The sequence below is a fragment of the Diadema setosum genome, chromosome 6 (assembly GCF_964275005.1).
Source record: "Diadema setosum chromosome 6, eeDiaSeto1, whole genome shotgun sequence".
Lineage (NCBI taxonomy): Eukaryota > Metazoa > Echinodermata > Echinoidea > Diadematoida > Diadematidae > Diadema > Diadema setosum.
In genome coordinates, this window is record NC_092690.1 from 27,861,841 (window position 1) to 27,933,929 (window position 72,089).

The window sequence follows — 72,089 nt, forward strand, 5'->3', positions numbered from 1 at the left end:
GTAAATGCTAAGTCCCAACTTTGACGTTGTATGTACTTTTTAAAAAGGTCCATTTTATACGAAGACTTACGGAACCTCAAAAAAAAAAAAAGAAGAAAAGTTTAGGAAACGTTCTGAAAACGTTATGTGTTTGCTGGGAAACAAGCTTGTTTTTTATGTAGGTATACTTCTCCTTGTACAATCCCATTTTGCTCTCGACTAGTTATCATTGTAATTACTGTGTATATTATGTTTGTATATTCATTTCTTTGTTTATTGTTGACAAGGTACAAGAATTAGTTTTACTATCCTTGATGTAAAGCATTGATATGAGAAGCATGAACAAAATTGAAAATATTTAACATTTGCATATATTTACATATACTATGTTAGACCCTTGATGGCGTTGATTATAATGCAGGTATATGAATTTTCTGTTCGGACAATTTCGCAAAGAAAAAAAAAAAGAATGCCGATGAGGTGTCACACTTTGTTTTGTTTTGTAATGGTCAGTTTTTAATGACGGGACGAGATAATAGGGAGCTTTAGATTTTGACGCGCGGACGTTTGAGCCGACGCTTGCGCTTGACGTTCTCCTCTCCCCGCGTCGTGTGGAAAAGTAGCTTTAGATTACGCTGGGACGCAACGTATAAAAAATAAAATCGCGCCCCCATATGATCTGAGCATGAAGAAGCTCTCTACGTCGCAAACTGTGCGGACGTGAAAATAGCCCAGTACGCGTAGTGAAAAACTCGGGCGACGCAAGCTAAAAATAGATTGACTTTACGCGCGCTACTGCGCACGCTCAGAACATGTTTTTTTTTTTTTTCCTTTGAACGTCCGCGCGTCTAAAATCTAAAGCTCCCTATTCTCTTGATGGCAAAATTACCTATGATAGACCTTTATCTAAAGATAAAACATAAGATATTCCTGTTAGAAAAATCCATGTGGACAACTGAGCGATTCAAAATGTTGAGAGATCTGGGAGAGTGTGAGAGCTAGAGAGAAAGAGAGGAAAATAGCAGAAAAAGAAATGATATTCCCATGGCTGGGATTTTTTTCTCCCGAATTATTTCCATTTTAATCCGCAGGTCTTTGTGCTTCCTGATGGAAGTGATTATATATTGTTCCGCTTCCCTTACGTCTTTGATCTCCGGTTTCTCCTTATCACTTTGAGATCCACCGAAAGTTGTGATCATTTGACGTTTCGACCATTACGAGGTAATGAAGAAATACAAACCTGCAATATTGCTCTCTGGAGATCTTAAACTCTGCTAAGGAGGTTGTTGATGCCATTCAGAATTCAGGCTGTTTAAAATCATTTCTTCCTTGTTCTGAGTTTTAAATCTTCTGTTGTTTTATTTCTCTTATGTTGTTTGTACAAAATACAGACTGCTTTATGTATGTGTATATATATATATAATACATATTTATATACATATATATATATATATATATATACATATACATATATATATATACATATATATATATATATATATAAATTTTCCGTATATGCTTTCACAAGAAAGGAACAAATGTATCAAATCAAATCAAATCAAATCAAATCAAACGAAATATTTTCACATGTCAGAAAAAGAAAAAAAAATGGTTTGAAAAAATGCTTTAGAAATGTAGTATTATTTTTTTTTTTGTTTCACTTCATAGTCTGTTCAAAAGTCACTTTCTTTCAGTGATAATGCAGGTATGCTTTCATCTCAAACACGCACGCTCAAAAGTCAGTCAGACACCATTGACCAGATGTTTAGAATAATCTCCCTTAGCAAATAAAGGCAACCACTAAATTATATTCTTTTAAGGCACTTATGAAAAAAATATCTTTTATCGAAATATAATAACGATTGACATTCCAAGAAATTTGCTTTTTTTAGCTCGTTAATAAGCAGTTCTTATAGGTAAATTAGGAGTCTGGTTACTTGCTGTATGAGTCTTTTTAAAATCATATTCATAATTACATCAAACCTAATATTGCAAACTGAAATATGTAACACACACACATGCATGACAAACAAGTACACTATAAACATACCCAATTACATAAATAAATAAATACATATATTATATATATATATTATATATATATATATATATATATATATATATATATATATATATATGTATATATATATATATATATATATATATATATATATAACATATAACATGTATATGCCCAAACTTTAAATTAGCACTCACCTAGGCACAGTATATCAATACTTTGTTATAATGCGGGAAAAATGCCTCTTGAAAACAAATAAAATGAACACTATTTTGAGTTTCATCCTCTATTCTCTTTAACGTCACAAATAATCACGACATTTTGGAGTTGATCGTTGATCCTATTTTGTAGACACGTCCGTTGTACGGTCATGTAAGTCGAATTTAAGTTCGAATTTTACCCCGAGGCCTCGATCCATGTCAAGGAGCTGCTTATGTTCGCGGTTTCCTGCTTTTCTGTTCTTACAATATCTTAAAATGCACAATCCTCAACTCAATTCATTAGAATCCCCTTTTTTCCATTTTTTTTCTAAATTTCGTTTAATGTAACGACATAACATGTTCTAAATGAATAATCAGTCATCATTTAGTTAATTTACAATCGTTATTGTCACGATTTCTCACTGATTTTTTATTTTTTTTGTGGTGATATTTGAACACAGTCATGTTCAAAATGTGTGCATGTATTTTGAATTGATTTGTAACACAGTAAATGCTAAACTTATGCCTCATGTAATGTTATTTTCTAAATGTATGTATTCTCTTGTTATGTGTGATTTGTAAAAGGCAGAAGTTCAGATTTTATATCAATCTACTTCATATATATATATATATATATATATATATATATATATATATATTTGAGGCCGCCGTTTGATTTTGTTCACATTATTATGTCAATATGAGTATGGTGAGCATGAAGTGGAGTATTATTTCGTTTACATTGTGAGAAAATATGGCAAGCATTTTCATCGATTCTGTTAAGTACAAGCAAAATACAGATATGATTTCAATAAGTTTTGAAATGACATTGCCTTAAATGTTGTATATATGGATGCTGATACTACTTCATAGGCAGTATAATGGCACATGACGGCAAAATGTACTTTCTAGTCATGTACGCCTAAAATCTATATACCGGGTATAGGTAGGCCTACATGACTAGCAAATAATGTGCATATTTTGATAACCACTACAATTCAACTTTTCATCTTTACGTGTGACTAAAAAAAGTAGTACTACGGGTGCAACTCTGCAAAACAGTCGTATGCTTTGAGTGAAGAAAGAAACGGGTGGAGCAGTTGATGTACTTGAGAAGACGATAATATGATAACTTTGGCTATATCAGTTCAAAAAAACCGATAGGAAACATACCATCAAGCACATACTTATCCAAGCTATTCGGACATAATCATTAACTATGACATCGTGCATGCATTGCTGTAATGCCAGAAATTCTTCTCTCTTTTTTCTTTTTATCAACAGCTGCAAAGCAAAGCAAACAACCGACTGTATTCGGTAAGTATCGAGTGTAATGACCGGTTTTAGTGGAAGCATGAACACTGCATGTGGGCCAAATGCTGCGTTTACACCATATTCTTCTTCGTTCCAGTCCTCTCTCCGGTGAATTCTTGCGGCGTGCATTCAGGCTAGATTAGACATGAGATGCTGTTGTTGTTGTTTGTTTTTCCCTTAGCTAAAGAACTGCCCTGATACACGGAAATCACGGTCAGTGCATGTTTGCACATCCCGTTCTCCCGCGTTGTCTCACGTCTATCCCGTTTTGTCCATGCTGACATACTGGATGAGGTGACAGTGACTGCCTTTAAACATGGTATAAACGGAGCATATTGCATGCATGCATGCGCACACAAACATAACTCATGCACTACGCACACACACATGCGTATCAAGCACTCAGTACTTATCAGTGGAAACAGGCGTGCACGTAACAGTCAGCACCACGAATTAGTCCAAGAGCGTTAGGTCAAAAAAAAGGTTTAAACCTGGACATTTTTGGTAACAAGCTGATCTTTTCAGGATAGGTCCAGAAAAATGTCTAGAATAACATACTAAAAGTCCTCATAAATCCTCTTTGAGCGTTTTCCGCAATCCAAGATGGCGTCCAAAATGGCCGCCATTTCAAGAAATTCTTATAACTTTTCAATTAGAGAACCAAAATACAAAATCTAAATGTCTAAATATATGTTTTGAAGCATGAAGAACTCAATAAAACACATATCAAGAGATGTTGATGCACGCAAGTACCGAAATCCAAGATGGCGTCCAAAATGGCCGCCATTTTCTGAAATCTTTATAGCTTTTCAGCCAGGTAACCCAAATACAAAAATTAAATGTCTAAATATATGTTTCGAGGGATGAAGAACTCAATAAAATACATATCAAGAGATGTTGACGAACGCAAGTACCGAAATCCAAGATGACGTCCAAAATGGCCGCCATTTCCTGAAAATTTTATAACCTTTCAACTAGGAAACCCGATACAAAATTTAAGAGCCTTATATGTTTCGAAACATGAAGAACTCAATAAAGTACATATTAAGAGATTTTGACGCACGCATGTACCGATTAAACCGCTCGAGCTCTTCCTAAAATGCAAAATGGCGTGCAAAATGGCCGGCAGTCACAATTTTATCTCACAATCATGTTTGAAATAAATGTCAGTTTATAGTTTATAAAAAAAAATATATATTTAAAAAATAATTCTTCCGAGTAAAGTTTACAAATAAAAAATTTGGTTCTTAAACTCAAGGAGTGTGTCCTTGTTGCGAGAGAAACATTTCACCATCAGATTTGTTGCAAAACAGAGAGGCTATTAGAAGGCAATATCTTTTTACCATGGTCTATTGTCGTCACCTCAAGCACATGAGATGAAAATTAGTGCTAGCCCCTTTTTATTACCAACGCATTTGATGTCTACCATGAGGTGAGTTCCAGTTGAAACTGTCAGTTATCACTTGAGAAGTAAAAACGATTCTTTTTGATATCTGTGATACATAAATGTTCAAAACTAGCATTTACAAGTGCTACAAAATAATGTGTAATTCATCACATGACTGTGAATTTCTTTGGTGCAGTATATTGCTCCACCTAAACATATAGTGTCTAGATTATCTTATTCATTTCGTGTAGATTAGGTAGAATTATATAATAGATAGGAATCAGAGAACATGGCACTCATAGTTATTGGTAGGGCCTACATGGAGGAGGGATACGCCTCTCCCACACGAGGGATCTTTTTTTCCTTTTTTTTTTTTTTTTTTACTCGAAAGTGAAACATATAGTGCAAACGTTTGGTAAGATATTAAATTATTTCCATCAAAGAGGAGGAAATATATAAAGTAGTATTCAGGGAAATGTTCAGTATATAGGAGGGTGTGGAAGGGGGATACCCTCCCCCCTCCCCAAACATGAGGGAGATTTTGCATTTTCAGACTTGATATTCAGACATCTGATGCACCCTTTTGGTGAAATATTAGATTTTTGTTTCCATCAAAAAAGGAACAAAAAGATATATAATCATGGAAGTGCGTGGTCATAGGGTTGCCCGCTCCCACGCGAGGGAAAATTTCATATTTTCAGACTTGAAATTCACAGATCTGTTGCATCCATTTAGTGAAATATCCGATATTTGTTTTTTATTTGAAAACGTTAGGAAAAATATATATTCAGGAAAGTGTCGGGGAGGGGGAAGTGTGAGAGGAGAATACTCCTTCTCATACCATGGAGATTTTGGCATTTTCCAATTTGAAATTGTGAGATTTAGCGCGCTCTTTTGGATGAAATATCTGAGATTTGTTTTTGTCCTAAAAGTAAGAAAATATATATTTATGGAAATATGCGGGGCGGTGTGTGTGGTGATGCACCCTCCCACAAAATGGAGATTTATTTTTTCATGTTGCGGGTTTTATGGTGCGCACTGTTGATGAAATACTAGATTTTTGTTTCTATTAAAAAGTGTAAGTAGAAAAAAGACTAGTATATTCAAGGCAATGAGCTGGGAGAGGATGTGGGGGTGGGGGGAATCACTTTCGACTGGAGGGAGTTTTGCATTTCTATGATCGTCATTAACCGGCCTAGTGCACCCTTGGTGTTATATTCATTGTCAATCCTCAAAGAGTAGATAATTCATAGTCTCAATCCCCTCCAACACGAGGGAGCTTTTACACTTGAATTTAAATGAAAATAATTATATCATTTAAACACATTTGATGGAATACTTGGGAATTGTTAATCAAAGGGGTCTTTAATTTATATTGGGGGAAGTGAGCGGTGGAAGGGTTAGGAAGGGCAAATTACCCTCCAATATGAGGGAACTAACTTTTTGCATTTTGTAAGTGAAAGATCTAGTGCACATTTTTTGATGACATATTTGGAAATTTGTTAATCTCAAAAGTGTACAAAGTCTACGGAAAGGGGCCGAGTGAGGGACGGTTAGCACTTTTATGATTGCAATTCAATGACAAAGTGCAAATACTTCAGGTTGAATATTTGGAAAAAATGATTGTATACAGGCCACCCCCTTTCCCAAGGGGGGGGGGGGGATGCATCCAACCCAACCTATACCCGTGTTGTGCACATTTAAGGGAAAGATTCCACTGGACCTTCTGAGTTGTTGATTCTCGAACATTATGTTGAATTTCTTTGTCTCTTGAAACAGGCTAAAAACAGCAATTTTTGATAAACAAACGGCGGCCATTTTGGGCAACATTTGGTTTTCGCGAAGAACTCATGTAGTCTTATTTGTACTTATGTGCTTCATGATCTCTGAATAAGTATTTCGTTGGGTTCCTTATGTCTCAAAATATATATTTATACATTTAAGTGCGTATCGCGGTTACCTAGTTTCAGGGTTATGAGAAAAACAAGAAATGGCAGCCTTTTTGGACACCATTTTGGATTTCTGAAAGTGCTTAAGTGCTTTATTTGTGTTTCAAAATCTCTGAATAAGTATTATCTTTGGTTCCTTGTGACTCAAGTGTGTACCGTTGAAATCTACTTGTTAATGAGAAAAAAAAATCAGGAACTCGCGGCTTTTTGGACGCCATCTTGCATTACGGTACTAGCGTGTTTCAAAATCTCTTGATATGTATTTTATTGAGTTGTTCATCCTTCAAAACATATATTTAGACATTTAAATTTTGTATTTAGGTTACCTGGCTGAAAAGTTATAAGAATTTCAGAAAATGGCGGCCATTTTGGACGCCATCTTGGATTTCGGTACTTGCGTGCATCAACATCTCTTAATATGTGTTCTATTGAGTTCTTCATGCTTCAAAACATATATTTAGACATTGAAATGTTGTATTTTGGTTCTCTAATTGAAAAGTTATAAGAATTTCTTGAAATGGCGGCCATTTTGGACGCCATCTTGGGTTGCGGAAAACGCTCAAAGAGGATTTATGAGGACTTTTAGTATGTTATTCTAGACATTTTTCTGGACCTATCCTGAAAAAAAAATCAGCTTGTTACCAAAAATGTCCAGGTTAAAACTAATGCTCTTGGACTAAATTGGCTTTAAATGACCACAGTGACAAGTTGTTGTAAATGACGAGCACACTAAAACTTTGTTTATTTTGTTTGTTTTAAGTATAGGTTCAGATACCATTAGTCCACACAAAATCGACCTACAATTCGTCTCTAGATCTTTTCTCGAATGATGTTTCCAAAACCGCAACTTGTATTAACCGTATATAAATAACATTAACGTTTTTCACTCTTATGGCATGCAAACGTATATGAACATGAAAATTTTACAAGTATTCGAGAAAAGCAGTTCTGTGGCACGTAATACTAAACGTCCAATGTCCATTCGGTCGTCAGCAGCTTTATAATTCCGCCCCCGGCAGACACACAATTAATTGTATGAAAGGGCGCCAGAACTCTTACTCTTGCTGAGGCAACAAAACACTGGGACAGCCAAAATCCTGAAAACGTGATAGTTTCTTTGTTTCTCTCTATCATACAAATATCTAAGAGAGAGTTTTGAATATAATATGGGTGTATGGCGTGGTGTTCCGTTGCTTGTAGTCATGTTCTAGGTCATTAAGAGCCATATTTGTATGATAAATATCACAGTAATATGGTTGTTGCTGTGGCATCCGTGATCTAAAATTAGTTTATAGGGAAAAGTTTTGTTTCTTTCTAAGGAAACGACCGAAAAACTTTTAGTGTAAAGTTCTTTGGTCTTGCAGCGTGGATATGAAGGTGAAGCATCTCAACAAATTTATTGTTTTGAGCAGACGTTCATGTCAAGATTTATCGTTTCCATGACAACAGCTGCGTATAGCAAATAAGCATAATGAACCGCCCAATCTCCCCTACCCCCCCCTCCCCTCTAGTCCAGGAAGCCCACGCACATGAGGACTCGTCTAGCGGCATGGATGAAAGGGAAAGTCACTTTTATTGGGTGGCTGAGACGGAAAATCAGTATTTTTGTAAACATGTTGGCTTGGTTTATTATTTCGTCATATCTTATATCTATCCAACGGATAAAGGAGTGAGAAATGGAGAGAAATAGTCGTAATAAAGTTTAGTTAGTTTTTACTTGCTGCGAATTAAAGTCTGTTTTGAAAAAAAAAAACTACAAGGAATTCCTGTCATAAGGTGTAAATACGGTGTGAATTTATTCACGGGGTAACTCATTCCTGTTTTTCTAATGTGGCAAATTATGCAAATGCAATACAGATATTCTTCACAAAGTCACAGTGAAAAATGGTTTCATAGTTCATCATCACAAACGGGCTAGTCTAGGGCTAGTCTGTCACAGTCACTGAAATGAAATCAATGGCATCGTGGATCTCGTCGACCTCCCGCATGGAGAGCAAAGGCGTTGTTCCCAAGGGGCAGTCATATCCAGTTCACTCGTGAGAAATTTCCATCAGAGACCGGTGGCGGCGCCAGGCAACCATCGGTGCGCCTTCAGGACACCACAGATGTCCCACCGATCACCGGCCGGTCGCTGAGCATTTTCTTAAAAATCGGTATGTGACCGGTGGGAGATCGTCTGATTGCCGATGGGTCATCATTCGGTCACTGCCCTGCCGCGTTAGGAGTTCCAAGATTCACCGTTTTCGACCGATGCGTCGGTCGAAAACGGTGAATCTTGGAACCCTAGCGCGACGGCCGACGGAAAATCGGCAGGGCATCGCTCGGGCATCGCGGAAGCTTTATGACCCTTCTAAAACAAAAAAAAAAAAAATCGTTGGGCGATGCCTACACTCTAGTAGTGACTGGACAGACTGCAAGGGCGCTTGTGTTTTATTCTTTCAGTAGCGCGTTTACCTCCAGGTCCAAAAGGCCCGGTTCGATTCTGAGTTTAACTGGGCAATGTTCTGTATAATCATACCGTTTCCTTAATAGTAAGAATCAAAACACTATGTCCCTATGTCCCTCTGATCGACAGGACATACAATAGAGGTCCCGAGTGTGAAAAAATCACAACTCCTGCACATGAAAACCCCCTTATATTTTATTCATTCATTCCGACAAGCAGGGTGATTTGAACCCGGTGAAGTGGTGCCTCCTTACATCCATCTGGACCCCATGGATGACCAGCTATTGCAACTGAATATGGGCTATCCACCATCCTCTCAGATAGGAAAAATGAAACAAACAGACAAACAGATTGGTCGCCGCTCTATTCGACAACATAGCTCAAAAGGAACAACGCTCTAAAGGCTACGGTCACAACCCCCAGACCTGCTCAGCGGGACGACTGCACGAGCTTTTGTCCAAAATTGACCGGGCACGGCTGATTTTTAGGGTATCGCTCGGTCGCCGCTGAAGAAGAGATTTCCCCATTTCCCCAAGTTTTGACCAATGTCGACCGCATCGCTCGGGCATCGCTGGGACTTCACAGTCCACTCGACATCTCCAAAAAACGTTGTACGATGCCTAAATTCCAGCTTCTTCTGGGAATGTGCGTCTGCCTACTTTCACAACCCACAAAATCAGCTTGCTCTGCAGCCCGACGCAATGGGTGCCCAGGCGGCGACTAAGAGGGTACCGACTTAATCGAGTGTTAGCCGTCGAGTGGTTTTGGGAACAAAAAAAAAAAAGGAGAAGAAGATATTTTCATGATGAAATACTAGTTTGATGTAGGCCTACTTGCTACACCCCCGTCATCAATCATTCTTCCTTCTTAGTGTGAGTTTTATACTCTCTATACACACATGTTTTTGCTGTTCTTGTTTCGTTTCCTGCAGAAACAGAATGCATCTATTCAAAAGCAGGTTCTCTGTCGTATGAACCTTATCCCCTGCATCTGCCAGACTGTAAGCAATGCTACGTGAATCCCTATTTCTACATCTGTGATTATGGGGAGGTCTTCGAAACCATTTCCTTCGCTGAGCCGCAGATGGTCTACGGGTTGCGGATGGTGTCGGATACCATCTCATCTGTGTCGATAGCCGCCAACTTCGTCGAAGGGAGCGAAATCATCTGGAAGAAGCTGCTTCCTGTTGACTTTGGCTCAACTGTAAGTACAAGAGAGATGAGTTTGTAAAATTCAAAGCACACAGGCAGGCATTGCAGCAGTAAGAATAAAATCTAATTCTCAAGACCCCCTTCCAACTCTTTCGAGACGGCTAGAGAATTGCATGGAGCGATATTAAGAAGATAATGGACGATAATATAATGGATAATAAACGACGTACGTAGATTCTACGTTGCATGCAAAATATGAAACTGAAGTTAGCTGTCTATTTTATGCGAGAATGAGGACAAGAGGAACAAAAAATCGCCAGATTTTTCTCATCGTTGGATAAGAAATGCAGTCTCTAGATCGTACAAGATTACAAACAGACAGACAGACACCCCCACACACATCCACACCCACACATTTCTCGTGCAATAACCGACTTCATTTTAGCTTTTATGATCGTTGCACAATGAATTTTAGCGCCCGCGGTAAGTTCTCGCTCGATATAGGCCTATTAGACAACTAACTTCGGTTCTAGATTGTGCAGGCAACGTACGCCGCGATCTGTCGCGAAGTCCGAGTTTGTATTGAGCGGCGCTTCCCCTCAAACGATTTCGTTCAAATTCACGTGAGTAGTTGGAAATAAGCTATTAAGTATGCCTATGATTTTGGTGTAATTTTGTTCTAGATCTACGCCATTTGAGATATAATGTACGAAAGTAGGCCCTACATAATCGCCCGTTTGTCCAGCTGTCCGATCTCGTCGGCCTCAACCCCCTGCCTGCCGGGGAGCTGCGGGCTAATGCTATCGTTTACCTTAGCCGGGCTGCGGTACCACCGCCTATATCAGTGCTGCCGCTATACCACACCGTCTTTCGCATCCCCTAACTCCTCCAAATCTCGATCATATATGACGCTGTTTTCAAGATTACTCTTGTCTTCATCCTCATCGACTTCAAAATTGAGGTCGAGATCGTCTTATGCCATTTTGCGTCAAGAAAAGTATCCGATTGCTTGAACTTTATTCATTGTGACTGAAAATGCACGCAAACTCATATGCAACAGCGTAGCCGGTGGCGCGTTTAAGCCTACGAACATTAATCAAAATGTATGTCATTTGGCCTGAAAAAAAAATCACACAGTTTGCTTCTTTAGTCTTTTGTAATCAGCTCGAAAAGAGATATAAAACGACCAAATTATAAATATTTCTTCAAGCAAGTGCAGACTTACGTCAGGAACATTGATGGGGATTGTGTTAAAGTGATCAAAAAGTTTGTAATCGAACTACTGAAATTGGAAAGAATTATCCTAGCTTCATCTTACTTCCAGAAGTGTGTACATGACTTGTATCACCTTATACTGTAACATATGAAACTCAAAATGACAAGATATAAACGACTTTCATATTTTACTATAAGTGGTATTCATTTTATATGTGATTAACTTACATAAAAATTGTGTTTTATTCTGATCTTTCCTTGATCATGTTGCCATTGTTGGTATGAGCAACGCGTATTAGCAATCTCCTGCCGCCTGCCTCAGTACATTATAACGTGTTGTCAGGTTGATTATACGATATCCGTATACTACAACAGTGCACTTGTCTAACAGGCAGATGTAGGGTTTGCATGGCTTAATTTCAGCGCAGCCTCGAAACAGATAAGAAACATTACCTCCCAAATTGGAAGGGATGAAGTGTTAAAAAAAAAGAGTGGTTGCGTAAATGTGTTGTGTATGTTGTTTGCGGGTGTGTATCTGTGTTCTGTTCATGAAAAATAAATTAGCAATATTTACCAGGATGGCAACAGCGTACCATCTCTCAAATACTTGCTGTCAGTCTATGACCTTACCAGCACCCAGTAAGATGGCCCGAATTGGCACTTTCTAAGATTTAAACAAAGAAAAATGGATGAAAACTGAAACGGATGGTACATGATGGAGATGAAGATTGGGCTTTTAGCTTTTTGCTAGATACCAAGAAATCACTTACGAAATAGTACAGAGCACACCATGCATTCTAAGAGGAATTCAATGTTCGGTTTGATGGAAATCGGTTTGGAATGGCTGAGACACCCTAAAACAAAGTAAACAAACTGATCCTAATAAAAGGTGGGTCCAAATTTTATCAGATCACTCTGGTTTGGATATCTCAGTCATTTTTAAACCAATTTTCATAAAAGAAACGTTGAATTCGTTGAATTCTTTATAGAAGTACATGCTCTCTCATAATACATAAGAGGTTTTTCGTTATCTCACAAAAATAGTTAGAAGCCTGCAGTAAGGTCTCAAACAAAACTATACGATGGCTTTAATCTCATGCAGCTTCAAAGCCATTCTTATCTACCTCTGATGGACTCAATATCAGCCTACCCTCCCATCTCTACAAAGAAGCTCACGTCCTCGGAAACTGTTTCTTCACGTAGGCCCTGTTATATTTGTGGTAATGATCAGATAGTAAGGCCCCAAGCTACTCTGCATGGATGTGAATGTTTCTCGCGAACGGTATTATGCTCGGGGAAATATCATATGAATATAAAGGAAGAGTCTGCTTCCAAAAGGCGCTAAATCCATTGAAAAAATGACGGATTTAGCGCCTTTTGGAAGCAAGCTCTTCCATGGATGTTGATGCATATACCGAAAGTATTGTGTACGTATATGTAATGTATAATATTCCCTGTGTATGTTTCATTTACACAGTTCACCTTTACAAAGAGTGATTTCCTGAGACGCTACCACATCATACATCCACCACAGAAGATCAGCGGTCTCATCTTTAGCGATATTCAGCATAGGTCTTTGTACACTGAGCTGAGTTGCCTGTCTCTGAGAGTGCACGGCCATCCAATCGTCAAGCAACTTGGTTTGTTCTTTTATTGACAACATAATTTGTTTGTACTCAGTTTCATATGCCATGAAAAGGGAAAAATAAACATAGTGTAATACTCGTGATACAAAGGGATAAACAAATCAAACACGCAAGAAAATGGGCAGTTACACGGACTGATCATGTGCTGATAATGGTAAACAAGAAAGCGTATAGGAAATCTACTTTCTATATACTGCACCTCCCATGACCTATAAAAAAAAAGGTATAAAGGTCACCTATTTGCAAGTTGTGATAAATCATTTCTTGACTGTCGTAACTACAGTTGTTTGAAATTCTTTAAACAAAGTGTACCTGTCATTATTGGATGATAAACAATCATTTATCAAGTTTCAGTTTTCTTAATAATGTTTGGATACCTTTGGCATTCGCTGAAAAAGACGTTTTCTGCAGAAAGGGGGAATCAAGTGAGATATTCAAAGCAGAGCATTATAGTAAAGGTGGGCCCAATATTTTATTACGATAGCTTTGTTTTACTTTGGTTTTTATTTCTCAGCCATTCGAAAAACTGAATTTCATCACATAAACTTTGAATTTCTCGTAGAACGGCATGCTCTGTATGTACTATTTTATATGTAGCTTCTTGGTACCTCGCAAAAACTTAAAAAAGACCAATCCTCATCTCAACCGATACTACACCATCCTTTCAAGCAAGCAGCAAATTGTAATGAAAAAAAATTACACGACTAATGTGAGGTTTCTATCCGGCCGTGTGTGACTGTAGCATAATAAATTACCCTCCATTCCGGGACTAATCAGGCTCATTTTCACCCGGATCAAATTCGTGTTTTTGTTTTTTTTACCCGGCCGTGTGTGATTGTAGCATGATTTTAAATCTTATTTTCTCTTTCCTACGACATGCAGATCGAGCTGTACAAAGCATTCCCGAATGTAAGGATTACGTCATCAGTCGGTTAGGAATGACCAGTAGAGAAATCCCTGACAAAAACATCAAAGCCTCGTCATCATCTCTTTACTCGGACCCTTGGGACGCCCGGCTAAGTCATTCAATGGGCTGGTTTCCCCGCCCTAAAGACTTGTCCCCATGGCTGGAGGTATGCGGGAGCCCCGTGCACCTTTGATCAACTTAATGATCAAATTATATACTTTGCGTTTGATCTGCTTTTAAAAGGGCATACTTGCTATCAATCAAATATTGCCTTTCTGCCAATGAATAGCAAATGGCTTACTGGACAAAAGCAGACAATTAAAGGCATCATTTTTCATTTACAGATGAAACCAAAAAACCCAGCTTTACATAGTTCTAAAATGTGAGATAGTGGTAGAAAAAAAAAGTAAGAATGTTATGTTATTCGGTATGATCGTTAAGTTCTGTTAGATATATGTAAACAATAGTTTCACCTTGTTTTTGGATATCTCAGCCATTTTGAAATCAATTTTCATCGAATAAACTTTTGATACCCCTTAGAACTGCATGCTCTTTGACATCAGTCTCATAGAGTGGTTTCTGAATATCTCGCAAAACGTTAAAAGCTGAATCCTCTCCTCGACCAGAACTGTACACACCCTTTAAAGTTACTCGTATTTTTTTTTTTTTTTTTTTTTTTTTTTTTTTTTTTTTTTTTACATCAAGCGTGAATCGCAACTCTTCATGAAACAGGTGGGCCACAAGATTGTTAAATTGTTTTTCTCTTCGTTTTGTTCTGATTTCTTGTCACCACTAACAAGCGCGCCGGAACACTTGTGTTTTTTTTTTTTTTTTTTTTTTTTTGGGGGGGGGGGGCAAAATCTCAACGGGGGCACATTTATGTGACGATGTGAGATCCTCGGCGCGGGAGCGAAGCGAGCGAGGGGGGGGGGGTGGAAAGGCCAAGGGGGATTACCCCCCCCCCCCCCCACTGTAGGGAGCTTTTTTAAAACAGGGTACAAAAGTCGCGTTTATAGACCATTTAAAAGCAAATTTCTAAGGAATTAAACATAGTTAAAAATAATCAGTGCGAAGGTCTATGATTATTACATACGGGAGTACATAATAATGTGATGGTGTGAGATCCTCGGCGAAGGAGCGAAGCGACCGAGCGGGGGGAGGGTGTGGGAGGGGGGATACCCCCTCCCACGGAAAGGACTTTTTGTAAAAACAGAGTATAAAAGTCGCGTTTATAGAGAATTTAAAGCAAATTTCTAAGGAATTAACATATTGAAAAAATCAGTTGGAAGGACTATGATCATAACATACGGGAGTACATTAATAATGTGATGGTGCGAGATCCTCGGCGAGGGAGCGAAGCGACCGAGCGGGGGAGGGTATGGGAGGGGGGACACTCCTCCCACGGTAGGGACTTTTTGTAAAAACAGAGTATAAAAGTCGCGTTTATAGAACGTTTAAAAGCAAATTTCTAGGGAATTAACATATTGAAAAAAAAAACTAGTTGGAAGGACTATGATCTTAACATACGGGAGTATATTATGTGATGGTGTGAGATCCTCGTCGAGGGAGCGAAGCGACCGAGCGGGGGAGGGTGTGGGAGGGGGATACCCCCTCCCTACGGTAGGGACTTTTTGTAAAAACAGAGTATAAAAGTTGCTTTTATAGAGCATTTTAAATTAAATTTCTGAGGAATTAAACACAGTAAAAGAAATCACTGCGAAGGACTATGATAATAACTTATGAAGACTTTTCATTTTACTATAAGTACGGGCAGAACGAGCGAGCCGCTTTCACTTTGCAATTTATCTGAAATGTACTTATTAAAAGCTTAAACATGATCGCATCGTTCGAACAATAAAAAATATTCTTAAACTGCTAGAAAGCAAAGAAGAAAATGAAACATGTAAGGTTTACTAAAGGTATGTTTCAGCGGGCACACTCGAGGACACGAGGCTACCATCTATACACTAAATGTACTCATAAGTTACTATTAGTGTATAGATACAATAATATATGTTGTTAATGTATTATAATTTTCGCCCCGTTAGGGGCGAAAATTTTTGCATTTTCAGTTATGAAATTACAACATTTAGACAAGAAATATGCCTTTATTGTTCATTTTGGTCTTTAAATCAGTGATTAATTATTTGTTACAGGGGGCACTTGGGGGGGGGGCAAAAACTCGTTTTGCCCCCCCCCCCCAACATTTTTTTTTTTTTTTTTTTTTTGGGGGGGGGGGGGGCAAGTGCCACCCCTGCCCCCCCCCCCCCCCCCCCCCGCTTCCGGCGCCCTTGACCACTAACAATTCCTGCCAGTCATGTTTACCGTGTATTTAGGTGGAAGATACTTGTAAATCTTTCAATGAATTTTCTGTGGGACCAAATATGCAAACAAGTTTTGTTATATATTGATGTACTAAACCAAAGTCTACGATTTCTTTTTTTTTTTTCCGTCCTACCCAGATCAAACTTCCTAAAATGGCATTAGTCTACGGCTTCGTGGTTTTTTCCTATGACGTCTATAACTACACCGGAAATACTTTTCATGTGCAATATGCCGTTGTTAAAGGCGGGGAGTTGCAATATGTAATGGACCCTTACTTCGGAGACAAAGCAGTAAGTAGCATAACATAGTCGAATACAATTAGCTGCAGTGAGGTGGAAGGGAAATTAAAGGACAAGTTCACCTTCATTAACATAAGGATTGAGAGAATGTAGCAATATTAGTAGAACACATCAGTGAAAGTTTGAGGAAAATCGGACAATCCGTTCAAAATTTATGAATTTTTGAAGTTTTTGTGCGGTCACCGCTGGATGAGAAGACTACTGCAGTGTATGATGTCACATGCATACAACAATATAAGGAAAATACAAAGAGCATTTCAAAAAATTTCATCTTTTGAAAAAAGTACACATTCCCTTGACTCGTTACTGACATATGTTATGGGTAATATTATTCCCATTGCCTTTAGAAAGAGGCAAGTCAAGTGCTCTTTTATTATGCGAAAAAAGAGAAAATATGTTGAATTTTCTTTACATTTTCTTTATACTGTTGTACTCATATGACACCACGAGCCTGTCAATAGTAGTCTCCTCATCCAGCGGTTCCAACACAAAAGTTTTAAAAATTCATAACTTTTTCATCGATTGTCCAATTTTCCTCAAACTTTCACTGATGTGTTCTACTAATATTGCTGCATTCTCTTAATCCTTATGTTAATGAAGGTGAACTTGTCCTTTAAACACTTTCATTTTTCTATTTTTTTTTTCTGTTTTCTTTTCTGTCACCCAGTCTGGGTATCAATGTCATTGCATTGCTCGTTTGGTGAATACCCACATGAAGATGCCACTAGATGAAAATATCAAATGATGTTCTCCCATCCCATCGCTCTGACATTACAAATTATTTATTCTTATTTTGATGTCCTTGAATGTGTGATACAGTGGAACCTGCTTAAAGGGATGGTAAAGTTTTGATTGAGATAGGGCTTCAGGTTTCTATTTTCATGTGAAAATGATTATGACAAATCTCTTATGAAATATTAATGAACATAAAATTCTGAGAGGAATTACAAATTTATTTGATGAAAATTAGGTTTTGAAATGGCCGAAATATCCAAAGCAAAGCAATCTTAGTAAAAGGTGGGACCGATTTTTTTTTGAACCACTTTGATTTGATTTGTTTTTTTTTATATCTCAGGATATAAAAAACTGATTTTCATCAAATAAACTTTAAATTCCTCTTAGAATTGTATGCTCTTTAATATTTCAGAAGTGATTTCTAATTATCCCGCTAAAAGTTAAAATCTGACTCACCAATCACACCCAAAAACTATTTAATCCCTTTATCCCTTTAGCAACAGAAGGTTTTGTACATAATGGCTTATTGTTCCCTAAAAAGGTACAGCAACATTACTCTCATTTCTATAACTTTCTAGATTATGTGAAATAGCTCACTGCATCTTAAATTTTTGTTTATTAGGTTATACTTATTTGAAAGCCTATTAAGACTTTACCAAGGGAATGGTGTGTCACAGAAGTAATTCTGACATACTTTTGCTAATCCTTTGTTGTTCTATAAGAAGCTGCTTAACTTGTAAGGACATGAAGGTAATAAATCTGTGTAATTAATGTGTGCGTGATGGAAATCGTATGTCTGTATGCGTTATGAGAAAGAAAGACAGAAAGAAAGAATGAAAGAAAAAGATTTCAAAATGTTCTTTTGTGTCCTTGAGCAGAATTGAATGTGTTTGTGAGCACCGTACTATATATATATATATATATATATATATATATATATATAGAGAGAGAGAGAGAGAGAGAGAGAGAGAGAGAGAGAGAGATATTAATCATTGCTATGATTTACAAAAGACATCGGAATGCATCTTTCCCTAGACATAGCGTAACATGCACGTTTCCGTATGTCTTTTGTGTCATATTAGTGTAAACATGAAAATATACAAGTTATATGCTCAGTCAACGGGAAGGTACATTCCAGTATAATAGTATAGAAGTCAGCATGATGATAGATACTATCAGTTTTGTGACAAATTCAATATTGCTCTTTCGTTTTCCATATCTTCTTTTGTCTAATTCAGATATTCGCCCTTGGGGACTTCGGGAAGTATGTGGAGGAGGACTTCCCAGTTCCCACACGAGCTTTGGTAGTGCGCATAATACTGTCAAAGCCAACTGGCTTAAAGTGTGACCTGTACGGCATGTACTTGGAAAGTTCTTCTAGATCCCATCGTTCTCGTCGTGTGGGTCATTCTCACTGAAAACAGGGCAAATAAATATTTACTTTTTGATTTATTGCTACATCCCTTAACTAATTAATTTAATTGGTTAAGTAGATATTCCTATTCATTTGATTTAATTGGGATTCATTCACAAGGCTATTCAAGTTTACATTTTCAAATAGCTTTAAAGTTATTGATTTACCCAACTTTATATTTTGGTTCCAAGACATTATATTTTGCTCCTGTGACAATTTTATTGCTCCCATGAAATATCTGCAGGCAAATACCTAGGTGCCGTGCGCATAGCAGCGTTTTAAATGCATTATGGGATAGCTCTGGGGACAAACTTGCCCCAGTGCATATGCACTGAGGTCACGTCTTGTCTTTACGCACTGAGGTCACGTCTTGTCTTTACCTAGGGGTATTTTTGGTGAGGATTTTTTTCGCCTTCCATCATGTGACCCACACATTGAAGCCTTGCAGGAGTGAACCATGTATCTATGTTGACCGCAAATAAGTAAAACTGAGAAACTTTAAACTCAGCTTTTTAAGCTGAATCACAGCACACACACAAAAAAGGAGAAACAACGGAAAAGCAGACGAATAAATGCATTGAATCGTATGGTAAGTGCGACGCGCGCGAGATAACCGGAAGCGACAATGGTACGGAGGGATCCACAAGTACATCTGTGACAGGTCTCTTCAGCGCGCGCAAAAGTTTTCTGCGCATTGGCGCTACCGAGAATCACATATTGTTAGTTAAGATGTGTATTCTTTTGGTGAAAGTCAGATGACCTGCCTTCGGGAACCAGTTAATAACTCGAATAGAATAGCCATTAGTAGAAGGAATCTGGTACGAGGGTTTTGGGAGAGGGGATCGAGGTTTTAGACCTTGGTGGGTCTTGGAAAAAGTTTTTCGAGCCTGCCGTTTCAGGAAAACCGCGTCGAAGAAAAGAATAAGAAAGCTAATGGTGTTATTGTTACTATCAATGATCATGGTGAAGATGATGATAATGATGATGATAATAACGATCCTTTTATCATCTACATCAATCATGATCACTATCAATACGTTTGGCATAATGATTATGATAATGATTATCATCGCCTTGATTGATTGATTGATTGATTGATTGGTTGTTTGATTTATATATTTCATTATCTATCGATTTTATTCCTGCAACATAAAGTCAGGTGAATAAAGTTATTCAGTAATATTCTTAATCTAAGATGTGGAAAGAGGTAAATGCTTGACTAAAAAGGACAAAATTCCACGATAACAAGACAGAACTGCAGAAGGAAGACAAGCAAGTATCATTTTATGCTTATTCAAACTGAAGAATTGCAAATATCTACAGTTCAAACGACATATAAAGCAAATTAACATATAACAGAAATACAGGACATCATTATCACAAGCAAATGCTTGAAGAGGAGAAATTCTTTATAGGAAATGTTTATGCAATATAAGTATACGACACATTAAAGGGACATTGGAGTCACCACTCAGATGATGAAAAAAAAAAGAATTTAGAAGAAGAAAGCGCAAAAATGTGAAGTGTTTGGACGCAGATGAGTAGTGTGTATGTGATAGCAAGCCTGAAAACGTGAACATTTTACTGTCACAAATTGTTAATTTCTGAAGTGGGCATAGTAATAAGATAGACAAAAACTTCGAAAAAAATGGGTTTCCTAGATTCTATAGCATGTAGAATTCCGATGCCTGTAGAAACTGACGTATTTTTTGTGTTTATGATCATTCCACGACAAGCTTGTATCTATAGCACTGCTTTAGAATTTAAAAGATTCCCTCAACAGTTTGCAGACTGTCAAAACCAGTGCATCAATTAATACAAACGATATTTGAAGACTCCGATCACTTAAGCCTTATAATCGTTACCTCTGAAATATCTAATGACACATATATGATGATTATTACAAACAACCCACGAGGATACTTCTGAATCTAATGTAGTAATAATTCAAGTTTCACAGCTTTCATGGAAATAACCAAAAAAAAAGTTTGTATCGTCTGTTAAGAGTATAATATTATAAAGAAAAGAAGCTAAGATCAATTTAAAGGCATAATTTACCATTTTCAGAGGCAAGAAAAACCCAACATTAGTGCTTCAAAATAGTTCTAAAATGTGAATTAGGGATAAAAACAACCAATGTTGTTAAACCAGTATAATCAACGTAAGTATAGCTATATACAAAATGTGAACAATAGTTATAATAAACATGTTTCCAGATAAAACCGTCTACAGTTATGGTTTAATGAGAAAAATAGTGATATCTCCTTATATTTTAGGCTTTATTGCAAAAATCTTATATGGTAGGATGTTTGTGATACAACTGACCTACACATATGCATCAAAAGTGATATCTTGAACATTTTTAAATCAATTCTACCGAAGGTAAAAAGGACCTTTAGGATGTAATTTGAATTAGGACAGCAGAAAACCAAAATTGGATCCTTGAGGGACACCACATATCAGGATTATCACATTTGGAGGACTATGAAGACCAGTACATTACTTACCATTTTCTCTTATATTTATATTTGTTATTTTTTGTTGTTGTCCTGCAGACCAAATTTGTTAAGAAAGGCAAATGATAGATATATAAGAAAACACATAAACGTAAATGAGTAAATTTCAAAGATTTTAGATATATTGGGTAATATAGATATCCGTCGTTAATATGGAGATTTCGGTCGTATTTTGTAATTATCGGAATCACTTTATACATGTTACAGGAGCTAATATAACACCAATCAGTAGAAAATGCTTCAAAATATATCTGGGAGAATATATCTGATTGCAATGATAGCAATTCCCTTCAATGCATGCCGAGTTTGTGATGGCTAATTGATGCGGTGGATCTACTATCCTTACAATCTGGAACATTTCTTCCAGTTGGGGTTAAAAACTTGGAGAAGTGTGGTGGAAGAGAAAATATTTTGCAGAACTTGTGTCAGAGTTATTAACGATAGTCGACGCCTTTTTGACCTTTTTTGTCAAAGAAATGTTGAATTTCATGTACGTAAATCATTGGGTTCTGTATTTGATCTCTTTATCATTATAAAAGACAGAAATACTATCTTTGTCACTTTTCCCTGTAATTTCATTGCCAGCTTCCCACAAGTCATTCAATTCAATTCAATTCAATTCACGTATATCATGTATATATCACATAAAAAACAAGGTAAAATATTACAGAGATTTCTTTTGGGTAACACCTATAAGAAGCGAACGCTTCTCGGGTAAGGTGCACCCTATTGCAATTATTGTACATTATAATTATAAGGAGTATATAACATAAAATGTAATAAAACAAATACATACATAGACAATTTCAAATACGACAAAAATGTAAATAATAGAAATTAGTTAAGTGAGGCATCAAATAAAATATGATGTTGGCTAAAACGTAAAGCGGTTCAAGTTATGCGGAATATCTGATTGGATAAATTAAACAGAGGCCAATAAAACGATAAATATCATCTAATTATTCGGTAAACGTAACATAAATATAATACTAATGAAAGCGTCAGCGGTATAATTCCTTAAATCTTTGTGCAGATGATTAATCATAATATATATCATCGCTAACATCCAATGATAATGATAATTGAAGCTGAACGTTAACCAGTAATAGAAAATAATAATATGGCATGCAAATTACTGAAAATATTATTACGGAAGGGAGGGAAATCCTGGTGGCCCAACAACATGTCACACATTCTGACAACTAGACAAATTACCACCACCAATGATATCAAGCTTAAAGTAACAACAACTTTATTATTCCCTCGCCTTACACGGCATCGTCCCAGCGTCGAACCATCTTCTTTTTTTTGCAACGTGGTTTCGACAGGCCACACCCACTTTGTGCAAATGCATACTCATGACATATTATATACTTATTTGAACATACGAACATTAAATTAAAGTCAATGTCATAATCAATGGTTGATATTGGAAACATACTCGCTATACGTGTAAAAAAACTCATTATTAATAGTCAGTATTTCATACCATAATCTGCCACATAAAAAAAAAAAAGGAACAGTGTAGATGAAATAACGTCGTTTCTTGTTGTTGTACAGCAAAATCAAAAGAAATCATATTCACATTCATGCTGTCTCGTTTCCAAATTACTAAAAATGTTACATGTTATGTCAGAATGGATGAAGCTATTCATGATATATATATATATATATATATATATATATATATATATATATATATACATTATCATTATTATATCAGTTTTGGATTTATCGAGTAATATCTGCTATTTCATTAATATTATTAATATCTCTTTCTATGGAGCGTATGAATCCCTTAGAAATCGAAGAGCATATTTCTTTGTTTTTATAACGAAGTTTGTTTTTATCATTGGTAGGCCCTATATTCTCATTCAAAAATACTCTGGCTATATATTAAGAAAATATCAAAAGACGTATCTGCAGCCAATTCTCTTGAGTGTTCGTGGATCTAATTAACTTCTAAAAATTCAACATCATCTTCCATTTATAACAGGTAATAACAAGTAATTTCTTATATAGCACTACATTTAATTACAAACTGGGCAGAGCGCTGCTGCTCTCTCCATGATAATGTTAGAGAAAATAGAAAATAGAAAAGGTACAAAAAGTACAATACAATAAAGTGCAATGCCATTTTCTGTATTACTTGGGTTTTGCCTTTTGTTACTCACCTTGGGCAACGGTAGGGTTATAATAATGTATGTGTGCAGATGGGACCAAACTGGGGCGGGCCTGATTGGGGCCAAATTGTCAAAGTTGTTTCTTCTTCTGGAAACCAAATGCTCAAACCGTAGTCACCAATTTGGCAGGCATTATCACTACGGTAATGGTATGTAAAATATATATCTATTATACAAAGGGTCCAGTACCTCCTAATTAAATAATCTTAAAAACACACACACACAAAACACACACACACACACAAAAAAAAAAACAACAAAAAACACGGTATTTTGTAAAAAGCAAAAAATTATCTATGGAAGTAAATACATTAATGAATGTAATTTGAAGGATATCTATCACCGCCTTCATGGTGGAGGGAACCGAATTTGGGACCAGATATTACATGGTCAAAAATATTGTCTAGATATTTGACAACTGTCGTAACTAGTGTGATAAAATACAAATGGACGGTATGCTCCCCACCCGGCTGTCAAAGCTGGCCCCTATCAGCAAGTTTGCTGTGTTCTCAGACAATAGTCTGTAAGACTGCGTTCGAGGTGAACTTGCGGTACTCAGGTGAGCGATATACGCCTGGATCTCTTGTTCAGTACTCTGTTCGATACCAACTGCTGTGAAATTGGAAAAATGAACAGATGGTCAGATTCGTCATAGTTAAAGGGTGTGTACAGTTCTGGTTGAGGTGAGGATTTAGCCTTTAACGTTTTGCGAGATATTCAGAAATCACTCTATGAGATGTCAAAGAGCATGCAGTTCTAAGGGGTATCAAAAGTCTATTCGATGAAAATCGGTTTTGAAATGGCTGAGATTTTAAAAAACAAAGTGAAACAAAGAGATCTTAATAAAGTTGTGGCATGTCGCCTTTTATTATCAGCACTTTTTTGGATATCTCAGCCATTTGAAAACCAATTTTCATCAAATAAACATTGAATCCTTCTTAAAATTACATGCTCTTTCATATTTCATAAGAGGCTTTTCATTATCTCACTTAGGAATGTTCAAAACATGAATCTCCTACTCAACCAGTACTGTACAGTCCCTTTAAACTACACCATTGGTGAAAATCATATGCATCATTAGTTGGAAAGATTTTGTGTCTAGCAGAGTTGTAGATGTCTTAATCATTCTTACAGTTGGATTTCTTTTTTTTTCTTACATATTAGAGTGCGAAGCAAATTAAATAAGTGTAATAATTTCAAAGCGAATTTTTGCAGTTACTCAAGATGATTTAAAGTTACAAACTTTCGTGATCTGTAACTACCGACTGTGTTTATTCTTATATCTGTTATAAATGATTTCTTCCAACATTTATCCAATATATCCTTTAGAGCTTTCAATATAAAGATTGGTTTAATTGATAAATTCGTCCTGCACTGGACATGTTTCGAACACCGGATTCTATGTCTACAAGTCCAGAGGCTCAATTTATTGCTCGACTATAATTTACGTCATGGCTGTATTGATGACACTGACCACAACGCAATGAAATGGACCGTTACTATAAGCATATTATGTTTGAGCACCTCATACTGCAAAGTTTTGTTTTGAAATCATTCCTTCGAAAATGCAATTCCTTTCAATGCAACTGCATTTCCTTTGACAAAGAAGAGACTTGTTTTTACTTCTGGTTATTAAAGGCCTCCTCTAGAGTAGGAAAATACCTTGCTGCTCAAGTAATTCTCATTTGTTGTCATGATTTTGTTTTCACAGTGTTTTTTTTTTCATGGTAATATTGATAAAAGTGACTGTGTGAAGAAGGGAGAGAAGGAAAGAGAGAGACAGACGAGTAACGTTCCTTGTTGTTTGTTGTTTGTTTGTTTTTCATCTCCATCTGAGAAAGATGGCTGGATAGCCCATATTCAGCTACGTTAAGCTGGTCTTCCATGGGGTCCAGTTGGATGTGAGGTAAGACCACTTCACCGGGTTAAACACCCTGCTCCTTGAGATTACTGAATGAAGCGGTATCTTTTACGTGCATGAGTTGTTACTCTCTCATACACAGGACCTCCATCTTATGTCCTATCCGAGGGACAGAGTGGTTTGCCTCTCATTGCTAGAGGGGACGGTATGTTTACACACAACATTGCTCGGTCCAGACTCGGGTTCGATCCCGGGCCCTTAGGATCGTGAGGCAGGCGCGCTACCGACTGAGCCAACTCACCGCCCTTTTGCGGGACTTTTTCGGGACTTTGTGAGATCATCGTGTGTCACTTGTCTTTGAATTGATGCATTGTCATTGTGTGGTTGGTGTTGGGGCGTTGTCAGCATGAAGTATCATCAAGGAATATGATACGATTGTCGTTGTGTTGTTTGGATGCACTGCTGATTGGACCTTACAATTTAAAATTTCTTGAGATGAAAAATAAAGAATACATGAACACAGAACATTAACCTTAAAAAATCATAATTACACTACATATGCAAGACTTCATGGGTTGTGTATGCCCTTTCTCCTTTCTTATTTCCTCGTTGATTGCACGACTAGGAACTTGGTCGCCTGGAAATGAAATGGAATGCTCCAAACAAGTCCATCAGGACTATCACATGACTATCGCATGAGTTTGAATGGAAATACAATGCTCGCATTTGGAAAGTGAACTCCCAAACGTGAATTTGAATTGAAGCAAAGCTTGGGTTTTTTTTTGTGTTTTTGTTTGTGGGACCTTCCATTTCGATTCCTATCATTACCATATTGTTACTATGTATATGTATATATTAAAATAATACAATCATGTTTTCTTTATTTTGTTACTCATTATCACATGTATCTTACTAATTTCTGATATTGCAATTATTGCAAATATGTTCTGCTTATACATTATATATAATATTCTCTGTTTATTTGAATGGTAATAAAAATAAATTTAAACTTTGAAGTTTCAACAACCACATACACATACACACATACACACACACACATACACACACAAACACGCACGCACAAAACCACTAAGGGCGCTATTTACCACAATATAAATATATTACCAGGAAAATGTTATGCCAAATCGTGTTTCCCTATTAGTAGCCTATCTACAATATTTATGTCTTCATTATCTGACAAATCTCTTTCATTATCACAGTTGTAATAAAAGAAGAGCAATTCAAACGTCACTGCATGATATGATTTGAATTTCACAAGCTTACCAAATGAGGGCGTTATTCGATCTCTACAATATAAAGAAATAAGCAGGAGCTGCTTTTTCAGTACTATGTCCTTGGAATTTCCCCTATGATTCTTATATCATTTCTGCACAGAGTTGGATCACCTCAAAATTCATTTGCCACTACATTTGAGTTTTCTTGAGGTCATGAACCAAATAGGGAACCATTCAGTATGATATGAAGAATAGATTAAAGATATCTGAAACTCTATTTTTAACGACTTTTTTGTCACATGAAAAATAACGGAAATAAGGAGAAGACAATTTTAGGGCAATATTCACAAACATAATTACCTTATATTTGGTCCACTCTTAAACTGTTCAACTAATTTGGGAAAAAAAAAGCAAAATCAGCTGACGTGGTTGTCATTTAATGGTTACAATGCATCTAAACCAGCCATATTAGACATAGGTTAATCATGATATAACACAAAAAATTATGTCCGCAATAAAATTTTGGGAAAGTCACCAAAAGTGGCTGAAATTGAAAAAACAGGTGTATAAGAGTGGCAATATTGGACATAGGTTAATCATAATATAACACAAAAAATTATGTCCGCAATAAAGTTTGGGAAAGTCACCGAAAGTGGCTGAAATTGAAACAGGTGTATAAGAGTGGCAAATGAATATGGCGATGGGGCAAGGGGCGCAATATGTCCCCCTCCCCCTCCTCATAAGGTTAAAGAAAATAATGTTTGGCACTGAACAGAATGACAACAAGGCCTACAGCTGTTACGCACGTGGCATGACGAATGTAACAGAGTTTCTTTTCTTTTTTAATGATGTGGACATGGAACGTGCAGGCCGTAACTGTTGTGGTTGCATAAATTTTTCATTAACAACGATGCCATAATACTGAATACTTCCTTTCTTTTCAACCTTGTCGCTCTTTATGTTGTTTGACAAGAAAGTGAATAAATCATTATTCCCGAAAACGAGTCGACTGGTAACATTTTCTCCAAGTAAACTTCCTCTTTGACTAGATTTGTGTGGTAGGTGTAATATCTTTAGTTAGAATATATATGATGTCCTTGGGTATTTAATGACAAAGCATGTTATTTCAAAGCTATTCGCATCATACTTCCCAGTTGCAGAAAATATAATTAACAAACTGAACAGACAGTGATGAAAAAAGTCCAATTACGACTATTTGCATTTGTTGAAAAAAATAATGATTACTAGTAATTAATGATTAACTAATTAAGGAATATCTGTGTGGGTCTATACTGACTTAGATTTATAGAATGCAGAGCGACTACAATTGTCAATGACGTAGTTCTGATCTTAAAAAATGTCATGCGATTATAGGAATAGCTGCTGTCACTGCTGGCGTCACTGGGTTTAATCACAATAGTCTAATAATAAAGGTAAGGTAGGTTTACCGAGACTGAGCTGTTGTTTAAAGGTAATCTACAAAGTGAATAGTGAATTAATGAATGATTATCATTGTTTCATGATAACCATGTTTTTTTTTTTTCTTGGGAATTCAGTTTAGTGAGATTCAGAGAACAACCGCATGTCCCCGTTTTTATGAAAGGATTGATGATTTCAATCTAAAATATCGGCAATGAAAATAGCCAATCTGGCTTGAGAATTTAGGTTGTTTCGCCTGCAACAATCCTAAAAAGAAAGATTTACACACACACACACACACACGCACACACACACACACACACACACAATGTGAAGGGACACATCCGCATATTTTTTTTTTTTACCTCCATATAATCTGGTGTATGTATATTTTTCTTTATTTTACAGTAGTAAGTAAAAAGTTTTCAATAATGTTTGTTACGAGGGAGATATCAACTCTAGGGATTTATGATGTACAGTGAAATCACTGAAATCACAATGACACATGGACACAAGTAAGTAAACACATTAATCTCACAACACAATATTCATCTTTGACAGTACCTTTAAAACCAAGATATTCTCTTTACCACCCATAAGCATCGATTTTTCTGACTGAACAAATATAAACAAATCTAGGGCAAAAAAAAAAAAAAACACACAAGAAAAAAGAACCCGGAAAGGGGCAATATTGTAACGGCTGCAAAAACAAACAAACAAAAAAAAAAACAACAAAAAAAAAAACAGCAACAACAACAACAACAAACCGACATTATACATTTACCTCAGACATTAGAATGAGATCTTCACTCCGTGTATTCCACAGTCGAGAATTTTAAAAAAGATTTTTTTTTTTTTTTTTTTTTTTTTTTTTTTTTTTTTTTTTTTTTTTTTAGTAGGACATTCCTTTAACGTCGTAAAGTTTTTGAATACCCGGACTTCAAACTGCTGTTTAATTTACATGTCGCCGACGCAATATCGCTGCTAAAACATAAACTACATTTAGTGGTGAGTATGATATAAAGTGAACCTAGCGTTTCAGCTCACAAAGTGTTTTTCACGCACATGATATCACGTGTTTCATATTATCTCTAGAATACTGTAAGAGGCAGAAGAAAGAAAATTCAGTTCTGGAAGCGAAACATCGCAAAGCGCGCTACTGACAAAGGATGAAGTAAGTCTGCACTGCACAACTGCCACAACATGTTATGCTTTGTCTAATACTCTCTAAATTCCTTAGATTGAGATGAAATTCAAAATTAGATTGAAAATCTCAACCTGATAGATAAGAAGTCAAATATTTTTCTCAGTCTAATGATATGTTTGTTCCTAACCACAATTTTATAGAATATGACGGACGAGAAATGTATTAAAGAGAAACATGCATCTCTAAATCCGAATTTTGTTTCATTCTCAGACCATTTAATCTTCCTCATAACTATCCCTTTGTAATAACGCCATCAAATTTAATATTCTGATTATAAACGAACCGTGTTTCTTTTTCGGACTTATCAATATGTAGGTATAAAGGGAGTTTGTGTATTTTGGAGTAATGAACCAATGCAATAACAAAAATCCCCCTACGATTGCGTAAGGCAATACAAGGGTATGTCTTCAGAAATAAAAAATCTATCTTGTTCAAGTGGGTCTTGTCTGGGCCTGAGTAATAGTTATGATGTTCTTCAACACTACACAAATAGGTCAATAGATTCTTTTATGGCTTTAAGTGACGTTTGGATGGCATTGTTATCATTTTTGTTTCTTTTTATGCGTTTTCAGAGATATGACGCTACTTTGGATAGCCGTGCTTTTGCCATTGAGTAAGTATTCATCAAAGAGAACTTGCAAATTCTGTCAACAAAGTTTACAAATAGTACATTAGGGGGATAACATTTCATGCATAAGCTTCTTTCCAATAACAAAATGAATCCACTTACATTTATGTTGGACCGACAATCTCCGCAGAATCGTATCGTATGTAACATTGTTCTCACTATATCATTTACAGGAGAGTGCATGTCCGTTGGAAGCCCATAATGAATATAGCAATATTGTGGATGTGAATCGTATTTTTTTTCCTTTTTTACATGATGATAACCAGGAGACGTCAGGAATTCTTGTTGTATACAGAAATTGTCTCCAATTTTCTGTTCTGAAACACGAACAGACAGTCTAACAATCAAACAACAGAACTCTTTTTTTTTGTTTTGTTTTGTTTCGTTTGTTTGTTTGTTTGTTTGTTAGGTTTCATTTGTTAATGCATCGGATGATTACTATGCCTTACTTGTATGCCATGGTGAGTATTTTACATTTTTGTCAATATTTGATTCCTTAGGTGCAATCATGTTATTCGGATGATATTCTAGTGTTGTGTGACATGACTGCGTAAGTTTAAAAAGAGAAATGAAAAAACAAACGAAAGACGTAAAATATATTTCGATGAACCTGCAACAGGGTTTGCTATTAGCAAATGCCAAAATATGGAATTCTATATCGGTTTTTCATCAAAATAACAGACTCTACTAATAGACACTATCATGAATGATACACATACAACATTCATTTGGTAGGATAGCCTAACTCTACAATGCCAACATATAGCCTCGCTCTTTTACAGAGGTGTCCAGGTGTGAAATATATACATTTCATGGTATACCATAAAACAAAATGAAATGATTAAATGACCTATCAACGTATTAACAAGGAAAGTCTTCATAAAAATCTTCTCTTCGACCCTATTTAAAAATGTATGTTTCCAATTTGTATAGTTTTTTATGACTGGAATCTAATATGACATCGATACCCTCAAAATATACACTGTATGTTTAATAATAATAATAATATTGTAAACGGATTTTGAATTTGCTTCTTTCACACTCACCCACTTTTAACAAACCTTTTCGATGTGTCTATTCTGAGTAACACTCAACAACATCTCAGCGTTTTATTGATACAATAAGTTGCATTGACTTGAAGTTGATTATGGCAGCACGGGACGATCGTATCCACACCAACGCTTTTCCAGTTTAATCTGTATTCAGTACCATAAGCCTGAACTTATTTCTACACAATATCCATCGAGGAATCTGTTTCAAAACTTCAATTCATCTATGTTTCAACCCGGGGTGTCAATATCAGACATGGTGTTACAACAGCATCAGGAGATACAAACTCATATACAATATCGCACATGAAAAAAATAAAGCGAGGAGATGGGTTGTTTTTATATAGTCATGTATGATGTATAACCCCAGAGAACAACAGAACTGATGGTTCGTCTTTCGTTCGTCTTTCGAATAGTTTCTTAGCTAACAAGTATTGTTTTATAAAATGGCTCCGGATGACCTCCCGTTCGGTAAAATCCGAACACATGATGGGGGAAAAGGTTGAATTGCATAAATTCACGACCCCTTTTTATAAAATAAATGATGCACAGTCCTACTTCGTGGATCGGTAAGAATTGGATCCTCTCGTTTAACTTTGGAAACAGTCTAAAACCCCAAAGTTAAACTCATGCATCTAATTCTCTCGGATCCACTCTGCCCTGTTCCTAATTTGTATACTGAAAGACACTAATCCTCTTTTAAATCATCACAGTTCATGGCGAATTGCAAGAGTATTAGAATCTGATTTTTCTCTCCTATATTGAAGATGCTGAATACGAATCTGCTTGCTGCCGAATTCTTATGAATACGACTTTGGCCATGAAAAGAGATAGCTTCTTTAAAAACAAAAATAACAAAATAACACATATTCTAGTTATCCAATATAATATGATTGTAGCTTAACAAAACCATAAATCATGAACTTCATAAAAAATAATTACTATTGTGTCCTTACCTTGAGTAAAAAAACACACATAGAAATCATGTGTATTGAATTGTCACAAAAGTGTCGCTGTCATGTGTCTGTCTGCTTCATTTCGTATCGAAAGCTTTTTAACAGGGAAGAGGTTGAGACGAAAATTTAAAGATTTTTTTTTTTTTTTGATTTACAGATGAATATGGTATCTATTTGTACCATCTTACCTTTTTTTAATGAATGTTTTCAGGCAGGAATATTAGTAAGAAACTATCCTATTTCAAAGTTGACATGAATGAGTAGATTAAGAATGAAAACGAAATGGTAATTTCAATTAAAATGGGATGTGATAATGCTTCATATTGCGTATAAAAACTTCAAATTGTTTGAGCGCAGATTTCTCCGATTTCGATAACTCTGACTTATCTCTCGATTTTATACATTTTTTAACGTCCCCTGAGTATACCGGTAATGCTATGACCATATTATATGTGGTGACGTACGTTTAAATTGATTAGAAATTTGTTTTGTTTGTTCGGTTAATGAATTGTGATTGCTCAAACTGGAGTTTGGGCTAAATACGCTCTGACAGAGGGAACTTATCAAGGCCACCAAGGATTAATGCGACCATCTCCAGCAAAACATGGCGGCTGTGATGACGTCATAAAAGATGGAAGACGAGTTGCACAATTGCTGAAGCACGAGATCGACCGAAGCAGGGCCTACATGGCGCCTGAAGGACTTATCCCCGTCGTAAGACTAGTATGCAAGGTTCCAGGTAAAGCCGTGTGATGGAGGGTGCAATTCATGAAACCGAAACTCAAGAGTCATCCAGCCCACGAGTCATACGGCCCATGAGTTCGACACTCTAAGCTAACAAGGCCCGCGAGACCGACGCACTAAGCCCCGTGTTGCATCTGTCGAACTCTTGGCTGTTCTTCACCTATACAGTGTCGAACTCATAGGTTGTATGACTCGTGAGCTGTATGACTCATGGACCTGTTTTCAGTGTCGAACTCGTGGTCTGTATGACTCATGGGTGTCGGTCTCGTGGGATGACCACGTGATAGAACCCATTAACCGAGGGAAGGGAGTGGGAAAGCCCGGGGAGGGCGTTGAAGGAGACAGGGGAGTCATGACACTAATTTGGTCTAGTTTCAAGTTTGTTACAGCCGATACTGAGCGACACAGCTTTCATTTTTGTTTTTGTTTTTGCAACTGCTTGTGAGAATGCCGAAAGAAGCATAGTTATGATTTTTCGTGAGTGCATACTTTAATCACTGCTTCTCCAGGAACTGTAATGTGATCATGTAAGGGCAGAAAAACGCATAAATATAAAGTGACTTAAACACATCGACCACTAATGACAGAACTTATGACCTTACAAAGTCCTTCACCAGGTCGTGCCTTATTGCCACAAAGGATGTGGGTGAGAAGGAGTCATGAATTGAATTAGAAACCAATCATTTTTGGACTGGGATAGACAATTATTGCAGGTGGAAAGTGGCAAATTCTCTTTACAAAATATTTTGGAAGATCGCAACTGCTGGTATATTATACATGTATCTTAACAAAGAGATCTTTCACACACGTGTCACATCGTCACTCATCTGATTGGATACAAAATCATATACTTTTTTATTCAATAAGTCATAATTCTTTTCAAAGTTAAAGGAATGATCTATAGTTAAGGAAATGTGATATTGTGTAGGCAGATGAAGTCATGAAAACATAATGATTGATATTACTATACTTAGAGAGAGAGAGAGAGAGAGAGAGAGCGCATGTATGCAGTCATATTTCTTTCCATTCATTATTATGTCTTGAGTACTTTGCCTATAAAATTATGACTAGATAGCATAACACGTCCTTAGACAAGATATTGTGCTCAGCTAATAATGGTTGTGTATTGATTTCTGATTGGTCAGTCAAGCCAATGATGGCTTCCCCTAAGCCAGTCAGGATGGACGATAGATAAAACGTACATATACGCCTAGGTCCGTTTGCAAGAATGTATTTGGATTCAGACCCTTTTGAAATTATGTACATGACATGTAGTTACATCAAATTTATGTGTGCATAAAGCTGTTTATTATATTTATGCATGTTTAACAATAATTATGCAAGATATATACACACGCGTATAGGGATATATAGTTACATATATAAGCATATAACGATATCTATTCATTATATCTTCGTGATATTTTCCTCAGACTGCTTTTCGTCGCCTTGCCCAGTCGATTTGCAATGCGTCGGTGGAGACAGTCTCAAGCTTTCAATGTAAGTGTCTTACCATACTTGTATAGGTGTCAGTTTACCGTCAGTGATGACGGTTAATACGCCTTATGCTTTTCATTTCTTTTACACCATTTTGGCATTGAAAAGCGATGTTAATTCATAAGATTAAGGAATCACGAGTTTCACTGTCCACATCATCATCTTGAATATTATTATACTGTCATCATTGTCAACATTACATCGGAAAATAGTATGCATCATTTCCTCGCACGATTCTGATTCTAAATTGCAAAATTTATTCGAGAACAGAGTTTAGAGGATATAAGTCAGTTTGTCTATTTGATAAAGTGCGTAGTGATAGTACTTGGTCATAATGCTCTATCAGTGCTATTACTTCCATATTCATGATGGGCTTAAAACAAAATGTGACGAAATTTTCACTTTTAAAAGGGGTTCTAAGGGGAAAAAGAATTAGTTAAATAATTGCGATTGATCAGTGATGATTTCATCTGTAATACAAACTACGTATTTGGGAAAGTCTTATTGTTGAAAATGGGGATAAGGTGGGATATCAAAATATCAAGATATATCATTTTGTTGACTTACATTGTGTTCATGCTTTGAGCTTCATATGAATCGGCCCAACGTGGAATACCTCATAAATCAATTGAAGATAAGATAGAAATTGCTTGCAATTTGTTGTGGAGAACTTCGTGCGACATGATTCTGTTGAAGATATGCTTGTTGAACTTGTGTTCATTTTTCGTTACGTGACGGATCCAGGAGGAGCGCACCGGGCCCACCCCTTTATTTTTTGTTAAAACAAAATAAATATGAAGGGGAAAAATTTGAGGGGGGGGGGGTATCAATATGCGCCCTCTCTATACGAAATTCCGTGATCCGCCCCTGGTTTTGCGATGACGAGGTGTTGTTATAATCACCCCTTTGAATGAGTTGCATGTCGGGATGACGTACAGGGTAGGCCTATACCAATCGGCATCATAGGATATCAACGGCTTCCATGTGTGATTGCTCATTTAATTCCCAAAAGGTGTTCCACCTGAAAAAGGTATCGTTCATGGAGGGAAAGAGAGAGATGTTCGCCTAATCGGCAGCCATGACAAACGGGAAGGTGCAGTGGAAGTAAAGATAAATGGCGCCGCTGATCAAACTGCTTGGTTTCCGCTTCCCGCTTCAGAGTGGGACTTGTTCCAAGCCTCTGTCCTCTGTAGAGAGTTGGGCTATCCAGGCGCCGTTGCTGCTCACGCTACGCTGGGGAATCAGAACTCTGCGTTTCGCACTTCGGTTGGACCAGCACCGTTTCATTTTCGGTGTAATGGAGACGAATCAAGAATGGATGATTGTTCCCAAGTCTCATCTTTTGTCGAAGACTTCGGCAATCAGCCAAGCTCTGATGACGTTGATGGATGGTTTGCCTACGCCTCCTGCTGTCCAAGTAAGAATATTGATTATACTTTCCTGAATGTGTGTTCTGGATGGCACATCTGCAGTGTACAGGATTCGTTTTTGGAGACATAATTATGAACTTCTATTCGTTGATATAATAAAGATGATAATGATATTGAAAATTTATATAACGCTTTATACACACATGTTTCAAAGCGCTTTACAATTATCAAAAGAAAAAAAAACAAATCAATTACGAACATAAAAAAAAAAATCACAATACATTATCAACAGAACTGTTCTTAAGATTCATTGATCTTATATTTACGAGATATAATATGGCAATTATAAACTTGTATTCATTACTACACATCCCATGAAGAGTTAGAGTAAGCCAGGTTGGACCGCCTGGCTCCGGAAAGAGGCCATCCTCCTCAACTCACCTGGTGTTATACCAAAAACAGTGCCGATACATTAATAACCTAGTTTTACATAAAAGTCATTCAGCATTATGAAAAAAGGAAATACAAATCTCATAATAAGGCACAGTAAAAATAACAACAAAAGTTTAAGCAACCATCTCATTATAAGAAGGCCCTACCAAATTAACATTCGTGTGACTTTCAATCTTTCTATAGCTCTACTGAAATATCAAAGGGCAATTTGTTTATACACGGCGAAACTGAGAGAAACCAACATTTATCGATGTATGGCTTTGCCAAGTAGTTTCCGTGTGCGTGTGTCTGTCTGTCTGTGTGTGTGTGTGTGTGGAGAGAGAGAGAGAGAGAGAGAGAGAGAAGGCGGTGTTTAGTTTGCAGGCACTGAGGCACAAACCATTGTTGGTCGTAAAAGAGTCTGCGCCAAGACTACTACATGCACCCAGGGCCTATGGGACAGTGCCTGTGGTAAATGAAGTAGCCTTGCCGCAGACTCCTTAATGACCAACAAGGGTTTGTGCCTGCAAACTATATCATGTTCAGCGGTGTAATGTTCGCGTGAGGGATCTCGAACACTGTCGTCGCTCTCCCCCGCCCCCTTCCGCGGAGGGGAAAAACATACACGAACATGTAAGGGATCATTCCAGTGTTTGCTGATTGTTATTGAATAATCAGATATTACGAGGCTCTACAGGGTTGACATTTAAGAATAAGTCCACCTTCATTTACATAAGAATTGAGAGAATGCAGCAATACTAGTAGAACACATTAGTGAAAGTTTGAGGAAAATTGGACAATCCGTTCAAATGTTACGATTTTTTAAAGTATTTGCGCAGTCACTGCTTGATGAGGCTTTCTAAAAGAGAGAAGTTGACTGTTCTTTTGCTATGCGAGAAAATGGAAATATGTTGAATTTTCTTTATTCTTTCTTAATATCGTTGTACAGATGTGACATAAAAAGTTATAGTAGTCTTTTCATCCAGCCGTGAGTGAGCAAAAACTTGCACCTGTCCACTTCTCCCATATTATTTTTAATGACAGACGCCACCGTTTGGCCATCGTCGGAGAAGGTTAAGGATTTCGATGACATTAAGAAGGCACCCTACAAGAAACAATATTATTGCGACGAGGACCAGAAAAAAATGCAAGGGACTGCATCCAGGAACGCAAGTCTCCCGAAAAGGCAAATTTTCCCGCACGAGGGCGATCATTGTAAGCAAGCATGGAACAACCTTTGTCTCTCCTGTGCAGTTATGTAAAAAAAAGAAAGAAAGAAAAAACAAACAACAACAACAATTCACGCAACAAAGTGCATCAAAGTGTTTATTAGTTTTGCATACAAGCAAATGTCAGTTTCAGAGGGGCAGAGAGAGAGGGAGAGAGAGAGAAAAAAAAATAAAGACTGAGGGTTGACTTAGATTTCAAGATTAAAGGGGTGGTATAGTTTTGGTTGAGGTTGGGCTTCAGGTTTCCAACTTTTGTTTTACCTAATGAGAAACTTTTTATAAAATAATAAAGAGAAAACAAATCTAAGACAAATTAAAGGTTTATTTAATTAAAATTGTGTTTGAAATGTCCGATAAAATATCCAAGAACGAAGAGGTCCTGATAAAAAGTGGGACCCATCCTTTATTAGGGCTACTTTGCTCTACTACAATCATGTTTGACTATCTCAACCGTTTCTGAAACAATATTCATCAAATAAGATTTGAATAAAATATCATGCTCTTTAGCATTTCATAAAACGGGTTTTCTAATTATGTCACAACAAGCTAAAACCTGCATCAAATCTCCTCCGAAACTATAATATACCATCCCTTTAGATCTCATATTTTCATTTAGGATGTTCATTGATTTGGTGGTATGATACACTTCAGGCACGTTATTCTGACCTTATTGTTTGTACTATTATAAAAATCTAAGATCATCGGAATTGAAATTGCTTATCGAGTTTGCACATTACAATTTTGTGCGAGGAACTTGATATACCATATATTTTTGAATGCTTGTGCATGTCTGTGCACTCTGGGGTTGTCGGAAAAATTTGCTCTCAGCCAATCAGATGCAAGGATTTCAGTAGCTTGTAACAGTTTGTCAGAAAAAATATCCGACCAAAACTTCAAAACTTCATGAAATGCCCCCCTTGATCTATCTTTGAGAAAGTATGATTTACGTACAGATTACAGTTCATAAGTTCGCAGTTAACAGCACGTGATGTGAGGAACATTTTCCCCCGGGTAAATCGATCAAAAGAAAGCATTGTTTCAATATGCACTTTTGACATTTTTTTTTTATTTTTTTATTTCATTTTTGCTGGAGCAATCATGACTTGTGTACCTTCGCCAAGGGGGAAGGTTATGCTTTCATTACCGATGGTTTGTTTGTTTGTCCGTGTGCAAAATAACTCAAAAAATAGTCAACGGATTTGAATGTAACTTACAGGAAATGTTGAGAATGACACAAGTAACAAATGATTTAAATTTTGTAGTGATTTGACAATTTGGGGGGAATTTATGTAGGATTTTTTAATACTTTGACAGGTAGAGTCAACTCATTTTTGAGGTTTTCAAACGCGCACTGAAGTGCGTGCTCTAGTCAGCTATAGTTCAGTTCAGTTCAGTTCAGTTCAGTTTTTATTTCTGCATTTCAAAATCAATACAAATCCACAAATCAACAAAATACTTACATAGTCATTTACACAGCTAATATTCGTAACGTTTGGATCTTACATACATTTTTTTTTTCAAGAACGAATATCATATATGAAAGGAAGCAATAGGAAATGATAAAAATGAAATGCAGGGGACCATCATCATAAGCTAAGCTTGACGAGGAAGATGGCCCCAGGTAAAGAGATACATAAAGAAAATCTTGCCACTCACTGAGTGGGGGGTAATTGTGCAAAGGGCACAACGAAGAGATACATAAAGAAAATCTTGCCACTCACTGAGTGGGAAGTAATTGTGCGAAGGGCGTGCGGTGCAGTGCGGTGTGCATTGTGTTGGGATGAATCTTGGTTTGTACGTTGAGTGTTATTTTGTGTATCAGTGTGATGAGGTGAATATTACTTCAGTTATGGCCGTGAACTCATTGTTTAGGGTGTTTGTTGACCAGGTGGTATGAATATTTTTATGTGTCAGAAGTATACTGGATTATGAGGGTGTTTTTTAGTTCTCGTTTAAAAATGTTCAACGACGTACGTTGTTTTAAATTAGGGGGTAAAGAATTCCAAATATCTGGTCCATTGTGCTTTAAAGATTTTTGAGCTAAAATGATTCTGGGGTTTTCGAGATGGTAATCGGACGACTGACGTGTTGGATATGAATGAACGGTGAAATTTGGAGTGAAGAAGCCATCAAAAATTTTTGGAAGACAATTAAATGTATATTTATACATAAAAACAGCAGTTTGAAAGGTGTGAAGATCCTCAATTTTCAATGTTTTTAGTTGATGAAATAGGGGATTGGATGGGGATAAATAACGGGAATTGGTAATCAAACGTACAGCACGTTTTTGGAGAGTAAGAATTGGATTAATTTTAGTTGAGCCACAGTTTCCCCAAACGATATTGCAGTATGTGATATGTGGTAAGATCAATGCATTGTATAGAATAGTCAGGGAATTTTGAGAAATGAAGTTTTTCAGTCGATATAAAATTCCTACAGTTCTTGAGACAGACGTGTGGATATTATGAATGTGATCGTTCCAAGTTAAACTCGAGTCAATCGTGATTTCTAAAAATTTAGTAGATCTTACTTCAGTTAAAGATAATCCATCAATATTGATATTATAACTGCTGTTAATGTTCTGTGAAGCAGTAGGTTTGAAACGTATAAAATTTGTTTTAGAGACATTAAGAGATAATTTATTACATATAAACCATCGGGAGACTTTGTCTATTTCCGTGTTCAGAGTATTAAACAGTGTTTCGAGGTTCTCATGGGAGTAAAAAATATTAGTATCATCCGCAAAAAGTATAAATTTAAGAGTTTTTGATGTATTTATTATATCATTAATATATACAAGGAACAGTAGGGGGCCAAGAATTGATCCCTGGGGAACACCACATACAATATTAGAATTCGGAGATTTAGATGACTTAAATAGTACATATTGCTTTCTGTTGGATAAATAATCAATAATCCAAGAAAGTGCTAAACCACGAATACCATATCTTTTTGATTTGTAAATTAATATATCATGATCTATGGTATCAAAAGCCTTTGATAAATCCATGAAAATTCCTATAAAATGTTTTTTATTTGCAAAAGATTCAGTAATCTTATCTAACAATTGAATTATAGCTAAATCGGTGGAATGGCCCTTTCTAAATCCAAACTGATTAGGTATAAGTAGGTCATTTACATGAAGAAAAATGTACAGGCGTTTATGAATAATTTTTTCCAGAATTTTAGAAGTACTAGGTAATAACGATATTGGTCTATAATTTGTTAAAAGAGAAGGGTCGTCTTTTCTTTTGAAAATTGGAACTACTTTCGCAATTTTTAATGAGTTCGGGCATATTCCAGAAGACAGTGAAAGATTGAAAATGTAAGATAAAGGTGTGGTTATTTGTTTGATGATTTTCTTCAGTATATAAACACTTATTTCATCATGGCCACTAGATCTACTTGGCTTTAATCTGTTAACAATCTCCAGTATTTCTTCCTCATCTGTTGGGGTAAAGAAAAGGGATTTGTCGCAGTTTGGTGGAAGAAATTCAGTAAAGTTTGAATGAACATGTTTGTTTTTTTATTTTTGAAGCTAATTGGGGGCCAATATTTACGAAGTATGAGTTAAAAGCATCAGATATTTCATCAGGGTTTATGAGTTCTTTGTTGTCATTATAAAAAACGGACGATGTTTCTTTATTATTTTTACCTGTTATTTCATATATAGTTTCCCATAAACCATTTACTTTATCCTTTTGGTTATCAAACTTATCGGAATAATACATCTTACGAGAAATACGAATCAAATTACTGAGTATATTTCTATACTTTTTGTAATCTGTAAAATGTTTTGTATTGTGGGTAGTAATCGCCAGTTTATACAATCTATTACGGGTTTTTATTGAATTGATGATTCCCTTTGTAATCCAGGGATGTTTGTTCTTTCTGCGTGATTTTTTCTTAACTAAAGGAATGTTTTTTCGATAATAATATAAAAGTTTATCTAAGAAAATATCATAAGCTTTATCGGCGTTATTTTGAAGATACACTTCTTGCCATTCTTCCTTCACTAAATCAAGATTAAGTAATTCAATATTCTCGTCTGATTCTTTTCTGTACATTATCGGCCTGGGTTTTGAAATACTTTTGACGTTTTCAGAATAACGAAGAATAATGAATATCGGTAAATGATCAGATATATCATAATATAAGATACCATTAATGAATTTATTTACAGAAAAGTTATTAGAAAAAATATTATCCAACAAGGTTTTAGATGTTTGGGATATTCTTGTTGGGTTATCAATATGGGAATGGAAAGCATATGAAAAAAGAATAGTTTTTAATTTTACCGCTAAAGTATCTATTTTCGTCATGTCAATATTATAGTCGCCCATAATATAAATTTCCTTATTTTCTTGTGTAATCGTGTTGAGGCATTCATCAAAATTTTCTAAAAACATTTCGGTTTTATGATTTGGTGGCCTGTATATAACACCAATTATCTTATTTTTCATTTTATCATTAATGATTTCCACAAACAGGCTTTCACAACCTTCAATATCAATATCAGTTCTTATTTTTACTCGCAATTCGTTATATATATATAGGGCTACCCCTCCCCCTCTACCTCTCTTACGATCAGAGCGAAATATTTTATATCTATCAAGGCTAAACAAATTTGGAGACATGTGCCCTAGCCAAGTTTCAGTTATACCGATTGCGGAAAAGGGAAAATTTTGTAAAGAAAGAAGGAGTAATTCAAATGAATCAAAATTTTTGTTTAAGCTTCTAGCATTCCAGTGGAATAAGCTAAAATCTTTAATGGGGTTATAATTAGTGTCATCATTCCTATTTGTGGAATTGCTACAGGAATTATTAGCATGACTTGCAGTGGAATCAAGTGAAGATTGGAACATATTATTGAAATCCGAAATAGTGTAGTATTTACTGTGATTACTTATGATACCCTGGTCAGGATGATCGTTGTTATGAGTCATGAGGATTTGAGTGCAAAGTTGAGAATGGTTGTTCTGGGGCCATGTATTTTGTGTAGTACAACAATGTCTGTGCGTGAATGTAAATGTGAGTGTGTGCATGTGTGGGGGTGTGCAGTGCATGTGCGTTGATAATAACAATAATGATACTGATACATTTTTACGTTATACAATAGAACAAATGTTACATCATATAGTCTCGCTAAATTTATGTCTACAAAAGTAAATGGAATCCTCCTACACTTAACGTTGGTGAGGTAAATTCGTATGCGTAATATGAAATAACAATGATTATAAAAGAAGACAAGGCGCTTCTATGGTAATAACAGAAGTATAATTACTCCAATAATAGCATACGAACGAGGTGTTCTAACAGTTAAGGTAAAAAAAAAAAATTAGATTGGTTGTTTTACAGAGTCATGCTGACAAGCCCCTTCGAACGTCTATGCATTTACGTAGAGATAGTTTGTGAAGGTGAGACATGAAAGAGGAATGTACATCTGGAGAAAAATTCTTGTGTCAAACTACAATGAAAGGGTTCACAAGTTTACAAGAGTGCAAACGGAACATTCTTGAGTGATTTATAACTGTGCACAGACACAGTCTTGACAAAAATAAAGAATTTTTATGTTATACAATAGAACAAATGTTACATCATGTAGTCTCGCTAAATTTATGTCTACAAAGGTAAATGGAATCCTCCTACACTTAACGTTGGTGAGGTAAATTCGTATGCGTAATATGAAGTAACAATGATTATAAAAGAAGACAAGGCGCTTATATGGTAATAACAGAAATAGAATTACTCCAATAATAGTATACGAACGAGGTGTTCTAACAGTTAAGGTAAAAAAAATTAGATTGGTTGTTTAACAGAGTCATGCTGACAAGCCCCTTCGAACGTCTATGCATTTACGTAGAGATAGTTTGTGAAGGTGAGACATGAAGGAGGAATGTACATCTGGAGGAAAATTCTTGTGTCAAACTACAATGAAAGGGTTCACAAGTTTACAAGAGTGCAAACGGGACATTCTTGAGTGATTTATAACTGTGTACGGACACTGTCTTGACAAAAATAAAAAAAAAAATCATTCTGTATACATTATCTACTGGTAGTTTAGGAAAATCCAGACCAATTGAATTTGTCCCGATCGTCAAAAACATCAGCCGTTTGTTTATCTTATACAAAATTTTTAGAATCTGATTTAAATGTAAGCTGGTATGTTGTTTAATTCGTCAGAAGCGGAAATAAATAATACTCTGCTGATCAATAGTGCTCTATGGGGAAGAAGTTCAGTTTAAACAAAAACAAAAAAACAAAAACAAAACAAAACAAAACAAAACAAAAAAAACAAACCAAGATGTGGCCAACTGATGTCATTGTCAATATCAAGGTTGAAAGGTAAGTACAGTGTAGGTATAATCAGATACGCACGTAAATAGAAAGTCTTTCCGGTAATGCAGCGGCGCCGGCAGTTTATGATAGGAAGAGGCGCGCCATGCAGCTGTGGGCTTATGACGTAACAAAGGCTACTATAATAGAATTGGGAATTTTTCAGCATGTTATTGTATACATATGGGTGGAAATCACTGATCTCTACGAAAGAGCCCAAAGAGCTTTTCCTCAGTGGTGGAGAGGAGAAAAATCTCTTTGGGTAGAGGAAGATCATCGGTGGAAAGTAGCTGCTTGACGGAGGTCTGCGCTCTCAGAGTGCTTTTCTAGTTACAGTACTCTCCGCGTAATCGGGTATCGCTTAAACTGGTACTCCGTTTAAATGGAGCACCCGTTGCTCGTGACTGAGCAAGTGTTATTGAAAGGAATGTATAATGTGCCATGCAAGCACACTTGTTAAGCATACAGTGTAGGTGTTTGGTGCAGTGTAAAATGCATGTATAAATGCATACACATTGTGTGTGCCAATTTTGAATGAGACGTGTTCTTCTGTTAATCGGGTACTCCGCTTAATCGGGTAAGAAACACTCTGTCCGAGCCTACCCGATTATGCGGAGAGTACTGTATTTTTGTTTCCCTGCAGCAATATGCAAACAGAATCTTGTATCAAGAGTATACGGCATTGCAATTATCCGTGTTACTTAACGATTATTGCATACTTGTGTGTGTGTGTGTGTGTGAGAGAGAGAGAGAGAGAGAGAGAGTGTGTGTGTGTGTGTATGTGTGTGTGTAGGGGATGCATCCTACAAGCACTTCTTTTAGCATTTTCCCATTTTCAGAATGTCCGTATACTTAAGATATTCTGTAAACCTATCGTTAATTATGTTTTGTGATGAAAGTTATGTACTCAAATTCTGTAAAATATCTATTTGTTTTTATTGGAAATGGGAAAAATGAATGAATAAATGAATGACTGAATGAATTACTTTACTATGCTATTGTATTGTGCAGCAATCGTAATGTCGAAAACAAAAGCTACTAACAGTAACAAACTATAATTATAGATATGTGCATGTATCTATTATGTACAAAAAAAGTTACATTCATGAAAATTATGGATTGATTGTGTATGTTTCCATACATGAGGATTTGTGTGCTGTTTTTTTTTTTGTGTAATGATTTGTTTTCATATGTGCTCTACGGTATGTTTGTATAATATAAAGTAGGTACCTACTTACATTCCATCTTACCACGTTGATATGAGTCTGTCAAAAAAAGTCGTTTTGATTGTTTTTTTCTTTTCTTTTAACCGTTGTGTGAACGGTAGGTAGATGCAGAGAAGATGATCAGGGTAAAAGGGATCACTGTCTATTCACATAGACTGTGTAATGGCACCACATTTACACTGTCCTGCTCAAGCAACTCGGCCAGAATTCTCCACACTCTGAAATCATCGTGTAGCCATAACAGTCCAAAGGTGTGAAATGCTATTATATATATAGCGGGGGGGGGGGGGGATCGTTATCAATAAGCAAATTGCTTGACTTGGACACCGGCCTCTGAACATTATGCCTTGTAACATTACCATTTTTCAACTAAAGGAACGGAAAACACACACCACACACGTAGAACAAAACACGTAAATCTTTTAAGTATTTTAAATGTCATTTGACGTACTGTTATGTCCACATGTTAATAAAGCAATTAGTTAACGCAATATCATATATACATGTATGTACATATGAAGAGTTTGTTCACAAAAACCGATAAGTCCATATTTGCCAAATGGAGATATTTGCGATTAAAGGTCAGGAAAAATAAAGAGAAAAATAAGAAAATATTTGATTCCTTTGACCATAACTTCAAAAATGTACCTTTATGAAGGAACCAATACGTCATTTAAAAGGTATTATTTTGTACTTTATGACCGAGACAGTACTTCAAAATCTTCAAAAATGGACTTATCGATTTTTGCGAACAAACTCTTCATATATATAGGGATTATTATTAGTAGTAGTAGTGGGGTTTTTTTTTCTAGTCTGAACTTCTTAATTGCTCTCCCCATTCTCATTCACAAACACTGATTATTCGGGGCTGACAGCCAGACAAGCTTGCTTTTTATATTGTTTTATGTATAAATAGGTATACTTCTTGTACAATTCGAATTCGACTAGTTATTGGATTCTTTGTAATTAATGTGCATATTATATTTGTATATTCATTTGTTGGCTTATTGTTGACAAGGTACAAGAATTAGTTTTACTATCCTTGGCGTATAGCATTGATATACAATGATATATATATTATGAGAAGCATGAAACGAATTGAATATACTTATACAATATTTGCATATTCACATATACCATGTTAGACCCTTGATGGCGTTGATTATAAGGCAGGTATATATGAGCTCTGTGTTTGGAAAGTTTCGAAAAAGAAGAAGAACAACAACAACAACAAAAAACCCTTGCCGGTCCGCTTTGACATTGTCCTGTCTTGTTTTCTTTTGTTTTTAATGACGGGACGTGATATTCTCTTGGTGGCAAAACTACCCATTGCATAGTATACCTTTATCTAAAGATAATACACAAGATATTCGTGTTTGAAAAGTCCATGCGAACAAATGAGTAATTCACAACGTAGAGAGATCTAGGAGACTGTGAGAGCTAGGGAAAGGAGAGAAATATTGGAGAAAAAGAAATGATATTCGCATGGCTTGGATTTTTTTCTCCCGAATAATATTTATTTTCATCCACAGGTCTTCGTGGTTCCTAATGGAAGTGAGATGGAATATTTATTGTTCCGCTTTCCTTACGTCTTTGATCTCCGGTTTCTCTTCATCCCTTTGAGACCCACCGAAAGTTGTGATGAGTTGAAGTTTCGACCATTATGAGGTAATGCAGAATTGATTTAAACCTGCAATACTGCTCTCTGGAGATCTTAAACTCCACTAAATAGGGTAAATGATATTATACAGAATTCAGGCTGTTTAAAATCAGATCTTTCTTACTCTGAGTGTTATAATCTTCTGCTGTTTCATCATCTTCTGTTGTTTATGTCAAATACAGACTGTTTATGATATCTCTCTCTATATATGACTTTTCTGTACGCTTTCACCAGGAACAAAAGTATCCAATCAAATCAAATCAAACTATATCTTCACATGTTAAACAGAGAAAGAAAATGGCTGAGAAAAACATGCTTTTTAAGTGCAGCCTCCTTTTTAGTTTCTCTGCATACAGTAGTCTGTTTAAAAGTCACTTTCAGTGATAATGCAGGTATTTTTCCCACCTCAAACACACTTACACGCACACAGGTGTGCGCAGGGCGCACACACACGCACTCAAACACACAAATAATCGTTTAATCGTTGAATGGCTAAAAAAGAATGATGCTCATAACATAGGTATGATTAATTTTGTTTTGTTTTTTCGTTCATAAAGAATCAGAACAAAACGGACTATGCTCTGTGTACATCCAATAGGAAAGCTTTGACACGGTGACATTGTGGCCTAATTTGCCTACTGTACAGTTGCCACCGTTACAGCCAACTGTTAGGTGGTATCATATGAAAGAGATTTAATTCAATCGGTACACATTCTCTAAATAAGAGCACTCCGTATTTGCACCAACTCACATTATCCTGTAAACTCTGAATCGTTATTCTCTTAATTTAAAACCCTGAAATAAACGATATTCATACATTACAATGCGCAATTGCAATATACATGTACAAAATACGAATCGACACTCTCTCATCCTCATTCCACAACCTGTTCACTGTGAATCCCAGAGTCCACGCTTACCTAACTCGATATTCCAAAGATTATTACCCCTACAATCCCAAGATAATGATAGCTCAAAAGTCACTTAGACACCATGGACCAGATGTTTGGAATAATCTCCCTGAGCATATAAAGGCAACCACTAAATCATCTTCTTTTAAGGCATTTATGAAAAAATATATTTTGTCGAAATATAACAAAGATTGACATTACAAGAAATTGGTATTTTGTTTTCATGTTAGCTCATTAATAAGCAATTTATATAGGTAATTAGGATTCTGGTAACTTGCTGCATGAGTCTGTTTAAAATCATATTCGTGATCACAACAAAACTGATATTGAAAATGAAATATGTAACACGAACATGGCACACAAATACACTAAAAACAAACGCAATTATATATGTATTTCCACACTTTAAATTAGCATATTGTACGTCACGCCCTACAGCACAGCACAGCATAGCACTCACCTCAGCACAGTGTTTTACTAGTACTTTGTTAGCTATCATTCGGGAAAATATCCCTATTGAAAACAAATTAATCGAAAAATATTTTGAATTTTCCCAACTGTTCTCTTTAACCTTAGAAATTATCCCGACATTTTGGAGCTGAGTGTTGATTGTATTTTGTAGACACGTCCGTTACAATGTTATGTAAGTCAAATTTAAGGCAAATGACATTTCAACTATAGGAGGATAATGATATCAGAATGACACAGAATTTTTCTTTTAATATTTTTAAACAACACGGCTTGTTCTGACATAGTAATTACATCATTTTCGCAGCAGTGCCCACGTGATTTTCTCTTCAATATTTTGTCTATTTGTCAGTGTCTCTATTTTGCGATGGAGTCAGTGACCTGGTGAACTACCAGATTTCTTGTTTTTTTTCTTTCGTTTGAAGCTAGTTGTTCCGTGATGATTTTACCTCTTCATTGTCTGCTACATAGTCTTCCTCGCAGTCTTCTTCTACCTGTCTCCTCTTCTTCAAAATGTGCTTATTTTGATGACCACTACCATTCCACTTTTCATCTTTTCGTGTGACAAAATTGAAGCAGCATTACGGGTGCAACATTGCAAAGCAGAGAACATCTTAACTGTAACTTTAAAGGTGGTCTCTGGACTAAAATAAGCAAAGTTATACAAGTACAGATGTAAAGTTGAACCTATTTTGTTTTCGTATGCTTTAAGTGAAGACAGAAACGCATGGAGCAGTTGATGTACTTGAGAAGACGATAATAATAATATAACTTTTGCTACGCGTATATCCCGTTAAGAAAACCCCAACAAACAAACGATCGGAAATATACCATCAAGCACATTATACTCATACAAGCTATTAGGACATAATCATTAATGATGACATCCTGCATGCAATGCTCTATTATGCCGGAAACCCTTCTCTCTCCCTCCATCTCTCTCTTTCTCTCTCTCTCTCTCTTTCTCTCTCTTAGAATCAAGAGCTGCAATGCAAAGGAAACAACCAACTGTATTCGGTAAGTATCTAGTTAATGACAGGTTTTAGTGGAAGCATGAACACTGCATGTAGTAGACCAAATGCGGCGTTTACACCATATTTATTCTTCCTCGTTCAGTCCTTGCTTCGGTGAATTCTTGCGGCGTCTGGTCAGGCTAGACCAGACATCAATTTTCCATCACGTCCCCCTACAAACTGCCTCCATGTTTTGTTTAGGCCTGTTACGTGCTGTCATGTTTGTTTGTTTGTTTGTTTTTTGCTTTTTATTTCCGCTTCATTTTTTTTTTTTCATTAGCAAAGGAACTGCCGTGGCAAATTTTTTTGACAGCTTAAAAATCTGACAAGATATTCACGAAAATCACGGTCCGTGCACTTTTGCACATCCCATTCTCCCGCGTTGTCTCACGTCTATCCCGTTTTGTCCATGATGAGGTGACAGTGACTGCCTTGAACAGGGTGTAAACTCAGCATATTGCATGCATGCGCGCACGCACATGCACATCAAGTATACTCATTACTGGAAACAGGCGTGCGAGTAACAGCCATCCAGCACACCAAATTGTCTTTAATGACCACAGTGGCAAGTTGACGTAAATGGACACTTCAAATTTGTTTGTTTGGTTGGTTGTTTGTTTTTTGTTGTTTTTTAGTATAGGTTCTGATAATATGATTCCTCACAAAATCTACCTACAATTCGTCTTTAGATCTTTTCTCAAAATATGATGCTCACTTGATGTTTCCAAAACCGCTAACTATATAAACCGTTTTTTATAAATAACATCGACGTTTTTCACTCTTATGGCTTATAAACGTATATGAACATGAAAATTTCACAAGTATTCGAGAAAAGCAGTTCTGTTGCACGTAAACGTCCGACGTCCATTAGGTCGTCAGCAGCTTTATAATTCTGCATCAGGCAGACAAACGATAACTTGTACGAAAGGGTGGCAGACTGTTACTAGAGCAACAAAACACTGGGAGCAGCCAAAATCCTGAAAAAACTAGATATTTTCTTTGTTTTTTCTCTATCATACAGTACCTAAGAGATAGTTTTGAATATAATATGGGTGTCAGGCGTGATGCTCTGTTGCTTGCAGTCATGTTTTAGGTCATTAGAGCCATATTCGTATAATAAATATTACAGTAATATGGTTGTTGCTGTGGTATCCGCGATCTAAAAATAGTTTACGGGAAAAGTTTTGTTTCTTTATGAGGAAACGACCGAAAAAAATACCCAAAACTTTGAGTGTTAAGTTCTTTTGCAGCGTGGATATGAAGGTGAACCATCTCAACAGCAAAATTGTTTTGAGGAGACGTTCGTGTCAAAATGTAACGTTTCCATGACAACAGCTGCGTATAGCATATAAGCATAATGAACAAGCCAGTCTCCTCCTCCCCCCCCCCCCCCCAGCCCAGGAAGCCCACGCACATAAGGACTCGTCTATAGCGGCGTGGGTGAAAGGGAAAGTCATTTTATTGGTATTTATGGCATTTATGGTAAAGAGTCCAAAAGAATGTTACCCACCATTACAAGTACTTTGTTTTAAAAATAATAGAGTTTTGGTTTGTATTTTAATTGGTTGTTGATTGATAGTTGATTCATGTTTTTTACTTTTGATGCTGTATGGAAATTATGAAAATCAGCAAAAAGTGGAAAAGAAAAAAATCCTACAATTTCGTTTCGGAGATTACCATGTCATAATGATAGTATTTATTTGTATCTCTGTTGCTTGTGTCTTTATTACATGCTATTATGATTACAAAATTGTTGTACTGATTTTGTGACATTTTTCTGCCCAGACATTTTATTGTATTATGGAGATGAAAGAAATGACTTGAAGCAAAAAACTTGAAAGTTGAAGTCTCAGCCTAAGGCTTCTTTCAAGCCCTGAAATCAGCTTGTTCGTCGGCCTGACGACTGCTTGCTACATTCTTGCACGTCATCAATTATTCTTTCTCCTTAATGCAGAGACTCCAACCCCAAGCACCTTCTGATCTGGAGATTCTCCCGCCTGAAACCCCTACCTAACGGGAGACTCCAAGTTAATGTGAGCGAAGTTCCTAGGGTTCTAGATGCTCTCTGGTGCGATCTAAGGCTTATTTTTTTAACATACGATAGCAATAAGTAAGAAATCCTTTCCAACGGGAGACACAGAGCCAGGGCGGGAGAAATTAAATCTCAAACGGGAGAACGGGAGATTTTGCAAAAATGGGTTTTCGGCGGGAGATCTGCCGTCGAAAACGGGAGAGTTGGAGTCTCTGTTAATGTGAATTCTATAATATCCATACACACAAGTTATCATTGTTCTTATTTTGTTTCTCGCAGAAACAGAATGCATCTATTCAAGAGCAGGTTCTAGGTCGTATATACCCAATATCCCGCCTCAACCAAACTGTGAGCACTGCGACGTGACCTCAGCCTATTTCCACATTTGTGATAATGGTAGGGCCTCAGACTCTATCAGTATTTCCTTCGATGAGCCGCACATGGTCTACGGGTTGCGGATGGCGTCGGAAACCATATCATCTGTGTCGATAGCCGCCATCTTCGTCGAAGAGAGGGAAACCATCTGGAGGATCCTGCGTCCCGTTGACTCTGACTCACGTACTGTAAGTACAAGAGAGATGAGTTTGTAAAATTCAAAGCACACAGACAGGCATTGCAGCATTTAGAAAAAAAAAATCTAATTCTCAACACCCCTTCGAACTCTTCCGAGACGGTTAGTGAATTACATTGAGCAATATTTCATGGGGATTAATAATTTGATAAAAAGAAAAAAATGTATTCCTTTTCTGACACAGGATTTTACTTCGCCTTAAAATGAAAGATACACAGTATGTTCAAACCTAAACACATTATTAAAGCAAAAAACAAAACAAAACAAATCAAAACAAAGCACAATAACAACAAAGCACAGAAAAAAAAAGTCAAAACTCAAAATCCGAAATTCTTCAAAGAAGATTGCGGGGCCCATATCATTCATATGCTTAAAACCACACTTACAATGTCTTCCTTGCATTCCTTTATTTATTATTATAATTTTTTTTTTTGTTATCATAACCCGGCAATGGCTCCTGCTATAGATGGAAAGTTTGTAGTTGTGCGTTCATAAACAAAATGTACATGCATACGTTTCAGCAAACAACAATAGCAACTGGACAACCAGGTTTGTGACCTTATGATATCGTGCATACAATGAAATTGTTAATCAGTTCCGTTAGGACAAGGGACACGTGCGAAATCCATATCTTCTTTATCCAATGTCCGATACTACGCTGATAAGCCTTTAGGTCCTGTCTTGCAAAACTTTCATGAGGTGATGAGGTGGATTTGACTTTGTTTCATCAAAACCAAATTTGACACCGAGAGAACAGTGCTTGTTGAATACTCAAAATTTAAATACATCCTGGAGAATTTATAGAGAACATTATTCAAAGTATATGTCAATTGGTAAAAATTACAGTTTGCTTCTTTAGTCTTTTGTAATCACCTCGAAAAGAGATACAAAAAAAATGAAATCATACATATCTAATCAAACAATTGCAGAATTACGTCAGGAACATTGAAAAGGGATTGTGTGTTAAAGTGATCCAAAAGTTTGTAATCGAACGAATGAATGAAATTGGAAAGATGTATTCGAGCTTCATCTTACTTCCAGAAGTGTGTATCTGACTTGTATCAGGGAGGTGACCTCCCTGCTTGTATCCCTTGTACTGCAACATATGGAACTCAAAATGACACAGTATAAACGACTTTCATATTTCACTATAAGTCGCATTCATCTTATATTCAGGTTAATTAACTTACATAAAAATTGTCTTTTAGTCTGATCTTTCGTTGATGATGTTGGTATGATCAACGCGTAATTTAACAATCTCCCGCCGCCTGCATCAGTACATTATAACGTGTTGTCAGGTTGATTACACAATATCCGTATACTGCAACAGTTCACTTGTCTAACAGAGAGCTGTAGGGTCTGTAGTGCAGCCTCGAAACAGATAAGAAAAATTGCCTCCCAAATTGGAAGGGATGAAGTGTAAAAAAAAACAACACTCCCCCTCCCCCCCCCCTATAGTGGTTGCGTAAATGTGTTTGTATGTGTATTATGATGTTTGCGCGTGTGTATCTGTGTTCTGTTCATGAAAATCAAATTTAGAATAGCGATATTCAACAGGTAGGCTACAATGTACCATCTCTCCAATACTTGCTGTCCGTCTATGACCTTACCAGCATCCAGCAAGATGGGCCGAATTGCTCTTTCTAAAATTCAAACAAAGAAAAGTGGCTAATGGTATACCATTGGTGGAAATGAAGACTGGGCTTTTAACTTTTTGCTAGATACCAAGAAACCACTTAAGAAAAAATACAGAGCATACCATTCTCAGAGGTATTCAATGTTTATTATGATGGAAATCGTTTTTGGAATGGCTGAGACATCCAAAAACAAAGTAAAACAATCTGATCCTATTAAGAGGTGGGTCCGACTTTTATCAGATCACTCTGTTTTTTTTAAATATCTCAGCCAATTTAAAACCAATGTTCATCAAATTAACGTCCTCTTGTAATTACATGCTGCCTCATGTTTTCATAGGAGGTTTTTCGTCATCTCACAAAAAAAAAAAAAAATGTTAGAAACATAGAGTAAGGTCCTCTAACGAAACTATACGATCGGTGTAATCTCATGGAGCATCAAAGGCATTCTTATCTAGCCCCGACGGACTCAATTTCAGATTACCCTCCCAACTCTACAAAAAAGCTCCTCAGACACATCTTTCTTCACGTTGGTAATGTTATATTTGTGGTAATGGTCAGATGGTAAACGTCCAAGCTACGCTGCATCGTTGCAAATGTTTCTCGCGAATGGTAATTTCGGGGAAAGCACCACATAAATATATTATTTATACTATATATTATCATATCATATTCCATGTATAAAATGTATACTAGTATTATGTAATGTATGATATACGCGTGCATGTTTAATTTACACAGTTTAATTTGACGAAGGGCCACTCCCTAAGACGCTGCCACATCATACACCCACCCCAGAAGATCAGCGGTCTCATCTTAACAGTTATTCAGTACAGGTCTTCGTCCACTAAGTCGAGTTGCCTGTTTTTCAGGGTGCACGGCCATCCAATCGTCAAGCAACTTGGTTTGTTGTTTATAGACGCGGTTTTGTTTGTTTGTTTGCTTTGTACTCAGTTTTACCTTTGGGAACAGTGATTAAAGAAAATGAAGATATGGCATTTAAGATGCACATGTGCAGTTCTGTTGTACCACAAAACATCCTATCATTGATCATATGCATTTTTTTTTTCACGATAAAGCCTTTTTTCAATAAAACCATAACAGTAGACGGTTTAGTCTGGAAGCATTTGTATTATAACTACTGTTCACATTTTTTCCTTTAATTTAACAATACTTAACATCGATTATACTGATTCCAATTATTTTTACAATGGTTATTTTTATCCCTAACTCACATTTTAAAACTATTCTAACACACTAATGCAGGGGTTTGGTTTCATCTGCAAATGGTAAATTATGCCTTTATAGAGCTAGTTAACAGCAAGCAGGTTATAAAACTCGTGGCCAGTCCTTTCAAACTACTAATTACTTTAGGTATTTGCAATATTTGTAGATGTAATGTTGTAATAATACTGCTGAGATTTGTATAGGGAGGATAGATGATGTCCTTCATGTCCAAGTAAAGTAAGTAAATCTGCGGCTTCATCGAGATGTTATGCATGTTATGCATTATAAGACATCGTATATTTTGCTATGCTCGACTGTAATGTTTAGCTTTAGTCGCATTTTCTCTTCCCTGCGATATGCAGATCCAGTTGTACAAGACATTCCCGAATGTAAGGATTACGACATCAGTCGGTTAGGAATGACTAGTGAAGAAATACCTGACAAAAACATCAAAGCCTCGTCATCATCTCCTTCCTCGGACACCTCGAAAGCACGGCTAAGTGATCTAATGGGCTGGCTTTCCAACAGAACTGACTTGTCACCATGGCTGCAGGTATACGGGAGTCCCACCTCTGATCAAATTGCATCGTCTCTTTTAATCTGATATAAAAAGGGTATAATTGCTATCTATCAAATATTGCCTTTCTGCCAATGAATAGCAAATCATCTCTTAAAGGACAAAACAGACAATAAGAGGTATTATTTTCCATTTATAGATGAAACAAATACCCCAGCTTTATTGCTTCAAAATAGTTCTAAAATGTGAGTTAGTGATAGGAAAAAAATGTAAGAATGTTATGTTATTCAGTATGTTCATTAAGTATTGTTAGATATATACAATGTGTACAATAGTTATAATTAAATTGTTTCTAGAATAATCCGTCTACAGTTTTATTGAGAAAAATAGTTAAGTCTCTTTATGTTTAGGCTTCATTGCAAAATCTTTATATCGTACGATGTTTTGTGATACAACTGATTTATGCATCCAGTGTGATAACTCGAACTTTTTTTTATCACTGCTTCCAATAGTAGGCAGTAGCTTCAAGTCTGAGAAATGATAATCATCATCATTTTAATGCGGTGGCGATGTACAATCAAATATCTTTTCCGTATACGGAAGCCCCTCCTCCGATCGAATAATCAGATATACCATTTATGACATTTATTTGATAAAATCTTTTTGGCATATATAGCATTAGGAGAACTACCCATCAACCCCGTATTTCACGTCACTACATAATTCTGCATATAGGACGACTCTAATAGCAGTGTAGCGTCTCGAGGCATTTTTGACTACCGAAATAAGTTTTTGTGTGATCGTCAATGGTGATGCCCGGAAAGGCTACTATCTTTTATTTCAGAACAACTTGTCTTTACCTGATTCACAATACAGGGGTCTGTTTCATAAAGACTGAACATCCCTTATGGAAAGAACACAGTTTTACCACACTATATGTGACACTGCACCTCAAAACAAACAAAAAGTCGCCAGGCATGAATTTTTAGTTAAGACCACATTCTGAAAGAGCAAACTTTAAGCTTTAAAATGATGTATAACTCAAATAAAATGGACTCTCCTAACCTATCTAAATATTGAAAAGAAAACACAAACTCAGGAAAAACGTGAACTGCGAAAAGAGGCTCTGAAGTACAGTGTCTATTCAAGTGCTTAATCTTATACCAAACCGTGCTGGCTGTGCAATGAATGGGACAAAAAGCAGGAAGTAAGCCACCAGAAAAAGAACAATGAAGGAATTATCAAATTAACTTGAAATTAGGCATGCCTCATTAACACATTCTGTACATAATTAATGCCAACTTTCAAAGCAGTAACACTATCCTTTCAAAAGTTATTAGAGTTGAAAGTGAAGAGTGCGGACAAGGTTTTTTTCAGAAATGAAAAAGGGACTCTAAAGACACACGTAATCACACTATTCTACCAAAAATGTTCGAGATAAACTGCTGAAAAAACACACTTTCCTGCCCGTTTTATGATACCAAATTTTAGCATAATGTCGAAGAAAACTTGTTCTTTCAGAAAATATGAAAAAGTCAGGTTCGGCTAGGTTGACCCATTTCACTTATTTTCAGTCCTCACGCAAAATTAGTGTGTGCGACTTTATGTTCGTTTTGAGGTGCACGGTCACATATAACACAGTGTGCAACACAGTGTGGCACACAATGTGTTTAGTATGTGTTTAATATGTGATTTTGGGACGTGTGGTAACACTGTGTATTTACCACAGGGTGAAACACAGCGTCGCCACACTGTGCAACACAGCGTTACCACATGGTCCAAAACACATAATTACACTGTGAATAAAACCACAGTCTCACACACTGTGACCACAGGGTTATAACCACATAGTCCATTACACTGTGGTAGTCACCACATAATTCACCACACTATGTTATTCACCAGATAGTCTACCATACTGTGGTAGTCACCACATAGTCCACCACACTATGGTATTCACCACATAGTCTACCACACTGTGGAGTCACCACATAGTCCACCACAGTACAATGTGGTAGTCACCACATAGTCATCAAGTGTATCAAATATCACATAGTCATCAGGTGTATCAATATTTTTGTAATGCATGAAGGCACGGTTACTAACTAGATAACACTGTTATTGAATATGAAATTACCTTTTCATAACAAAATTTATGACATTGGGTATAACATAACATTATTAGACAATAGTTCAAAGGAATTCCCTTCACAAATAATTCGAATTTAGAAGTATTTTATGAATTATCTAAAATTTAGGTTGCTTTTTATGAATATTCATGAGCTATGCAAAATCTGTACCACAGGAATACCACAGTGTTACCACAGAAATACCACAGTGTTACCACAGGGATACCACAGGAATACTACAGAAATATCACAGGAAGTATCACATGGCGGAGCTCAACACTCCCATTTGATAGGTCATACTGCAGGAGTATAGGACAGGTTAAGTACTGCTTAAATCAATTGTTATAATTCGCAGCATAACTCACCTATTAATGAGATTCTGGAATATGCGTTTTGTTTTGTTTTTGCCTTTTTTATATTCCAGTTGGTACTACTGTGTGGTACTGCTGTGTGGTATTTTCCTGTGATAGTCATGTGGTAAAGCATGTCACGAAAAAAAAAAAAAAAACCCACAAGAATATCCTGTGACATATTTCTGTAATTACAATGTACAAGAAAGCATTTGTAAACACAGTTTGTATCCACACTATGAATATTCTCGGCACACTACAAGAAGAAATTATTGTGTGCAAGTAACAGGCAATGAAGTGGCATTTGTACATGGTTCTGTGATTTTGGAAGATGATAGTGACGCTTTGTTCTCATTAAGTATGTAGAGCATGATGGCCCATTTGTAAAGAATATAGACAGGGAGAGCCATGCTGATGCTGGACACATCAGAGTAGTGAAGCGTGTGACTAATAGATTGTATGCAATACCTCCTGGTGAAATCGTAGGGAAACATGTGATGTATGAGAGAAACAGGGAAGTTATAACATGTCACCCTTTGTTCTCTTTCCACAACTACAGATACTCCTAGTATTATATCCTTCCTAGTGTTTGATGTTATGCATCCGTAAACAGCATTAACACAACACTAAATGCATGATTTATTCATCTGAAGGTTGGATAAATGACATGTATAGGTCATATTCTCACATTAAATGAATCTGTTGTTCCATGCCAGTATTTGAAATTTGAAAGGTATCAACTGAAATTAGAAAAATAAAGAAGTATATAACATTTGCAACTACCGTGTACTTAAATTGTGTTGTATATTGTCCAGCTACACATATGTATAAGTTATTGGTTTATTACTTTATTGGATAATCAGACCAGTTCAGTGGCTTAACAAACTTGATAAAAATCTCTGGGGAGAACATGTAGTGATGAGGTAATTCTCTTAATTTGATACATACATGTACATTTATTAATAAACTAAAATACTTGAATCCTTTGACCACACTGGTAAAATGTTCTCCCCCGAACAAAACCAGAAATAGCCTGGTTTTATAAGGATTAACATGCCATGTGGTAGTACAAGATCTGAAATCCCATACTGACAATACTATAGCAAAGTTCAATATACACCACAATGTGATAAACTTGAGTCATTTTGTGTCAAAGTACTAGATGTTTAAAGAAATAGTTTGCGCTTTTGATTGTGAATAACTGAAAGCCCATGAAAATATAACTTTCCACAAATTTACACAGTAGGTAGCTAATATAGCCATACAGTTTTGTTGTATGCTGTTTCCTGCAATATTTTGAAACAGTACCCAACAAAATTGTAAGTTATTCAGCGGCTACCGACTGTGTAAATTTGAGGAAAGTTAATTTCATTATTTTTTTAGTTATTCAAAATAAAAAATGTAGTGTTTTTTCCTAAACATCTAGTATGTGGATATTATTGTGTTAAATCAATAATTTGAAATCCCACTGTGTAACAACATTATGGCCACAGGAGTACACATATTTTAATATATACCACACTGTGTGTTCAGTGTGCCAAGTATGTGGAGAAGATGCAGGTGAATGATCTGAAAGCCACAAAGTGAGAACACCGAGCACAGGGTTTACACATAGTTCAATATATACCACACTGTGGTAAGCACAAGTCACAGTGTCCGGTAGGTCAAGTCTGTGTGGATTATGTGGTAAATGAATGATCTGAAATTCCACAGTGTGACAACACTATCAACACAGGGTTTACACTTATTTCAAAATATACCACACTGTGTCAAACATGATTCACAGTGTTCAGTATGTCATCTATGTGGGGATTATGTGGTAAACCACTTAAACTGAAATACCAGACTATGGTGGCATTATGAACACAGGGTTTACACAAAGTTCGATACATACCACACTGTGGTGTATGTGTGCCACTCTGTGTTCAGTATGCCAATAATGTGGTACACTATGTGATCTCAAATCCCACACCGTGACAATGCTGTGACCACATGGTTAGCATATTGTGTACCCATAGTCAACTATGTGAACACACTGTCGTAATACTATACCACACTGTGATATATGTGTGCCACTCTGTGTTCGGTATGCCAATAATGTGGTACACTATGTGATCTCAAATACCACACTGTGACAACACTGTGACCACATGGTTAACACATTGTTTACACATAGTCAACTATGTGAACACACTGTGATAACACTGTGTTTGTTCCATAAGGGATAAGTTGCGATCAATCGCAAATCCCGTCTCATAAACAACTTTGCAATTGCTCGCAAGTAATCCATTAATCTAGTAAAAGTTACGCTTTATTTTTCTTTACAACAAACGTGAATGACCTTATGACAATCATAACTCTTTATGAAACAGTCCCCAGGACTGTTAAATTGTTTTTCTCTTCGTTTGTTCTGATTTGTTCTTACCAGTACCAATTCCTGCCAGTCATATTTATAGTGTATTTAGGTGGAATATAATTGAAAATCTTCCAATGAATTTTCTGTGGAACCCAAGATGGAAACAAGTTTTGATGCCCTAAACCAGTCTGAGATTTCTTTTTAGGTGATCCGAGTTCGGATTATCTTCTGTATCTGTACTGATTCTTTCTTCTTTCTCCTCAAAAGTTGTGCAGAGGTTAACTCTGAAAGTTCTCTGCCTATCAATTTCAAAATTATACCATATATGTATCGTGTCCCAAAGACAACAGATCTAGTGAAATCATTGTGATTAGTCGACCGTGACGTCACTATGACGTCATTATATGAAAACACATTTTCATTCATATCTCATTAATGGAATGGAATTTTTCAATGAAATTTACGTCACATATATTCAATTTCAATTCAAAGTTTATTTCATTTTCCGACAAAACATAAGTTACACTTCTTTTGACAACAGAGAATAAGGTAAACAGAACATTATGTATTGAAAAGAATGTACAACAATTGAGGACCTTATAGTAATTATACATTGTTGTAAAAAAGAAACAGAAGTGATCGAAATGAAGTACATTGTATAACTTTGCTTAAAGTGTGAAAAATGGAGAGACCCACTAAAAAGACAGAGCTTGTAGAATGTGGGCCCCTCTGGAAAAATGACATCAATGGGAAGATTAATTGAAGCATCATAAATACAAAAGAAAAAAAAAAGAAAAAAGAAGAGGAAGAAGTCTGGAAGCCCACTGAGAATTAGATTCACAGATAAATCCATTTACCTTCTTAGACGCAAACAAACATAGAAAAAGACTAGACAACGAAACAACTACTGAAGAAAAGGCTGTACGGGACAAAACTGAATGGACAAGACTAACAAACAGAAGACAAAATAGCAAACGAAAATGCACAAAGGAGACAGCGATCTTCGACAGAAGCATGTCAAGAAAAACAGATGATAGTTGTGGAGAAAAAAAAAAGTGATATTGTAACGCCTGAAAGGAGAAAAGCAAGGAAATGAAGGGACGTATGAACAGGAGCAAGACAGAAATTCAAGTCTTTGACGCTTTGGGCGATAGCGTAGATGGCAGCAGACATCCAAAAGAATACAAGTTATTCTTCAAAGAGGAGAAAAGGTGAATAAGTCAGTATGTGAGAAAGAAGGCCAAATGGCTAGTTCAGTACTGTAGAGTCATACGATTGCAATAGAAAGGACTTCAGTCTCCTCTTGAAAGAATATATGGATGGGGCGTTTTTTATATCATGATTCAAAGAATTCCAATAATTTGGGCCTTTGTAAATAAGTGTATTTTTAGCAAGGATCGTGCGTAAAAGGGGTAAATGAAATTCATTGGAACGCCTAGTAGGATATTCATGAAATGATTGGTTTTTGAGGAACATAGAATCAAAAATAGATGGAAGCAAATTGTTGCAATAATTGTACATAAATTGGCCTAAATTATACAAAAACAGATCTTTAATTTTTAAGAGCTTGTTAGAGGCAAACAACGTGTTTGTATGAGAACGTACAGGGGAATGGCAGATAACGCGGAGGGCTTTCTTTTGCAAGAGGGACACTCTTTCAAGTAAATTCTGATGTGTATTGCCCGAAACTAAAACTCCATAATTCAAATGAGGCAATATTAACGACGAATATAACATAAGTAATATTTTTTGTGGAATATGAAATTTCATTCTATTTATAACACCTATATTACGCGATATTATGTTACAAATATTATCAACATGTGATTTCCAGTCAAGTCAAGCTGATTCTACACATAATGTGTATTCTCAGACCCTTCTGTACCTTCTCTACCCTTAAAACGTGCGTGTACGCGCGCGTTGAAATATTTACATGCTCCAATCGAGCTCAAATTTTTTTGCACACGTTTCAGACCATTTGGAGCATTTTTTTGAAATTGGACGGACGCGTACGCGCGCGCGCATATACGCACGCACAGCTCATATGCAATAGAAATTTCCCGTTTTTTCACTTTGATCGGATGTCGGAAATGTCAAGAAATGTTAATACCAAATTTCAAGTCAATCTGACTCAATATGACGTCATACGGGCCCGTCAAATTTGAGGGGAATTCCGTGCGCGCGTCAATGGCGATATACAGTGCAACTATGCCAAAAAACCCGCCAATTTTAAATCCGATTTTACTCGTCAGGGTGGACAAGGACCCCCCATTTTCTTTACATATTCTCAAAGCTGATGAGTTGTACATGTCATTTCATGGGTTGGCGATGCTGAAAAAATGATTAAAAGATATCAAATTTCTTGATAAAATAAAAAAGTAAATTTTCAAAATGACATCATCAAATTTCAAGTTCACTCGAGCGTATCTCACTTATCCTTTGCAAATTTTCACCTAGATTTCAGTATGTTGTAGCTTATTAAATGTTCTTTCATAATTGTATAACAAAATTTTGATTGGATGACGGCATCACCTCGTAAAAATGGATTGAAAGTAATGTCAAATTTGACCAGTTTACGTGTTATCTCTATGGGAGTGCAGTTTTCTGGAAATGAAAATTGACATGACTATCTTTTTCCAGCACTAGCTCACTTATACTTCGGTGAATTTCTCCCAGATTTTGATATATTGTAGCTGAAACTTTGCACTATAGTGAATGTGCCCTCCGTTTTTTCATACGACGTCGAAATCACGTCGAAAAACTTGGTTGATATCAAAGCTTATCTTCGATGTATTGAGATATTTCTTTCTTTCTGCAACTTTCTTTGCAATAACTCAAGAAAAACAGCCCCTATCACCCCCATATTTTGCACATGTGTAGTTCATGCCACGTACATTATTTCATAAAATAACAACTACTTGATCGGAGACCATCTTGGGTATATGAATTAGGGTCAAAGTCATAAATATTTCATCCTGTATCTTAGTGAATACATGTCTTATCTTTCCCATATTTTACACACGCAAAGACCATGTTAAAAGAATCATTTCACAAAATAATCACTTTTTGCTCAGATGCCATCTTGGCTGTGCAAAGTGGGGTCAAAGGTCAAACATACTTCATTCTGTATCTTCGTTAGTGTATACGGAATTCGGTACCAAAGATGGCAGGTCTGACTCCCTTTTCTAAATGAGAATCCAAACATCACACGCCCAATGTCCCTAAACACAGATGAAACCTGTATGGTCATGCCTATTGGGATCAGGACTCAAATCATTGATTTTCGAATAGATCGGATCACCTAATTTGTCAGTGTTGACAAATTCCAAGTCTAGTTTGTTTTGTTTTTCCCATCCTACCCAGATCAAACTTCCTAGAATGGCATTAGTCTACGGCTTCGTGGCTTTTTCCTATAACGTCTATAGCTACGGAACTACTTTTCATATGCAATATGCCGTTGGTAAAGGCGGGAAGTTGCAATATGTAATGGACCCTTACTTCGGAGACAAAGCAGTAAGTAGCGTAACATAGTCGAAAGCAAGCAGCTGAAGTGAGGTTGAAAGGAAATTATTTTTCCTTTTTCTTTTCTCTCACCCAGTCTGGATATCAGTTCAAACATAACGACACTGCATTGTTCGTTTGGCGAATACCCACATGAAGATACGACTAGATGAAATGATATCGAATTATGCTCTGTCATCCCATCGCTCTGACAATGGAGAATGATTCATTTTTATTTCATTGTCCTTGTCTACTGTGTGATACAGTGAAACCTGATTACCCCTTTTGCAACTGAAGGCTCTGTACATAATGTTCCCTAGAAGTTCCCTCAAAGCACAGCATCCCTTTGACACATATTTACACACCCGTATACATGCATATCAAACTGAAAGCAATGCTGATTCATACATATTCATATTTCCTTTAATGTTATGCATTTCTGACAATGACACTGATATTGTATTGCTGTATATCTCTTGCATGTTTATCATCGTTATCATAATTATCTACGTACATATTTTATACATGTGTTTTGTATGCATGTATTCTAGTACGCATGCAAACAAAACAAATCTCCAGAAATCTACAATAGAATCGAATTGAATTGAATTGAATTTAATTCAATTGAATTACCCTCATTTCGACAACTTTCTAGATTATGTAAAATAGCTCGCTGCATCTTAATTTTGTCTGAGGCTATCTTTATTTGAAAGCTTATTAAGACTATTAGGTTATGTTTATTTGTAATTCTTACATACTTTTGCTAATCTTTTGTTGTTCCATAAGAAGCTGCTCAGCTTGTACGGACATGAAGGTATTAAAGCTGTGCAATTTCTTTGATGTGTGCGTGAAGGAAACCGTGTGTTTGTGAGCGTTATGAGAAAGAAAGTCAGAAAGAAAGAAAGAATGAATGATTAAATGAATGAAAGAAAGAAATTCAAATATTCTTTTGTGTCCTTGAGCAGAGTTGATTATGTTTGTGTGCAACGTACTATAGAGAGAAAGGGAGAGAGAGAGAGAGAGAGAGATAGCGAGATATGTTAATCATTAATTAATCAATCACAAATGACATCGGAATGCATCTTCCCCTAGACATTATAGCGCAACATGCACGTTTCCATGTGCCTTTTGTGTCATATTAGTGTAAAAATGCAAATATACAAGCAAGTTATATGCTCAGTCGACGGGAAGGTACATTCAGGTCTATTTTGTTAATCATATTAGTATTGTATAGAAGTTAACATAATAATAGATATTATATTTTATCAGTGCAATGACAAATGCAATATTGTATTTACGTTTTGCATGTTTTCTTTTGTCTAATTCAGATATTCACCCTTGTGGACTCCGGGAAGAATGTGGAGGAGGACTTCCCAGTTCCCACACGAGCTGTAACAGTGCGCATAATACTGACAAAGCGCATTTACTTTAAGTGTGACCTGTACGGCATGTACTTGGAAAGTTCTTCTAGATCCAGTCCTTATGAACATAGAGGCCATTCTCACTGAAAACAGGGAAAATATTATTTATTGCTAAATCCCTTACCTCACTATTTTTTAAAATTAGACAATCTTTTATTCGTTTCATTTGATTGGGATTCATTCACAAGGTTATCCTCATTTACATTTTCATGTAGCTTTAAAGTTATTGATTTACCTAACTTTATTGGTTGCAAGACATTATATTTTGGTCTTGTGACAATTGCTCCCATGAAATAAATCTGCAGGCATAGCGAAACATAACCTCTACGAAACAAACACTACTGTAATCCTAATCCTTGCATCAAACGGAATGTAATTACACTCTATCACAACCCTAACCCTATAAAAAGTCCTTGGATAAAATAAGACCTAACAATTGTAGCAGGGGTTAATGCCGTGTCTGCAACTTGATTTATTTCTATGTATCTACTTTACAGGCAGCAGGGTAGCCTAACCTATTTCATGCTTTTGATTATGACGAAAATTATTTCAGCACTCAGCGGTCAACTACAGTATAAGATTCATGAAACAACAGATTGAGTCCCTGTCCCAAAGTGTTTTTTCTTAATCAGTGTTATGACAATTTTCGGTATCACCAACACCTAGGTGGCGTGCGCAGAGCAGCGTTTTTGAATAGATGCATTATGGGATAGCTCAGGGGATAAACTTGCCCCGGTTTCGGCTACATACTAATGCAATCGGGTCACATCTTGTCTTTATCCAGGGGTATTTTTTTGGTGAGGATTTTTTTTTTTTTCGTTTTCCATCATGTGACCCACACATTGAAGCCTTGCAGGAGTGGACCGTGAATCTATGGTGACCGCAAATCAGTAGAACGGAGAAAAGCCTTTCAACTCGGCTTTTTAAGCTGAATTATAGCGAACAAAACAGGAGAAACAACGGAAAATCAGACGAATAAATGCATTGAATCGTATGGGAACTGCGACGAGCGCGAGATAACCGGAAGCGACAATGGTACAGAGGAATCCTAAATTTCATCTGTGACAGGGCTGTTCAGCACGCGGAAAAGTTTTCTGCGCATTGGCGCTACCGAGAATTGTTAGTTAAGATGAATATTCTTGTGGTGAATGTCAGATGACCTGCCTTCGGAAACCACTTAATAACTCGAATAGAATAACCATTAGTAGATGAAGTCTGATACGATGGTTTTGGGAGAGGGAATTGAGGTTTTTGACCTTGGTGGATCTTGGAAAAAGTTTTCGAGCCTGTCGTTTCAGGAAAACCGCGTCGAAGAAAAGAATTAGAAAGCTAACGATGTTTTGTGACTAACAATGATCATGATGAAGATGATGGTGATGTAGCGGTCCTTTCATAATCTACATAAATCAGGATCGCTATCAATATGTTCGCCATAATGATTATGATAATGATTATCATCGCCTTGATTGATTGATTGATTGATTGATTGATTGATTGATATATTTCAATATCTATCTTTCTTATTTTGAATCTAAGATGTTGAAAAAGATAAATGCTTGAACTAAAATGTATCAAATTACACAGTTACTAGACAGAACTGCAGAGTGTAGACAAGCAAGTGTCATTTTATGCATATTCAAACTGGAGAATTACAAATATCTGCAGTTCAAAAGACACATAAAGCAAAATAATATTAGCATGTAAGAGAAATACAGGAAATCATTATCACAAGGAAGCGCTTGAAGAGGATAAATGCTTAGGAAATGTTTATGCAATATTAGTAAACGAGACATCGAAAGGATATTTCAGTCACCACTCACTGAATGAAATATAATAATTATTGAAGAAGAAAGCGCAAAAAAGAAAGAGTTTTGACGCAAAGTGGTGTGTATGTGATAGCAAGCAATTCAATTCAATTCAATTGAGTTCAATTCAATTCAATCATAGTTTATTTCCAATCAACGAAAATCAAAACATAGTACAAAGTATACATGTCATGAAATAATATTGTTCAAACATTTGCAAAAGATTCATGTAGTATCCGAGATAAATTATATAACAACATTATTTATATATGTACAATAATTAGGAGGAACAATGCATATATACTTCGTGGGCGTGCGGAAAATAGAGTCGTTTATGGAAAATAGTGATCCACTAAAAAGCAAAGCTTGTAGGACGTGGATCGCTAGATAAATAATGAGTAAATAATATATTACTCGAGGGCAAGAAAACATGAACATTTTACTTTCACAAATTGTTAATTACTGAAACGGGATTTGTAATAAGATAGGCAAGAGCTTCGAGGAAATTGTTTTCTTAGATTCTAGAATACAAAATTCCGATGCCTCTAGAAACTGACGTATTTATTGTGTTTGTGATCATTCCACGACAAGCTTGTATCAATAACACTGCTCAAGAATTTAAAAGATTTTCTCAACAGTTTGCAGACCGTAAAAACCAGTGCGTCAAAATAATACAAAACATATTTGAAGACTCTGATCACTTAAGCCTTACATTCGTTATCTCAGAAATATTTAATGATACATATAATTATGATGATCATTATAAACAGTCCACGAGGAGACTTCTGAATCTAATATAGTGATAATTCGAGTTTCACAGCTTTCATGGGGATGTAAAACAACAACAACAACAAACGTTTGTACAGTCTGCAAAGAGTGCAGGATTATAAAAAAAGAAACAAAGATCAAGTTAAGATGTAAGTGATTTGAATTAGGAACAGGAGAAGACCGAAAATGGATCCTTGAGTGATCATGATATCAACTTCAGAGGATTATGATGACCGGTACATTACATACCATTTTGTCTTATTTAAGCTAGTATCTCACCAACGGAGACGTCTCCGCGACGTCTCCAACTTATCAGTCGCAGCAGTCGCGGAGACGTCTCCAACGTAAAAATGTCTTGCGGTCTCACCAAGGAGACGTCTCTGAAACGAGTTATGGCAGGTGTCAAAAAATTTCAAATATGAGGGAGCTGTTGCAGGATCACCTGATTTGATCTAGGCAGGATGTCAGCACACAGATAGGTCACGTGGATTTTAAAGTATAGGTCAAAAAGCTTCAATAAAGTCGCGGAGACGTCTCCGCGACCTCTCACCAGTTTTTCTGGTCTCCAGCAGGTCTCGGCGACGTCTCTGAGACGTCTCTGAGACATCGCGGAGACGTCGCGGAGACGTCTCAGTAGTCGCGGATATGATTAGTCTCCGCGATGTCTCCGCGACTGATGGAGACTTCGCGAAAAATCGAACATGTTTAAATTTCTTGCGAATAACTGGCGACTAATCGGAGACTATGTAATTTTCTGGAGACGTCTCTGCAACTAGAAAAATCTAGAGCCGCGAACTAGTCGCAAACTACTTTCAAGCCCGATGAGATACCCCCTTTACGCTGTAAATAAGTGATCCAGGATAGAGTCACACAGTGGACACCTTGCCTCATCAGTTTATTCATCAAAATGTCATGGTAAAATGTATTGTATGGCTTCTGGATTGATATCCATACATATTCCGGTCAGCTCTGTTCCTGATTCGCAAGATATTTTGTCACCTCTTCAATAATTTGACAATAGCATAATTGTATTTTTTTTTGTCCTAAAAACAAATTTGTAAAGAACAGGCAAATGACAGATATTTAGAAAATTATATAACCGTCAATGAGTAATTTTCGAAGATTTTAGATGTATTGGATAATATAGAAATCGTTTATTTGGAGATTTGGTTCCTTGGTTTTTTATTACCGGAATCACTTTAGAGGAGCTCATAAAGCATTTATAAGTAGAGAGAGGTTGAAAATATAAATAAGAGGTGTGTTGTAATGATAATAATTTCCTTCGATGCATTCCAAGTCTGCGATTGTTGGATGGTCTGCTGGATCTAGGATTCTAACAATCTGGAACATTTCTTCCAGTTTGGGTAAAAAAGAATGACTTGGGAAGTGTTGTGGAAGAGAAGATATTTTGTAGAACTTGTATCAGAGTTGTTAACGATAGTCGACGCCAATTTTTGACCTTTGTTGTCAAAAGAAATGCTGAATTGCATGTACTTTAAATCATTGGGTTTTGTATTCGATCTCCTTATCATTTTGGAAATCCTTAATACTTAAATGTTTTCTTTACCACTTTTCCTGTTATTTCATTGCCAGTTTCCCATAAGTTATTCAATTCAATTCAGATTACATTTATTTCGCATAAACAAGCAAGGTAAAATATTACAGAGATTTCTTTTGGGTAACACCTATAGGAAGGGAACGCTTGTCGGGTAAGGTGCACCCTATTGCAATTGTACATTATAATTATAACGAGGATAAATAAATACATAGATACAATCACAAATTCAACGAAAACTAAAAATAATGAAAATTAGTAAAGCGAGGCATAGAATAAAGTAACGTACAATGGCTTGGAAGATGTGAAATATCTGATTTCATTGATGAACCAGAGGTCAAGAAAAGATAAAGATCATCTAATTATTCAATAAACGTCACGTAAATATACCAATAAAGGCGTCAAGTCGTATTTGTACAAAATTGATGATCTATAACAATATCTATCAATGCTAACATCCAATGATAATGGTTATTAAAGGTTGATGTTAAATAGCAACAGAAAATAATGATATGGCACTCAAATTACTAGAAGTATTTACTTATTTGAACATATGAAAATTAAATAAATATATCAATTTCATAATCAATGGTTAATATTGGAACCATGTATGCTATACGTGTAAAAAGTACTTTATTAATAATCCGCATATCATACCATAATCTGCCACATAAAAAAAGAACAGCGTATAGAAGAAACAAATGTCGATTCTTGTTGTACAGTAAAATCAAAAGAAATCATATTCATATTCACGTTGTCTTGTTTCCAAATTTCTAAGAATGTTACATTTCACGTCAGAAATGGATGAAACTATTCATAATGTATAATGTATAGGTCTATATACATGTTTAGATCATCATTGTATCAATTTTGATTATATCGAGCAATATCTGTATTTCATTATGGAGCTTATGATTCCCTTTGAAATCGAAGAGTATGTTTCTTTTTATTTTATTACAAAGTTTTTTTAAATCAATAGTATATCTTCATTAAAAATATTCAAGGAGTGAAACACCAAAAGACGTATCTACTTCTAATTCAAGGAAAACATCTCTTTAGTGTTCCTGGATTTAATCAACTTTTAATGATTGAACATCATCCGTTTACAATAATAATAATAATAAGTATTAAAGTAATTTCTTATATAGCACTATATTCAAGTACAAACTGCTCAGGGCGCTTGCTGCCATCTCCATGATATTGTTAGAGAAAATAGAAAATAGAAAAGGTACAAAAAATACTATACACTACAGTGCAATGCCATTTTTCTGTATTTCTTGGTTTTGCCTTTTTTTACTCACCTTGGGCAAAGATAGGGTGATAATATGTATGTGTGCAAATTGGGGCCAAATTGGGGGCAATTTGGGGCCAAATTGTCAAAGTTGCTTCTTTTTCTGGAAAACAAATGGTCAAACTTGTCACCACTTTGACAGGTATTATCACTATGGTGATAGAATTAATGTATAATGATTATGTGACCGTGCATCACAAACGAACAAAGAGTCGCACCCCTTGATTTTGTCTGAGGACGCAAAAACGGTGAAATGGGTCAACCGAATCAATCTTGAGTTTTTCATATTTTCTAAAAGAGCTATCATTCTTCTACATTATTCTTTACTTTGGGATCATAACATGGATGGGAAAGTGTGTTTTCAGCAGTTTTTCTACAACTTTTTTTTTTTGGGGGGGGGGGGAGTAAAATGATCAGGTATGTCTCAGAGACCCCCTTCCATTTCTTGAATTCCTTTGCACACGCTTCACCTTAAAGTCTAATAACTTTTGAAAGGATAAAGCTACTGCTTTGAAATTTTTCATTAATCATATACACAATGTGTTCATAATCCCTGCTTATTTTAAGCTTAATCTGATAATCCTTTCATTGTTGATGCTCCAGTGGTGTACATCCTGAGTTTTTTCTCTTTCATCGCACAGCTGGCACGGCTTTGTAAAGATTAAGCGCTTGAATAGACCCTGAACTTCAGATCCTCTTTCTCAGTTCACACCAGAGTATGTGCGTTCTTTCTTGTATTTAGGTAGGTTAGGGAATTCCATTTGAATCGAGTTATACATCATTTTAAAGCTTAGAGTCTGCTCTTTCAAAATCTGCCCTAAACTAAATATTAGTGTTTGGCGACTTTTCGTGGTTTTGTGATGCAGGGTCACATATTTATATAATAACTATCTAATACGAAGGGTCCAGTACCCCCTAATTAGATAACCTTAAAAAACACCACGGTTTTTCGTAAAAACAGAAATTATCTATGGAAGTAAATACATTAAGGAATGTAATTTGAAGGATAGCTATGGTGGAGGAAACCGAATTGGGGCCAGATTTAACACGGTCGAATATGTTGTCTAAATATTTGACAGGTGTCGTAACTAGTGTGATGAAATACAAAGGGACGCCATGCCACCCGCCCCCCCCCCCAGGTCATCAAAGCTGCCCCGATCAACAAGTATGCTGTGTTCTCAGACGATAGTGTGTAAGAATGCGTGTGAGGTGAACTTGCGGCACTCAGGTGAGCGATAGACCCTGAATCTTTTGTTCATTACAAGGTTTGTCATAATTAAAGTATACCTTTGGAAAAAATTGTATGGATCAATACCGTTAGAAAAGCGTTATGTCTTTCCTATTAGCAGAGTTGTAGATGTTTTAATTATTCTACTTGGATTTCTTTTTTCAAAGATATTGGAGTGTAAAGGAAATTATATACGTGTATATATCGAATGTTTTATATTCATCAAGATGATTTAAAATCATGTCGCCTACATACTTTCGTGATCTGTAAATAACATCAACTAATGTATTTTTATGTAATTTATCAATAATTTCTACAAATAAATCCTTACAGCTTTCAATATAAAGATCGGATCTACCTTTAACCAATAAATCTTTTTTAATCCTGCACTGGACATGTTTTGAACACCGGATTCCATGTCTACGAATCCAGAGACACAACTTCATTGCAGCTGTAAATCATACATGTAGAATTCACGTCTTCATTGTATTGGTGACTCTGACCACCACGCAATGACATGGACTGTTACTATATCAGCATCATGTTCTGCTTGAGTAGTTTATACCTCACTTTTCAGTGATATAAGGAAAATGAATGAATAAAGGAAACACCATCATTGAGTAAATCTATTCACACACTTCATATTGTTTGAACCTTTCATCCCTTTTCATTATACGAATAACACGTTTCATGCGGACAAAACGGTAAATGGTCTAATGCAAATTCGCGATGTTAGCTCTAGTATTACCAATGTTCGTGGTTTTGCGCCCTTCTTTT